The sequence below is a fragment of the Saccostrea cucullata genome, unplaced genomic scaffold (assembly GCF_032062105.1).
Source record: "Saccostrea cucullata isolate Sc308-1 unplaced genomic scaffold, CSIRO_AGI_Scuc_v1 ctg10879, whole genome shotgun sequence".
Classification (NCBI taxonomy): Eukaryota; Metazoa; Mollusca; class Bivalvia; order Ostreida; family Ostreidae; genus Saccostrea; species Saccostrea cuccullata.
Window position 1 is genome coordinate 15,483 of NW_026941134.1, and position 72,089 is coordinate 87,571.

Consider the following 72,089-nt stretch of genomic DNA (forward strand, 5'->3'; position numbering starts at 1 on the left):
AGACGATTTTTTAAATGCAGTTCCTGTTACAGACACTCAAAGGAAAACGACGTATAAAAATATATTTTGCTACTTTTGTAATGTTGAAAACAAGACATCTACAGTGCCAAAAACAAACTTCAAACAAAAAGAAGTTTCGCCATGGAATCTTATAGTCTTCTGTAAAGATTTCATAAACCCTGACTACTTTCCCTCGTTCCATGCATTTATCAGCATTTTAAAACAAATGAACTGCAGAATAAGTCTACAGCTCTATAATTCTGCAACGAAATGTGAAGTTAGAAACCCCAATGTAAAAGTTTGTAACACTACCGGATTTTGGAGTAAGGAAGACGTCGACATTAAGCGAGCATGTGAAAGAATCCGTCAAGGAAGACTTCCGGTAATAGAGGGAACAGGAAACGATCGTAAATTCTATAAAAATACATTCTGCCAAATGTGTAACCCAGTTTTTAAGGAGACTAAAGACATCATTACGTCTTGTGAGAAAACGAAAGTAAATGTACAGGAATATGCAGAGGAAGCATGCGGGAAACTTCCTACTGTTCAAATGGCGTCAAATTATAAAAACATATTTTGTGAACGATGTAATGGCTATGCATTAAGAAATGACAAAATAGGTCGTTTTCACCCTTTTCCACCGCGCATGGGTTATCATCCTAACTTCTTTGTCCCACGTATGGATTTTATTCCAGGATCACATGGTTTTTATGATACTATTGCGGGAAGAAACCGTAAAATGGAACGTATGACGTATTTCAGGACAATATTTGCACTCAATGTATATACCAACAATGTACCACAAGAACAATACAAATCATGCCCTCCTGATCATCAACAAACCACACTGAAGGTTTGTAGCAAATATTACTAGCATATTGGTCCAGAGAAAGAATTTGATCACTTGCTATTCACTGTTAAAATTGATTGCAAGGTTTGGTGGGGGGTTTTTAAATATTTTGGTTGGAAATAACTTGATTAATGCAGACATCAAACATAGAAAACAAAAAGAAATTTTTTTCTATGATGTTAAAATTTTCCACTCTTTTGCCCTTTCTATACTCTTTTTTTGATAACTGTTTGGGACTTCTCATGAAATATTGAATAAAAATTAAAGTTAATTTGGGTTTCAGTGATTTTCTTAGGATTTTATATTAGGTAGCGAAAGATTTTATTTGTAAGAAATATTTTAAGTTGAAAATCATAATTAACTTATGAAATCACATTAAGAACTCAGCAGTATATGATACCTTTCCACACTTTAATATTCAAATAATATTAATATATACAATAAGCTTAACAGTCGAATTCAATGATAATATTAATACTATTAATGATATTTTAAATAGCTTTAAAATCAAACGATAGGTTCCAGATCCAAAGTAAAAAAGTAGTTGAACAAATAGTTTTATAGATTAATTTGGAAATTGTTTAGATTTGGTTTGTCTTCCCATAAAATGCTTGACACAGTGAACCCTTTTGTAATTTGCTGGGGCATACGGTATCATGGGTTACTTTTATTTCTGAACTCAATAAGAATGTATACTAAGCAAACTGAGAGTTAGTTTTTATTGCTAAATCTTTCGCAAGTTTTAAAATAGTAAAATAAAATAATATAGCAATCAGTCAATTCAATTTCTGGTGAGTGATAAAAGGCCAAAACAAAGGGAAATATTATTTCTTCATTCTACAACTATTGATTTTTTTAATAAAAAGATATTTTTAACTAGAGCTGAGCTCGTTGCAAAGCAACGAGTAGGTCTTCCGTCCTGTTTGACCGGAAGTAACTTTTATTTTAAAAAAAAAGAAAAATGACGTTTCTAATGATTTCAATCTTCAAAATCTATGTTGATAATTGCAAAAGTAAGCAATTTTTGTTACTTCCTGTTCGACCGGAAGTGACGTCAATGGACGGAAAATTAAGTTTTATACTTCCAGTGATAAATATTTCCCAAAAACGTGTGAAGAATGGCAAAATTATGCATTTTCTGACTACTTCCGGTTTGGCAGGAAGTGACGTCACAGGACGTATTTTAATGATCTCAATAGATTTTACTAAAGATTTTGAACAATTTTGCTTCTTTGATGTTTGACAAATTCTTAATACTTTTTAAGATATCTGGAAAAAACTTTTGGCCCCTCTAGATCCCTTAATTTAGGGGTCAGCCCTTTTTCAGAGATATCATTTGGAAGATCTTGTAATTCTGCACAAATTTTGTTTTATATGTTTTAACAAAATATTTTTAGTTGAGAAGAAAACAAGGAAAATATGTGTAAATTTTCGCTCTTTTAGGCCATCTAATTTTTGACCCCTATATAGCACCATTTTGAATACAGAAATCGAAAAACAAAAACTGATGTGCACAACTTCAATCCTTCTTTTATCTAAAATCAGTAGAATTTCTGTTCCAGCCTTTGTGGTCTCTGAGCCTTTATCTGGAAATGAAAGTCTATAAATTTTCGTTTAAAGAAAATTAACTCAAAACCGAAAGTGAATTTTTGAAATATTAGACAACATTGTAATAGAGTTTAGTAACGTCTATAAACTCTGAAAATTTGAGCAAAATCTATTGAGAAATGAGTGAGATATGAGGCTTCAAAGTTTTCGTCTAGGAAGTAGAAGAAAAAAAGAATAATAATCTTTACCAACAGAATCAGTAGAAGGTCTTCCATTGGAAACGGAAGACCTTAATGAAAGATAAATATGTAGCATTAAGTACGGATGATACAAACAAAAAAAAAAAAAAGAATTGACTGTATTAACATTCATTTTTCGGACCTTTTCTTTTATAGTTAAAACGATAAAATATCTTAAATGAATTCTTACACTTTGAATTATATTCAACTTTTAACTTATTTGAAAGACATTCTTGTGGAATTCAAACTTTTTGATGTTATTATTATTAACTTTTCTTTTATAAACATAGCCACTATTATTGTTTTCATAACTTATAAAGGAATTTTAATTCAAATTGTAGTTAATTACTAATATGAATTCTGAATCAATTTTGCTGGAAGTGTTTCAATACAGGGAAAATTATTTTTATGGCAAAGTAAACATTTTGTGAAACAATCTCTTAAATTCTATTATAGCAGCACTGATTTGATGAAAAAAATTAACTGCAGTTTAAAAAAAAAAATATTTCTTGAAAGTACGTTTTGTTTTCTGTTGGCAATTCTGTCAATTTTTTTTATATAATTTTTTATTTCTGTTTTAGAATGATTGCAAAAACAAGACATGTTATCCCGGCAAGATATTACAAAATTACTCATGTGTTTCCCTACTGAAGCAAATAAAGAACCTCCGACTTGTCCTGTACTTTTGGATGCATCAGACTGACAATGGATCCAGGCCGATAACACTCCACGCATGGCGGATCCTACAATTATTACAATTCACCATATACCAGAAAATCAAGTCAATTACAAATTCAACATCTTCAGTAGAATTGGAAGAAACCATTCTTCTTTCAAACAAACCTTGCCAACAGCGTGATATAACTGGGCTTAAAGTCTACGCACAATTAGTTATATTCATTAATGGCTATGTCAATCGCCTGGAGATAGAACAAAATCTACTGAATTTTTCTAATTCTTTGCAGTACTTTGTTTTCGATTCGCTAACATATGAGTTTAAATTGTCACAAGTTTTATTCACTCCAGTTTTTCCATTCTTTCTCCAGAAATGTCTTTTGACAGATGACATGCGACATGGAAAGAACTCGAGGAATCTACAAAACTCGTGGAGTGTAGGAAGCTCTTGGCTTACAAAGACTTCCATGGATGGAGGAAACAGGACACTCGCGAGCTCAGTGTACAGGAAGACGTATGTCAATAAGTTACTTCTTTGTCAGCAGGTCTTCTTATATCCCTCAGAATACGTCTACAACAGTGCCACGGAAACCCTCAAAATAAGAGAAATGGACCTTACTCTACCAAAAGATAAGTTTTTACTTGATGCGGACAATTCAGTGAGAGTATGCGCAGACGAATTAACAAAAACTTTTAAGACAAAAAGAAGTATTGAGAATAATTCTAACTTGTTGTTACCGTGGATAACCTTCATCTGTATTCTTATTTCTCTCATCTGTCTGTCGGTAACATTGATCATTTATTGTTTATTCTCAACACTTCGAACACTTCCTGGCTTGAATAACATGTGTCTGATTATTTCTCTCTTCTTCGCTCAAACTATGACTATAGCACGGCCCTATGCTCTTGCTATCCATTCTGTTGCGATTGTACCTTCCATAACGTTGCATTTTTCATGGCTGTCTGTATTTTTCTGGCTTCAGATCTGTTCATTTCACATGTTTCGAGTCTTTACCAGCAAAACTCACATTATTAAAAGTGAAAGAGAAAACACATGTATATTCATAAAGTATGCTTGCTATGCCTATTGTTTCTCGGGGTTGATTGTACTGAGTCACATCATTGTAAATCTAGTTATCTCTAACGGACATCGCACTGGCTATGAAAACAGGAATAACCTCGTCAATGACAGAATAGCCTTCATTGTCACCGTGATATCACCAATGGTATTAATCTGTTTCAGCAACTCTATTTTCTTTGTTGTTACAGTACATCACATACACACTACCCCACATGCGCAGAAGAACCGGAAACCAGCCGTAGATGTGTGGGTGTACGTGAAGCTGTTTTGTCTCACGGGTCTGTCGTGGATTTTTCAGGTAGTAGATTCCTTTCTCTCCCTGTCTTTTCTGTCATACGTTGTTGCTATTCTCAATGGGTTGCAGGGCTTGTTTCTGTTTCTAAGTTTAGTCTGTAATGGGAGAGTTCTTAGATTGTGTTGCAAACAAAAAGCATTTGACTCCTCTACACATAACTCTTCATCTCGTTTTAATTCATCGAAAAATTCCACTAAGTTTTAGTACAAATGACATTTTTTCTTAAAGAGAATGATACATCTTCATTCATTCATCAATAATATTACATTTTTTCTTAAAAAGAATGATACATATTCATTCATTTATCAATAATATGTTTTATCCATTTTTTCATTTATCAATTTTAATTCAAATTAATATTAGATAATTACCGAAAAGACATCAATAAACTTCTTATCCTTCTTTGATTATTGTTTCGAAGTCTGAGCTGTTTTTTTTATTTCCCACTTCATAACTACAATAATACTAGAATACTAGTATAAAGATAATTGATATGCTTCTTATTAATGACTCGCATTATCTTCCCTAGACAGCATACATTATTTATGTTTTCAATGAAGGATATGTACATGACGAACAGTATTCAATATCAACGTCTATAAAACAGTAGAAAGAAGGATGTGGAGATAACGAACAATATTCAATCTCAAAGTCCATAAAACAATACAAAATAAGAGCAGAGCAAACACGGACCTACGAAACATCAGAGATGGGATCAGGTGACAAAGAGGAGTGAGCATCCCCTGCAGACCGGTCACACCCGTCGTGTGCTCATTGTCATGGTCAGGAAATAACGGAAAAATCCGTTGTCAATTCAGTGTATAAATAATAGACTAACAACTAGTATGAAAAACGTCAGTCAGCCTTTGACTCAATGATAAATTGTATTGGCTGACAAGGTCGTTGTATCGACCATAAAATTTACAAAATGATGACTTTACACGACACTGCTGATATTCTTGTTTCATCAACTTGCTTGTCAATGATTTACCTCGCTTTATATATTGTTCATGCGGAGAGCATGCTCTTGCGTAACGAATCAACTGAGATATATATACTCCGTATGCAGGTGATGAAGGTATATTGCTGCATAAGTAACGGAAGTTGACGTTAGAAAAGTTAAAGTCGATCATCAGGTTTATCATATAGCTTGGTTGTTAGATTACAATTAACGTCTTTTTCAAGTAAAATATCCAAGTATGAAACAGAAGTGTCTGACAATACATCGTCGATGTATCTTAATGTCTAGTTGAAGGACACAGCAAGTGTTCTTTTCTTTTCACGCATAAGATTGTGCATAAATTCTGCTTCATATGAATATAAAAAAGGTCTGCTAATAACGGAGAGCAATTTGAACCCATGGGAATTCCAATAGATTGTTGGAATACCTGGTCTCCAAAAACCACATACTAATAGGTATTGTTAATCACAAATTCAAGCATCTCTTTGACGTCAACTTTGATGTGTGCAATCAGAATGTTATTTAACAAAATAATTTTGTAAATGACCAATGAGCAGGTAAGTAAATTTAGTTCCATTTTCATTGAAAATGTTTTTTAATTTTAATTTATCGTGGGGAATGGTTGTGTATAAAGTTGAAAAGTCGTAAGTTTTTCAGCTGTTGATTTTCGTAAAATCTTGAGATTTCAAACTGTCCAAAAGTTCTCTGGAAGTTTTGAGTATCCATAACTGATTCACCCACTTCTTGAATATATTGTTGCACAGTCTTAAAGTTTTTCCATCACTACTGTAAATACCTAAGTGAAGAGTAACGAAAGACTCTTTGTTGAACATTTATTGGAACCCGCAATGTATCTTTGTTTATAAAGATTTTAATGAAGTTTTTGAATCCAATATATATATATAATATATATATATATATATATATATATATATATATATATATATATATATATATATATATGGTAGTTCACAAATATCTCACCAAAACAAAACTGCCATAGTATACTGTTGTTTATAATTATTTAGATACGTTTACAAACCTATCAAAGATTTCAAAGATTTTCTAAAGAACGTTTTCTAGTAATAACGATGATATTTGAAACTGAAGATAACTATGATGAACTAAAGATAAATAAACAATTTGGATTGTAACTATTGATTTTGATGATGCAATCAAAATATCATACCATGTTACATTAACTTGTTTGTCAGTAATCACCAAGCACCTATTAAGGCCTTATAAATTTCACGATTGTGCATCTTAAAGATAATCTAAAGCATATTTCACATGAATAATGCAGAATTTGAGGACATTTTTTTTCAGACTATGTGTTATTGAATGGTAGATCCATAATTATCAATTGAATTGCCGAGAGATTTTTCCGCTATTTTCCAATCATGTCAAGGAGCACACTGCGTGTGTGACCCATAGGCAGGGGATGCTTACTCGTTCATGGTAGATAAGTCCAATTCTGTTGTTTTAGAAGTCTGTGTTTGTTCTGTCCCTGATTTGTATCTTTTGAAAGGAATTTGAGCCAGGGAGACTGTAAGTATTAAACATGAAGATAACGTTATCTTGATATATAATATTTACAGTCTTCCTTGGCATCTGGCTTCAAAGCAATCTGCGTCTGCTTTACTCTAAGTTTATATGATTCAATTTAACTCTTGATTATTATTACCGTTTGCTGTATTAAAATCTTATATTTTTCGATTCTCGTTGCCTTTCTTCTCAGTGTGTTCACAAAAGTAATTCCCTTTCATTCATTTCTTTACTTGACCATATACTGTGGTTTCATTAATTTTCGTTGGCATCAATTTTCGTGGATTGTGTAAAACAGAAGTTTTCGAGGATACGTAAATTAGTGGACAAAGGCATTGCCAATAACATATTTCTTAATTCTATGAACATTTTAATTCGTGGACCTGCTCAACGACGAAATCCTCGAAAATTGGTGCTCAACGAATGTTAATAAAACCACAGTACCATGAAATATTTTTATCAAAACATAAAATGTTTGTGACATATAACTCAGCTTATGGGTATTGAAAATTTTATTTTTCGATTTTCTACAAATAAAAGGCAATTTTGCTCATTCATGTGAGATTACAGCAAGACTTTTGAGTATAAAGGTAAACTACTTACGGAGGCATCGCCAAGCAATTGCCATAATGAAGGTTTTGAACGCAAAAGTTATGTAGTGTAATTGTCTTCAACATTATATAATTGGAAATATGCCCCCCCCTCTCTACTGTTATGCATTATAAAATTTCTTTTTACACAAACATGCATAATTGAAGGTAGAATTACATACTAACTATGATATCAATAAGACTGGAATAGCTTCATAACATATCATCCAAAATATCGGTCTCCATGCCTTACAATGAGATTCAAAATTACAACGTAAGGATTGGCCCTTCACTTCTTCACTCCACGTGTCTAACTCAGACTCTACCCACTGCCGATCGCCGATCATAAAGGATGCCTGCACGCAGTATTTTCGATCTTTATCGGCCCTTTCATTGCTTTTTTTATTTTAACCCAATTTCACATTTGTATATTTATTACAGAGGTATGTCAATTAGGCACAAATTTAAATACTTAAAATGATTTAAACTGCAATATAAAATACTAATTTTTTTTGCCGTTATTGTTTCCAAATATAGAGAATTTACACTTATCTGCCCTTGAATGAACATAATGTATGCATGCATTTGATGAGGGGCAGAAATATCATCGAGCTTATGGGCGTAAAATTGGACTCGATACATTACGACATGTATTTAAAAATACAAGATCGCTATTTTCCATCTCCCTCTTTATTTTACATTGCACAAGTATATTTAGAAAAAGTGATCTTTGTTTTACGGGTGAGTTTGAAGATGAATTTCATTTGATATTTAAATCCTTAAAATATGGCAATTTGAGGAAAAAAATATATCAAAAACTATTATGCATATCGTCCAAGTATTCATAAACTAATATAATTGGCAAATTTAAATGCATTTCATATTTTTTTTTTGTATTACAGGTATTTTCCTCTCGACAATAATTCATCTAGGAGGTTTTCTTAAATTCAAATACAGTTTAATAGACGTTTTTATTGATATGCATCATTTCTGATGCATTATATGGGAGTTGTAAGAATGTTTGTGAACAGTGTAACTCCAAAAATGAAAATTGATTAATCAAATCTTATATAATCATTTGCTATCGTTTTATATTAGTCTCCTTAATTCTTGTGTATCATAAAGTTTTAGAAAAGTGCAAAAGGTACAGTATGTGGTCATAAGTGAGTCATAATTGCATTTTTACGCTATATATTTCATTGAAAAACCAATTTTTATAAAAAATTATTGTGATGTCATTTTTGGCGCAATTTTATAATTTTTTCACTGAATCATGTAGAATTATTCAAATTTTCTTGTCCTAAAATGATAAACAAAATGATGCTCAAATCATCGAGAATAAATTATAAAATTGTCCAGACAAACATTTCTTACCTCAAATTATTAAGATTTCTAAACAAATTGAATTCTTAAAATTTCTACTTTGCACTTGATCTGTGATTTCACTGTAATGCCTAAAGATAAAATTATTTTGAAATAATATGAGGAAACTACAAAGAATTTTGCATTTTATGGTGTTTTAGTCACAAAAAATGAGCAAAAATTAACACTGCAATAGTATTTTAGAAAAATGCATTTTTCAATGAAAATTTAGTGGAAAAAAAATCATAACTCACTTATGGCCAGGTACTGTATATGAAATAAATTTATTTGCGATTTCATATCGGGCTTAACTTAAATAGGTCTTCCCATTTTTACAGTAAGATCTTCAACATCCTAAATTATATACACTTTAATAAAAAAGAAATATGACTTAAACAACAATAATTTATTGATACAATATATAATATAACTCACAATAAAATGTATATATGAAAAAACAAAAAAAATCACAATAATGATAAATGAACAAAGATAATAATGCAATTAAAAAGCGTACAATAATAAAAAAAAATATTTAAATAAATTATACTTTTAAAATGCTTTGCATTTTGTAAAAAGAATAGTTAAATCATAAGAAAAAAGTATTAATTTGACTAGAATTTTGTAGATTTTTTCGTAGACACTAAGGAATTAAGGTGTGTAGAGGATACCGATCCCGATGAATTTTTTGTCCTTTTTTCACAGCACATTCGTAAGACTCGTCCATTGCAGACATAGCTTAGAAACAGGAACAATCCCTGAAGTCCATTTAGAATGGCGACAATGTAAGAAAGGAAGGAAACAGAGAGGAAAGCGTCTACAATCTGAAAGATCCATGTTAAGCCAGTCAGGGCAAACAGCTTTACATATACCCACACCTCCACAGACTGCTTCTGGTTCTTCTGCGCATGCGGAGTATTTCGTATCCGGTAGGCAGTGACGACAAAGAAAAAGAAATTACTTAAGCAAATCAAAAACATTGGGGTTATGATCGTGACGATAAAGGCAATTTTGTCGTTTACTAGACCATTCCTGTTTTCATATCCTGTAAGCGTCCCCTCTGACGCTGTAACATTAACAATCAAGTGAATGACTACAAACAAACATGGGATACCGAAAGCGTACGCAGCATACTTAATGATAGCATGACAAGTGTCTTTTTCACTTTTAATTTTGTGAGTATTTCTGGTAAATACACGAAACATGTGAAATGAACAGACACTTAACCAGAAAAAGACACACAGCCAAAAGTAATGCATAGTTATTGAGGTCACCACTGCAACAGTGTGGAAGTCCAGAATATAGGGTCTTATTACTGTCATTAGTTGAGCAAAGAAAAGTGAAACAATTAAGGACATATTGTTCAATCCGGGTAGTGTTCGAAGAGATTGAAAAACACAGTAAACTATAAAGGTTATGACGAGACACACTAGAGATATTATTATACACACAAACGTCAGTACCGATAAACTAAAGGAAGAATCTATCACAAACTGTTCTAACTCTGGTGTTAAAGGTTTGGTAGAATTAAAAACACATACTCTTGCAGACATATTTTCAGTTAATAAGAATTGATCATGGGGTAAAGAAATGTTCCATTGCTTAATCTGAAGACTTTGTGTTGCGGCATTATACGTGTATTCCTCTGGAATTAAAAGAATTTGTTGACAAAGAAGTAAGTTATTCACATAAACTTTTCTGTATTCTGGGTTAGTGGTCTTCGATTTGTTTTTCTTATGAATACAATGTCTAGAGAAAAACGGAAACAATTTGGAATGTCCAGACTGACTCAAGGAAAAGTTATAAACAGTATTCCTAATAGGTAAATTATGAAAGGAATTAGAGAAAGATACCAGGCTTCTCTCTGTTTCTAAGCGGTGTACCATTCCTGATATAAAAACTACCACCTGTATGTAAATCTGCAGTCCTGATAATTCTTTAGTATCACAGTCTTTGTTTGCAAGACATGTATATTCTTCTATCTTGATGAACTTGCCATCTAAGTGTGTAATGTTTTTCAGCACGTTATACACAGATTCATGAAAAGCACCGCAGATTGTTTCAATGTTTGGTGTAGCGGATACGATTTGTTTTAAGTCCGCCCGGAAATACAGAATGTATCTCAGGTTTTTGGTTTGTGGAAGTAGTGAAATACAGGAACTGTTACGCAATACTTTCCCCGGGAAACATGTTTTATTTCTGCATATATTCTAAAAAAGAAAAAAAACGTGTTTATCTATTTTTTTTTATCTTAATAATTTATATCAGATGTTAATAATTCCATTCTACTGATAACATTTATAACTATATCATTATGATGAAACAATAATAGATTTACAAGTATACACATTTTGAATGAAAATCTCCAAATTCTGTCTTAAATATATTTCATATTTTTATTTAGGCAACCGAATAACTTTTGATAATTGATTTCAACATTCTGTACCAGAGTAAAATATGAGAATGCAGGTAAAACCAATCCTATAGATAAGATATCTGTCAAAAATAAAATGACAGAGATACCCTAGGACATTATTAATATAAAATCGTGTACTGTCGCAGTATTATTGTACCTTAGATTGATCTAGATGCTGGTCAGAGACACAGGTCATTTCCTTTTTCTTGTCATCATCATCATCATCCTCTTCATCAAATGAACTGAGGGAGAATATCGTTCTGTAGCTGGGCATCTTACCATGTTCCCTGCGAAAATCTCCGTTGAACACTGCTGGAAGAAGACTTTGCATAATGTCTAAATCTGTTGGTTTTATAGCTTCATTTCCAGTTTTATATCCATTGCATTTCTCACAAAAAATATTCTTATAGTCAGACGACATTTGCACAAATGGAAGCTTTCCACAGGCTGACTCCAATGCCCGTGAACTCGCAACCTCGTCGGTACTATTATAACAATGCCCAATTATTTCCGTTGGTGCTTGTTTCACGGGGTTGCACATCTGACAGAATATATTTTTATAACTTTTTTGGCTATTTCGGGCGGGTCCTATTGAAGGTAAATGGTTCGGTTTTAAATCCTCGCAGGCTCGCCTGATGTCCATGTCCTCGGTTGACCACAACCCGGTGGTGTTACAAAAATTGACGTCTGCTTTAGTTCTGTCACACGTCCTGGCGGATTTATGTGGCAACAAACGTATAGTACAACGTGCCGCCTTCAGAGAATTTATAAAACCTTGGAGTGATGGAAAATAATCAGGATTTATGAATTGATTACAAGAAACATTTAAACCCCAATGTTCAGTCAACTCTAAGAGACTGTTTCCATTTGAGTTGCAGTATTGACAAAATACGTTTTTGTATGTTGCACCGCTTTGTACACTTGTCAATGGTATATTTTGAAATAAATTCTTGGAATTAGAATGACATTCATCTGACGTTGTTCCTAAGCACCTGTCTATTATTCTATAACCGCCATATTTTGTATATTTTGGCGGAAAGTCAGTAGTAATGCAGGATGTGACGGGATTCCTTAGCGCCTGGTCAATGCAGCAATCCTTAAAACAGTTTACATCACATGAACACTCGCTTCCTATGTTCTTAACATCTTCGTCCAAAACCTCAGATGAGCATAATCCTCCTCCAGAATAAGCTAAATGTTTAATGGCGAGTTTTGTTATATTAAGTTCCACCTCTTCCAGAGTTTTAAAATTCTCCCGCGCGTGTAACTGTTCTTCAGCACCGGATTGAAAAAGCATCATTTTAGTAAACGTCTCTGGAAATATGTCGATGGAGTACTCTATATTCACTTCCTTTATTTGTCCGGTAATTTTTATTTCTGTGTCAAATTCCATTTCATTCTCCTGACACAGTAGACAGAAGATATTGCTATAAGGGAAGGTTATTGGTGTCGTCGGAAAACTCTTGCACAGTTTTCCAAAAAGTGAAACGGGATCAGGGCAATTCTTTTGTTTGTATTGAGCTATTTGTCTTGATTTTGGAGGGTTACAAAGAAAACAGAACACGTTTTTAAACACAAAATTATAAGTTGAATTATAACCACTCCCGCACGCTTTGTCAATTGTTGAGTCGTATGTCTGCCAGGTTCCTGTGACATTGCAGGAAGAAATCAGGTCCTGTCCAACATTTGGGAATACAATGTTGACCCCGGCCCTGAAAGGTTACCGAACAATGCGATGTGTTCGCTGTATCAATGATTTTTTCATACGAAGATAAATAGTTGAAATCGACATTCTTTTTGCACTGAAAAAACACAGACCAAGGCAGGGTATCAAGCACATTGTGACAAGTTGCACAGTATTTATTCCAGAAACTCAAATCATGATTTTTGCTTGAAACTGGGTGTAAAACAAGAATCTCAGCAGGATTTCTGTCTTTTGTACATTCATCATTCAGTTTTTTGTTGGTCCCAGATGGACAGTTGTCTATCACAGTGTAATAATTACTCACATTCCTCTCTGTATTGTAGACAAGTTCTACAGATCGACATTGTGGTACACCGTACCTGAAATATAAATCAGGGCAGCAGGGAATATTGGAATCTTTAAAACAGTTTACGTCACAGGAACATTCCGGACAAAGGATCGAGTGTGATAATTCGTGATCTGTTAAGTTAAAAGACATAACAAGTGATTCATTACACAAGTTCGTAACTCCACAAACAGATATGTATTGCGTCACGAGATGGTTATAATCAAATGCAGGTAAATTGTCAGAGTCGGACGACACACGGGAGTTCCACAAACCACCATTCACCAGGATCCCTTGTAATAAAACAAACAGGAAATATTGTCCATATGTAGCAACCATCTTGTGATGTTTAAGTTTCCCCAAGACCATCTGAAACAGAAGGTACACGTGTGAATGTAAATGCGTTTTAAACGGCAGACGAAACATAAATTACGAAATGCAAATTAAACAAAACATTATAACAATGAATCTTATGCTAATGTCCATACAAGGGATATGTATGTAGGAAGTCAACTCTTTGTATAAATTAATTATTACTTTCACTTGTTTTAAGAAACAAACTCTCCAAGAATTAGTATCAGAATTTTCATATATAAGGTATTTCTAAGTGGCATGACTCATATTTCTCTGGAATTCAGGTGTTCTATATGTATAATAAAATCAAAATAATAATCAGCTATGTACATCAACCTTCAAGTCGTACATGCCATTACCACAAGAGTGGTAGTCCTACATCAGAATTGAGAGCTACAATAAAAAGAATATAGATTCTCTCAACTCATTTATGAAAGACGTCCTACCTGAAATCGTTAACGTCCTAATGAACAACAAAAAAACATCTTCGTCATTTTGGACACATTTATCTTGTCTCCCCGCCTCCCCGAGGTGGCCTCAGGGCAAACTGCTCTGTCATTTGGAGAATGTCAATAAAGTTTTTACGTTAAAAATAATTAGTCTCCCTAAATGACGAATAACAAATCAACAAATCGACAAATCCCGAAATATTTATCGGAAAAATTAACCTTTTGCATTTAATCTTATTAATCATTCAAAATAAGCAAATAAGATTATTTAACAAATTTTACCAGTCATTATTTGTTATTCACATTCTTTCTATATCTTTCTATCTATTATTATTTTTTCCATCCCCTTTCTTTATATGTCTGTATGTCTATTCTCTCGCTCTCTATCCCTCTCTCTCTCTCTCTCTCTCTCTCTCGCCTCTCTCTCTCTCTCTCTCTGTCTGTCTGTCTCTCTCTGCCGCCTCTCTCTCTCTCTCTCTCTCTGCCTGCGGTATATTCAGATGGTACATGTACGTGCGCCCCTTTCCCTTCACTCTATAAATCACGGTCACTTCCGATTATGCTGATAGCCATATCTAAACACAGCGTCAACATGTTGCATATTAAATGAATGCAAATAAACATCTGTCAACCTTAATAAAATAAGGGTTTTCCCGATTCCTCTAGAATGACAGTATTTGTCTTTTCTTTAATTATCTCATTTATATCAATTTTTATTTTGGCTATCCGATTATTCACTATTACCAGAAAAAGCTATCGAGATAATAATACATTTTTTAGCATATAACTATGCTTAAATAAGATCACCTTCACAAACTCATATATGATTTTATTTGTTTTGGACATATTGTAAAAGTCAAAACTTTAACTGCAGATCAAATATTTATGCAATTTAAAAAATTATTTTTCCCATACAAACTCATTATATTATAGACAAACTTTTTTAACAACACATTATTTTTGCGAGATAGTTATTTGGAATTCATAAGCACGATATTGAATATAACCCTTCCTATAATAAAAATATAACCGAGAATTTAAATTTCGCTAACAGACAGATTCGACTGATAAAAGCAATAAATACAGTTTTTTGCGGCAAAAATGTTAATAATAATTCTTTAAACGTCCAAAACTTTGCACCAAATGGCAAAATCTTTGATTCCGTAATAATGAAAGGAACCGATGGCTTTACTTTGAATGTGTCTTTCGATCGCCAGAAAAAGTATTAATAATAATAATAAAAAAATGTCTTATTGTATGTAAAGTAAAAAAAAAAATAATTTGGAGATTTCTGATTTCAAAATTTTAATTAAAAAATAATAATGAATACAATTAATGTAAATTACAGATTAGACGGTCAATTCTGTGAAACTGCTTGTGAGATGGAAATTAATTCTTATCATTGGGCAAAATATGTATACAAATAAAAAAGATTTAATATTTCACTTGGAACAGGGAATTATCTGGCGTCCATTTATGACAATATAACAATTATCGTCAAAATTGGTGTGACAAAATGTTCGTGGTCTACATTAAAGAAATATTTAAATAAAGTGATCTATATTTTGATATAACATTATCTTAAATATGAATATTACAATTCACATTAGCAGCAAACTAATAATAATGAAAAAATAATTAGCAGCAAACTAATAAAAATGAATTCTTGTTTTGTCGGAAAGTTTATACATTTATTAAAAGGTGAAATATATAGGCTACGAAAATGAAGTCCAGATTCTGAGAAGTAAAAAATGTGAAAAATGGATTCACGTAGAGAATTGTAATTTCTTCTTATCACTCTCTATATACATAGATAAAATTGAAATATTTTATCTTAAAGGTGCATAGATAAGTTAATATTTTCTCAAATTTTCTGTATATATCACGACTTATATATTGCAATTTAGCATTTCATAGATAAAATAGATTAAAAGTCTTATTTCATCAAAAAGTTATTGAAACTTCAATTTTTTAAACAGGTATACACAGCAAATTATCAGTTCGTGTAGTTGTTGAGAGAAGACTTTAACAATTAAGCACACCCGGTGAAGTAACAGTAAATCTTGACAGTAACAGAGCTCGTGCACTGTTAGCAAAAACTCTACAATTTTTACGGGTGTTTTAACTTGCTAAACTCTGTACACAATACTAAGCGCGGAATGACGATATTTGTGAAGGGGTTTTGCTTTCGAACATTTCTACTCTGAAAACAATTATTTTTACTGCATTAAATTTGAATGTTTTTTATTAATACACATTAAGATTGCCAATTTCTTCTAAGTATTAAGAATAAAATTAAAAGTTGTGAAAGTGCAAGGACGTGTCAATAAAACCAATCCAAATTTGTCGTTTCAAAAATCTTTTAGAGGAAATCTGAGTTTTGGTATATTTTTGTGAAAATTCTATTACATTATATAAGTGGTAATATTATACAGAAAATATTAACTTCAAATATGTGTCTATGCACCCCTAAGTCACGGTCCCGTAATCAATTATATTGAAGTTGATTGAATATGGAGTTGGCTTTGATAAAAACTGACATAAAATGAATTTAAAGCATAAAAATGTTTTTATAAAAATTATGTTTAATAATAATTATACTGACAAAAATAATTTTTTTTATCTTTGTCTTTTCCCCATCTCTTTGTTTTAGAAAGATATCATTAAATTATCAAGCATGTTTAAAACATTTTGATTAAAATAATATTGCATGAAGAGATTTCTAGCAAAATCTAGCAATTTAACATTGATGTAAAAAAAAAAAATTGATTAAAATCTAAAGCCAAAATCAGTATGTATAAGATATGGTGAAAATATGTAAATATTTTGTAAAATCTTTAATATTATCTGTTTACTAAAACTTTTTAAAGTTTCAACCAAATTTTGCAAATTGTAAATAATTAAAATCAAAATAATATTTACTTACATTAATATATTTCTATATCTCCCTCAGTAAACGTGTGTTTTTATTCATTAATATAAACATATGACGCATATAATTGTCAAACATTACACCTGGTCATTCATTGATCATTCTACGTGGTCACTTTACCTGGTCACGGATGCAGTTTAACACGGCTCAGGTAAGGTTTGTCCATATCCTTGCCGCATATTACAGTAACATTACTTCCGGCTATAAGGCGACATGTTTCCCTAAAATAAAACTTCCCGTGTGTTAAATAAGTTGTCGAATTGCAATAGAGTGCAATCTGATACGGATTCTGATGAATTATAATTAAATTATTCAAACTACCTTTCAATGATCAAAATATGCATAAGCAGAAAGAAAACATTTGTCAATATTTTTTCTTTGTATTAATTCAAAATGATTTTTGTTTGGAGAAGAAGTAATGAAATGAACGGAAATATACGAGGGTTGATCCAAAAGTAATGTCACAACTTCGATAAAATCGCTACCCGTCGACGTAAAACAACAAAATTATTAATGATGAAAGCTACATTTATTTCAAATCAGACCTGAAAATTTCAATTCAGCATGATTTATGCTTTTCAAAATATCGGATTATATACAAAGTGCGATTATGGTAGTCGCCGCACATAAATAACGTCATGTGACGGATACACGACGTCGTACATTTAAACGCTTCATTTGGTTTCATTAAAAGTATGAGAGATCCACAAACACGTTCACATATTTCACCTTCTTAAAGAAAACTTGCTACCCATCGTACACTCACTCTTTCCATAATTAATTCTTCTGTCAAAATTCTTTGAACAGTAGTATAAGACCACCTTAAAATTTCACATATCGGTCTAACCGTCTGTCTTTTTTGACAACGCCACACACCATTGAACGTTTCCGTTCGTCCTCTCATCTTTCGCTCTTCTTGTCATCTGCTGAGCGTTCAATGACCCATCACCCATTCAAAATCGCTGAAACTATCTAAATAAGTCTCTTATTTACATTCTTTCCTCTATGAGACTGGTGAATCAACGTTACTGTCTCTTCTGGCGATTTCTTCATTTTGAAGCTAAAAATGCTTTACGGTTGTTCTGGCTTTCTTTGTCCATTTCGGCATTTCCTTTTTTTCAATGCAATGCACCGGAGTAAAACAACGATGTTTTTAAAATAAAAAATAGCAATTATGTCATATACTTTTCAACTTAAGACTAAAAAATGATGTAATTTTTTGTCTTTTCAAATATTTTGTGATTAGGCGCTTTTAATAGATGTTTTTTAATGTGTTTGTCTTCTTTAATTAAAAAATGTACATTTTACTTTGTGACGTTCGGTTGTGACGCGGCGACCCCCCATATATTCTATGTTTTAAACATCTATGAAATAAATTCAGTTAAACATTATTGAATGAAAAATTCAAGTTAAATTCAATTTATATTTGTGCATCTTTTGGTATATTATATGTGATAATATGACGCCAAATATAAAAGATATGGACACTGTGACATTACTTTTGGATCAACCCTCGTATGTTAGATTATAATATATTATTTCGCTAAAAAATTAAAATTAAAAAAGAATGTTTTCGACCTGGCTTACATATTTATCAAAATGTTTAAAGTCATTTCATATGATTTTATCAAGTAATAATTTTAATGAATGCGTATCATAATTAAATATTCTTCTCGTTCATGAAAAAAAAAATGAAATTCAAAGAGAAATTATTAAAATTTTAAAAATACGAGGGTCGTTCGAAAAGTTCGTGGGCGATGTCAATCTACGTTATATTACTCACTAGAATAATTGTTTTGATGTTGTGTGAAGTTTCATTTCATTCGATTTAACAGGTATCAATTAACTTTTTCCCCTAAAATTAACATGTTTTGTACCCACGGTGCAAACTTAATGGCAATGAAACGTCAGAACATAGAGCGTCAAGAATTTCTTTAAAATACTTTCCCTATACATTTCACACAGTATAACCTAAAACCCAATAATTAAATGACTTTTACATATACTTGCTATTATTTTTTAACAATTGTTCTCTTTGTATACAGCTGAACGCACTTTTTAAGCTCACATGGTTTTTCGCACAAATTATGGTCACATTGTTATGATGTAATATTGTGTATCAAGACAACAAAATACATTTTAAAGTATTTGTTTACTTAATTTGAGTTTTATTTCATTTACTGAAACATAATTCACACAAATCGTTTGGTAGAACTTTGACATATTCATGGCTGAAAAATAACAATTATTCTCATTTGAATTGATGTGGGTTCTTGCTAATTGCAGCTGTCTATTTATCCGTTCTTTTGAAAGCAATAACTCTTGGAAGAAATGTAGACATGGGCACAGTACAGCTACTGTAACTTGTATTTTCTGTACATTTTGACTCTTTAACTCGGGGTGGTAATAGTATTTTTCATCTTTTTGACTGCATTCTGTGTTAATAAGTTGGGATTTTTCAGAGTCAACTTCTAAGATCCAGAATCATGAGAGATTCATCCCACTGCAAAATTTTAACGTTTCAAACCGTAAATGCAGAGGCATTTTCCATTTCATAGAAGGAATTTACTATTAAAAAAAAAAACAAAAAAAAAAAAACAATACTTCATTATTCTACCCTTTAGTGTGGTTTCCTTCTGCAATGTTATCCCTTTTCGGCGCTACATTTTGACAAAACCACGAGGAGTATGGTAAATGAGCAAAGATTTTTTTTTTTTAATACTCACCTTGAAGAATAAACTTTAAAATTTTCAACTGCATGGTATCAAGGAAAGCTTGTTTTATATAATTTGTAAAAACCTACGGTAGAAGCGTATAGTAAAAACATCCAACCATTTATTTATAAATTCCCCTTTAAAAGATCAACTTTGGAAACTTAAGATAATAATTTTAAAAGACATTTATGCTTGACATTATATATGTAATATAACCAAGGGCTATGTCATTATATTGCATTTCGAAAATGGTAATTTTCATTACAACAATGTGATCTTAATTTCTGCGAAAAACCATGTGAGCTTAAAAAGTGCGTTGAGCTATACATGTTATTTTCTTTGTTCAGGTTTTAATTTCTTTTATTACTTGACTCTGCTTTCACGGGATAAGCAACTGTGAAGCGACTATGTCTTTCCTTGATGTTCCAACTTTTTAATATTTTTGTTTAAATATTTTATTAAGCCATTTCTTCTCAAATTGTCCTCATCCGATATAAAGTTTCTGTCACTTAAATACCGCATGTGCTATTTGTACATACATGCATGCACAACTTGCTTCAGACATATTTTGTTTATTCCTTCGACATTTTTAAAAAGACTTTATTCAGGCTATTTTCTGAGTAAAACACAAAATAGCATCGTTATCTGCTGCTCCGTGACGTTCTAAAACGTCATCGTCTTTGTCGTTTTCAATGATCATGAGGATCACCTATCGTCACAATTTGATTTATTTTCAACGAAGCAAAATATTTAGCCATAATGTGGATCCCGAATCGATGTAAAAATTCTTAATTTTAATTCTAGGTTGTTTTGCGTCTTTGCTCCATTTTACAGAGAATATGACTACAGAAATTATTAAGTGTATTGTTTGTACCTTACCGAATTTTGAACTGCTCCGCGATCGGATTTTTGGTTTATGTAAATATGGATAAGTTTTGAATAAACTGTAATATATATAAAAAAAATTAAATTTATTGTTAAAACATTTCTACCAAGTGGCCTAACAATAATTATGATGAAAAATGTTAGTCAGCGTTTGACTAAATGATAGATTGAGAAGGTCATTGTATCGTCCATAGAACTGGCAAAATGATGTATTCAAAAGAGACTGTTAACATTCTCATTTAAAATAATAAGTTGCAGGATATAAATATTTGAATAAAATTTGCTCAAAATAATTATGAAAAACGCTCTATGTTCTAATATAAAGGATTTATTGAACATAAGAAAATACATGTAGGTCGGCTTGAATATTGAGTGCTTAATTGTTCAACTAACCCATTTATACAGCTTTCTCGTTTATCAAAATATACATGTTTGTATGTATAAATTACAACTATTAATTTTTTTTAATGAATAACAAAAGTTACAACTTAAAGATTGTACATGTGTGCCTTGTTCTTATTTAATTAGTTCAGGTAATTAACTTAGCATGAATAGCTAGCCGAGACACAGCCCCCCCCCCCCTTTCCCCTCCCCCCGTTTACGATAGTGGGAGAATATTTTACCCGTTCTCCTACTTTTTGTGGCAATTTTCAACAAGCATGTTTTGAACTATACTAAAAAGCAACTAGTAATTCTAGTATGATGATTAATTAAAATTAATCATAATGTGCATAGCTATGCATCCGAACGGGGGGGGGGGGGGGTTGAGGGGCTTAGCCCCCCCCCCCCCCCCCCACTTTTCTTTGCAAATACATGTATATACATGATATATAGGCATTGAACATTGGGGGTTACCATTTTTGTTGCTTTAGCACCCCCCCCCACTTTCAATATGCTTCCGACGCCTATGATGTGTGCATGTACTTTCTCAGGAAGGTGCTAGTGAAATTTAGGTTAGGCCTTTTATTTTATTCTTTTCAATACTTTAATTAAGCATGAATATAATACAGGAAACGAAGGGCCAAGAAAAATGAATCAAATGTTAAAAAATTAACAAGAAATTATGGCCGAACACTTTAAAATTTGATGCACCTATTCTTTATTGCTCTGATTTGAACACGCATAGCCATTTATTGAGATATATAAAAGGATTGGAATCAAGTTCGACGACTTACAAGTTCCTCGTGTGAATTAAAGACTGATTTCGTAACGACACCCATAAAGAAAAGGATCGAACTCTACTACAAGAGACAAATACAATTTATTCCTGGATGCGGAATATCTTATCAATACGCTAAAAAGTCTTCAGAGATAAGGCCTTAATTTTCTGCATATTTTTCCCGTATTAAAACATTCGAAACTAAAACATGTAAATAGTAGACTTGTAAAAAATGTAATGATATCCTTTAGATAAAAAAAAAGCTGTCGCACTCTTTAAAAATTCAGGTATTTTTAACGTAAGCTATGAACATACTTTTATTTTATCCTGTGTATTGTATAGACTTTTGTTGCCCGAAGGAGGGGGTGGGGAGTAGTAGGGACTGTCTCGAACTTTTTGAAGATAACTATTTTGATAGTGTAACAGAGGCAATAGAGTGCCTCTGCTTAATTGGGATTGAACTCGGGTTCTCTGGCTTGCCAGTCCAGTGCTCTACCGAATGAGCTGAACGGTTAACCCACCAGCCCAAGCTATGTAGTAGGAAGTTGTGTATCGTTTGTACTACCACAACACGTTTTTTTTTTCATCTAATGATGTTTATTTGCTTTTACTGTTGCAGTGATGTAGATTTCTGCCATTTTATTGAATTAAAAAAGCCTTAAATTGGAAGATCTCCAAGAGGAAGAGAAGATTTTCGATTTTGATTTGAGTTTTGTTTTTTTCTTCTTGTCAATCATTTCAGCCCCCCCCCCCCCCCACCTTCTTTGTTTTTCAGAGATATTGTAACTGGTTAGAATGTTTTTTTCCTATTATTACGATAAAGAAATTTAAATATTGATAAATTTAAGGGAATCAATCAAAAAGTTAAAAATATAAATATCATTAAATCATTATATTAATAGCTTCACGATTTTTTTTAACGATTTTACGTTATGAAAATTCATGCAGTTACGCACGCGTATACTGTACGTCAAAGTAAATATTCCGTCTTTGTCATGCAATGAATCTTTTATACATTTATGTACAGAAATATTTGTCGTGTTATATATCAAATGAAAGAGAAAGAAAATCTCTACAAGAATCAATAAAAAACTGAAAATGTCAAAATTCTTCGTTAAGGGAGGTTTTTGCTTGGCGCGTCACGTTTATTAAAATACCCTGAACGTCTTTTTCAAGTCAAATATCTTAATATGAAAGAGAAATGTAAGACTTTGTGGTATCTTTTATTACAAACTGGGATATATCATGTAGACTAAGAATAGAAATAACCATTGTTGATTGACAATACATCGATATACTGTATACAGGGAAATTTTCGCCCTGTTTTATTTTCGCCCCTTTCGCCCTATCCTCATTTGGGCGAATTTAAAATGGGGCGATTTCATATAATACAGTATAAGTACTTAAATAAGACTTTGACAGGGCGAATTTAAAACTGGGCAAAATTGTCCGCAAGTATGAAAGGGCCAAAATAAAACGGGGCGAAAATAACTCTGTATACAGTATCTAAATATCGAGTTGATAGGGAAATAACGGGAAAAGCCTCCGTCAGTGTATAAATAATGGAGTAACAATTGGTATGAAAGTCGTCCGTCAGCATTTGACTCAATGATAAATTGTATTTGCTGACAAGGTCATTGTGTCGAGACGGCTGATATTCTTGTTTCATCAACTTCTTTGTCAATAATTTACCTCGTTTTATTGTTCATATGTAGAGCAAGCTCTTGCGTATCGAATCAAATGAGATATATAAACTCATTATGCAGGTATGAAGGTATATTGCTATACAAGTAATGGAAGATGTCGGTTAAAAAGTTGAAGTCATCACGTTTGTATTGAGCTTGGTTGTTATATTACCATTCACGTCTTTTTCAAGTAAAACATCCAAGCTCAAAAGTCGATCTAACACTATAGAACAGAAGCGGTCCAAAACCACAGACCTCCACCATCATTTTCCAGAACATCAGAGACAGGATCAGGTGCCATGGGGGATAGAATAACCCCTGTCAACCAGTCAAATCCGCCGTATTCTCCTTCTCATGTTCGGGAAAGAAAGAAAAAATCCTAAACATCAGTATGACCTAAACATCAGTATGAAAACAATCAGTCAGCTTCTAACAATGACAAATTGTATTTTCTGACAAGGTTTGTGTATCGAGAATAAAACCAACATTTATCTTTGTATGGAAGGATTTTTATGACGTTTTGGAATCCAACATGGATATGATAATTCAAATTCATTTTGGTTGTTGGGAATATTGACAATATTCAAAACAGACATTTGATCATGAAGAAAGTCCTCCTAAGAAAGGGGGCTCTAAGTGTACCTTAGTTCCTACTAGAAGAATTAAATCTCAGTTCCTCTTAAATACAATTTATATAATGATCACATGAGCCGTACTAACAAAGACAATGTTGTTACCTACTTTATTAGCAGGGACCGTTATATATTGATCGTTTAATCTATCTAGTATTTTTTTTACATCTGAATTATTGGAAGCTTTTTAATGATAGATACTTTTTGTATTTCCCCTAAATCGCTTATGGCGAGATTTAAACATTATGAAACATTTGATGCATTTAATCCATTTTTACAAAGTGTCAGTGGTTGGAACGTCTGCTCTAGAACCGCAAAGTAAAGAGTTGATCCTTACGTCGTGGGTTCGAATTTCACTGTAGGACGTGGAGACAGGTCCTTCGGATGATACCGTATACAAACCGAGGTTTCGTGTCGCAGTAGGTGATGGCACAAAAAAGATCCCTACCTGATCAATGGCCCTAAGTGCCGAGTGTAGGACAAAATTTGCAGCTCTCCACAGGCAAGTGGTGGCGTCTCCATATGAGTAAAAAAATTCTCGAGAAAGACGTTAAACAATATACAAACAAAATTTTAATTTCTTCATGACCAATTGCCTGGTGTAGTTTTCATTATTTACTATATATTTACGTCACCAGTAATAACGGGCCCAGCATAGCTAAAGTTGTAGGGTGAAGATTGATTGATTGTATTTTGTTTTACGTTCTGTTTGATAATTTTTATCTTGCAGAAATGTCACCATATTTTGTTTAAGGGCTTCGAATTTTGATATTTATTCGGCACTCAGAGCCACTGAGCTGTGAGGAATCTATATCGTGCCAACGCCTGCCATGACACTTGAACTTCTAAGATCTAAGTTTCTAAGATCTTATCTTAAGGATCCGCATCTTTCACTTCAAGTGTTGAGCGCATGGCGAAGGAACAATTGCTTCCCGTTTTGTATCGACTAACCGTGATTCGAACCCACGACCTCCCGATCATAGAGCAAGCGTTCTACCAACTGAGCTACCGTGAACGGTCACTAGGATTAAGAAGAACGTGAAAACGAAGGAGTTTTGTGTTTCAGATATTCGATATCTAGGCTCATTAAAAAAAGTGATCGTTAAATAAATGTATATTTGTAGGAAATGTAGTCTTTAACTTCAAAATTAGTGGAATACAAGGCTGAACCCTTTTGTAATTAAGAATAAAACGTGGAGGTTTGAATAAAAGATTGTATTTGCAATTGCTTGTTTGTCAACAGTTTACCAAGTTTTAAAAATTGTTCATACGTAGAGCATGAATTTGAGTATCTAATCAACTGAGAATATAAACCCCGTATGCAGTGGAAAAGGATAAATTGTAACATTGAAAAGTTTAAGTAATCACCCTTCTCATAAAGTTTATTTACAAAGTTACCATCAAAATCTTAATTAAGTGAAAAACAATCCATATAAGAAACAGGTGTCAGACTCTGTGGTATCCTATTTTTAAGCTCACCTGGTTTCAGCATGTCAACGCAAGGATGAAATAAATTAATATCAATTGATAATATGCCGTCATTGTAATGTTGAAGACCTCAGCAAGAGTTTCTTTTCTCCATTGAATAAGATTTTGAATAAATAATGCTTCATATGGATAAAGTTCATGTAAAAAGTTAGGCATACACTGGCCACTTTTTTCTTTAGAGAAAAAAAAATTGTTTGATTGTTTGTTTGTTTAACGTTCCTTTAAGATTTATTTACCCTTACGCCATCACTTGCCGGCGAGAAAATTGCACAGCCCACAAACAACTTTATTGTTATGTAAGAGTTATTTGCATAAGTACGTTGCTGTTAAGAAAATCAATTTTTAATGCATATTCTTGTCTGCTGCCGGCCGTTAATTTGGAAGGTTAATCAGGGTTCTTATGCTCTAAAAGAAACAATTAACAATTGATTTGCATAGGAGATGCAATAAGTCGATTTATGGTGGGGACAATACTGCATGGAATTAAGTCTGAAAGCTTTAGGGAAAGGAGGGGATAGAGTTAAACATTTTACTTGGCAAAGTAATTGAGTGCGTAAAAAGCCGTTCTTTCCTATGATACGGTTTGTATCAATATCTTATTTTTAATGTTTACTTTGTCTTAAAAAATATTACATTGTTTTTCATTTATGATTTTTGTTATTCTAATTGTCTAATCTTTTAAACAAATTCAATAACAGGCAAACCCGGCCGGCATCTTTTGAATAATGGATGGAGCCGAGAAAAAAAAAAAAGCTTTAAGAAATCCGAGGATGTGCATGGATACGCATTATCGCAGTGTTCGAGGGGTGTTTTCCGAACATTCACTTGCTGTAAATAGCTATTGAATTATCACACTCATCTGAGAGGCCCTTTAAGGTTTTAAGATAAGGTGAATCTGTTTGAAGTAGATTTATCAAAATTGCCAAACACCTAAACTAAGATATAAAAAGTGTATTATTTACGGCAGGATATTTTAATTTAAAGTTTGAAGCACATTTATACTTGATATTTTGATACATTTCTGTAGAAACTTTTGTAATTTGTAATAAATGTAGGATGTGGAGATAACGAACAATATTCAATATCAAAGTCCATAAAACTATACAAAATAAGAGCAGAGCAAACACGGACCTTCAAAACATCAGAGGTGGGTCAGGTGCCATGGAGAAGTGAGCATCTCCTGCTGAGTGGTCACACCGCCGTGTGCTCCTTGTCAGGAATAAGGAAATAACGGGAAAATCCTTCGTCAATTCAGTGTATAAATAATGGATTAACAATTAGTATGAAAAACGGCAGTCAGCATTTGACTCAGTAATAAATTGTATTTGCTGTCAAGGTCATTTTATCGACCATAGAACTTACGAAATGATGACTTTAAACGAGACTGCTGATATTCTTGTTTAATCAACTTGCTTGTCAATAATTTACCTCGTTTTAGAAATTGTTCGTAGGTAGAGCATGCTCTTGCGTATCGAATCAACTGAGATATATACAGGTGATGAAGGTATTTGCTGCATAAGTAAGGGAAGTTGACGATAGAAAAGTTTAAGTCGTCACGTCTATATCATATATAGCTTGGTTGTTAGATTACCATAATAATACAATAAGGAATAATTTAATTCTGTTTGTATTCTTGTCTCTCATTGGTTGATTTCCAAAAAGGAACGCATAACATTTTGTATAATCTGGTTTGGTATGGGGACACACCCCCTTGACAACCAGCTGAATCATCTGTATCCATCAATCCCCTCATTTCCAGTCCTTCGGATTCATGAAAAATTCCAGATTTAATGAATGTACCTTTAACTTCAAACAGTTGTTCGATCTTACCTCATGTAAACAAGCATCATGGCTGCTAGATCTATGTATCAGTTTTTACCTCCCCTTGCTTCCAATCACTTCCGTTACTACGGTTGTATTATTGCGCGGTAAATTTGAACTAATAAAAACAACACAATTTTACATCCCCAGTTGTCTAATTATTTTAAAATTAAATTATAAGGGATGACTCTAATTCTTCGCGGATTATAAAGCGTAAACTGACCCAAACCATATTATACTCGATAATCTGGCCAAGAATTAGAGTCATTCCTTAAATAATTTCGCTTTTAGGTCACAAGTAACGTAATTAATAAACCTTACCGATTTTTTTTTTTTGGAAAAATGTTTATGCCCCCGTATTCGAAGATTCATACAGTTTGTGTTCTAGATCTGACCGTTTGTTTTGTATTTCATGTGTGTGTTTTTCTAGTTTTGTTTCACATTTCTTTGGGTATCAAAAATTTCGTCCCTTCAGCCTTGTGTTTTCCAATCGAAGAATGAGAGAATTTATCTTTCGCCATAATCTGCCAAACTAGGGCATCAGGTTCCGTACCATGGGTTTGACTACGAATAACAAAGGTTTTAAAAAGATATAATACGATATATATAGGATCTCCCATGGTTTGTGGTTTGATATGATTTTTATCCAACGAGTTGTGTGTTTTCTATCCCCGAGCCTTGGCAATGGGATAGAAAACACACAACGAGTTGGATAAAAATCATATCAAATCACAAACCATGGGAATTCTTTTTATCACATATTTTTGTTCACTATAAATGTGTATTTTGTCGTTATTTCTAATTCAATGTTCCTTTTCGGTTACCTCGGACCAAATAACGTAATAAATAAAATTACGCTGTATGAAATAGTTCGTACAAATATAAAAGAAAGAAAATATTTCAGCGCTTATTTTTTTTAATTCATGAATGAAATCTTGTTAAAATACATCAAATAAAGTGAAATTTGACAAATTAAGTCATTCTCTCCATCACACATATGTATTTGTTTATTTACATCACGTCACGCGGCGTAGGAATACATAGTGTTGATACGAAAACGATATCACATGAGCTATATCAACGGGATAAAGGGGAAAATATGTGATAAAAAAACATATTATAATATGAGCTGCATCTTTGAAAATTTTATTTTGCTGTTAGAATGTGTTATTACGTACAATAAATTTGTATTAAACCTTTATGATCAATTAGACTAAAATAAAGCAGAAAGAAAGACATACATATAAAATACATGGTTACTGTCTTGAAATATAAGCTATAGGGTAAGAAAACGTGATAGAGGGCGAGGTTTGCCGAGCCCTCTTATGTTTTCGACCCGAGCCCAAATATCGCTTATATTTCAAGACAGTTATCATGTATTTTGTTTATCCTGCAACAGAATTTTACATTTGAGCGTCCAAAACAAGCTAATTCCGATAGATTTAGGCACGTCTCCGCAGTTGAAACTATGACGCCATGGCGTAAACATTGCAGTATACGTGACGTCACAATGCTTTTAGAACGTCGGAATGCATGCACAAGGCTTTATTAGGGCAGTGACCGGATAAAGCTTTGGTTTATTAGGTTACCTTTATTAGGTCAATGCAAGGGGTAGTTGCAGGATAAAATTATTTATATGTAGCGTTATGGTTTTATATATTTGTCTTTGACCATAACGCTACAGATCCCGTAATGCAAAAAAGGTGCAATTTACGGCGCATATTTTTGCACACTTTGGGGAAGAATTTCTCCACTTTCCAGCATCGGTTAATTAACTACACTTTACTCCCTAATTCTAGGCACATTATTTAACTTATCTGTATGTTATCCATCTCCCAACCCTTTATATTTATAGTCGTCACTACAAGTATAATCTCGCTTGATTAAAATTATTTTTTAGATTGCTGAAAATTCACTTCAAGCGAGTTTATTGCCTGTAGAGACAACTATTACTGGTTGGAAGGTGGATAAAATATACATATTGGCTACAGAATGTGTCCAGAATTAGGAAGTGAAAGGTATTTGATTGACCAATGCTAAAAAGTGGAGAAATTCTCCCTAAAAGTGCTCAAAAAATTTTGCACCGTAAATTGCACCTTTTTGTATTACGGGATCTGTAGGGTTATGGTCAAAGACAAACATATAAAACCGTAACGCTTAGATCTGCATGATTCAGTGTAAAAATCATGAAAATTGAGCTATAATTGACTCCACAAAGTTTTTATAAAAATTGGTTTTTCAATGAAATATATAGCGTAAAAATGCAATTATGACTCACTTATGGCCACATACTGTGAGTCATACAAAAGAATAGTTAAGAAAGTAAGTTGAAAACTTGAATGTGTAATACACATCATTGAAAGTAATATGAATTGGTACGAAATAATTTAAGAACGACTTAATGTTAGAGCAACGAAAAAGGGGAGTTAATCTAATATTTGTTTACCTTTGGTGTTGTGGTCGGTTGGAAGAAGATCAAGATATTCATATTGCATAGTTCTGATGATTTTCCCCGCGTCCTGATGACTACAAAGAACATACAGCAATGACTTAAGGAGGTATCCTTCTTTTTATCATGTGATTATATGATAAAATTAAACACACTAACGTTATCTGAGTATCTCGAATTTCCTCATATATTTTTCGGCATGGTTTGCAGGCGACACCCTATATTTTTCAGGTATATCTGAATTACCTCACTTCTCCTTGTGTTTTATATGGTACTTCTGAGCGAAGTAAGATATAAAACAGATAATCGGTCTGGCTGCTGATTGTTGAAGCAGGATGTTGACCACGCCACTACAGAGACGACAGGCCGTCATATTTATCCTGGGATGGCTCGCTTACGCCTCCACGTATTTGCTGCGAAAACCTCTAGGTGTTGTAAGTGTTTCTAGAGAGTGAATTTTATATTCACCCAAAATACTCATGAAGTTATTCATTTAAAACTAAAATGTCTTTATTTTCAATCAGATACTGTAAAAAGAGAAAATATGACACAATTCTATTTTAATAAGTTTAAACGCTTTCGCGCAAGTGCTTCTGAATGCTAAAGTTTATTGTGTGATAACAGAATTCTACATATTAAACTTTTTGTGTTCAAAGCAATCATTTAAGTGCATGTAACATGTGTAAATCAGAAACCACGATTATGTACGACTACAAGTCATGTTCCATGTTGTAGGGTCACTGTACTCACACTGGTAAACAGTAGGATTGATCGAAAAAATACTGCCAAATTATGAATTAATTTAACTACTTATCATTAACACCTTAATAATTGGTCTTCTGACCATGTCAATCATCAATCGCAGTAAAATGTAAACAAAGGTAATGAAAATCGTGACGATAACCAGCATTGCCATGAACAATATGTGTTGCCATTCCACGCTGATAGTACCGTGACAATAAAGCAATCAGATGTAATGACTAAATGAATGCAAAGAATATACCCTGGTGTAGATAATGATATCGGGAATGATGTATACCTATAAATATTTACATTTGCTGTGTTTTTCTAGTAAGCCAACAGTGAAATTGATTTGAATACCATTTTCGTGTATACTCACGCATAGAACTATACAGGAGAAACGTGCATTTGCGTGACGTCCCAATAAGGGTACAGCGACGTTAGTAAAAGTATAAAGATATAGGGCAGAGAGAAATTCAAATATTGAGTATATTTTTCGTGCTTCCAAACATGTAAAATGTAAAATAAGGCATGTTTTTAAGTTTAGTGTGAATTATTGGTGTGTGAATCACACAGACTTGCACGTAGGCATATTTTTCATGAAGCGCTAGCGCGCTTCATGAAATATGCCTACGTGACAAGTCTGTGTGATTCACACACCAATAACTCACACCAATAACTCACACAAAACTTAAAAACATTCCCTAAGTATTTACGAGTTGTGTCCAGCTTTAATAACGGAATTCAAGTCTCGATCCCTAGTACAGCCTAGTGAACCATATAAGCAAAACATTCTATTCATATAGCAGTTTTTATGCTGTAAAGTGTAAACGGTTATATTTTAATTGTCATGCATTTTCAACTGTTTCAGTATGTAATGTTACCCAGAGGACATGGTTTATACATATAATGGGTTAAAAGTACTTATTATAACGAATGTTTTTAAACTTATGAAATTTGACATTTTATCATGAAAGCATAAAATAATACAATAGCTAGCGGAACAAAGTGCCACTCATCACTGCAAGCTCTTAGAGCAATGCCTTGGCAAGGTGAAAACTCTTGAAACAGACAGTACATGTAATTCTAAATGTTTTTATTAAATAATCCTTTCTTTCATGATTCACAGTTTGAGGAATTTTCCTTCATTTAAGGTGAAGACAGACTTAGAAGAGTCACTTTCTATTGGTAAAACACAGCTAGGGTGGCTAGATACGGCTCTGTTACTACCTTATGCTCTAATGCAGGTAAGTGTTAAAGTCTATATAGTAAGACTAAATAGAAACAGATAACAGTATACAATATTGACTTTGATGAGATCTTTTAGTGACTATATGGACATGGTCTGGAATTGGTTGACTGAGGCTCAAGGAAGTCAGGAGCAGGCAAAATTCAAAAGTCAATAACAATTTTATTAAATAATCAGGGATTGAGCAACATTTTTTAGACTTTTGTTCTTTTTAAAAGCATTTTGAATATTATGTGGTGTGTAACAATATTTTATAATATATTCCAACACTTGAAGTACTCAGTGTTTAAAAGTGGAAAATAATGGTATAAAGTGGCAAGGCATAAATACTCATCCATTTATTTATAAGGACAATTATCTTGGCTACATTATCTCCCTTGTTTACAGATGTTGTTGGGGCCGTTAGGAGACAGATATATATTTCTGATTACTGTTCTTGTTTATTATATTATACGTTTTATCCCTTGTTTACAGATGTTGTTGGGGCCGTTAGGAGACAGGTTTGGACCCAGGAGAACTTTTGGAGTCTGTTTGCTGATGTCTGCCTTATCCATGGTAAAATAAACACAATGTCATATTGTCATTATAAAAATAGAACAATCTCTTTATTGATTCAAACGAGGAAATTAGGTTATAAGACAGTAATGATCATATGAAAAATCAATTTAATGAAATGTGTAGGGAGATGGAATGATTTAAATTATATTTCTTTCTCTGTTGTAATTTTAAATTTTAAATGCATTACCTTTGAAGTATGCATTTAAAAAAGATTAATACATAACTTCAGTGATTGAAATTCAATAAATATCATGGAATTATTTAAAATTAACAAAAGAGGTTTTTACCAGATTTGATGGATTTTTAAATTTAATTCAAGATTTTACTGATGGTTTCTATTGCATACATGTGATATGTACTGACGGTACACAAAATGTCGTGTATTTTTGACCCAATTCACGGGCTCATGGCGGTACACCAAAATTCACGGGAAACGAAAATGTGTACCGTTTTTTGAAATGTTTACTGGAAACCGCCTTTCATTCCCGCTTTCATTCCCGCTTGCGCAACACTGGAAATCTCGAACTATGCGTGACTTACTGGTGATTAAGGTAAACACAGGGGCTGACAAATAGATTTTTCAAGCACTTGCCCACGGGCAAGTGCATAGTCAAATTTCACTTGCCCTACTTCAATTTTTACTTGCCCCACCAGCACTTTATATTCATCATAATGAATTAATTTGTCTCTTAATCGAAAAAAAATTTAGCCTAGAATTATTATTTTGAATATTGGCGACATTTAAAACCACCTGCCATTAAGTACTATGTACCATACAATCTGTTGATTGATAATTGTATGCTGTTTTATGTCCCGTTCCAGAATAATATTTTCTTTCATACAGAGACGTAAAATTTCTATCATATAGTCATAATATCTGCTATTTGTTTAAAATAATCATTTCGGACATTTATTTTTTTCTTTTCTCATACCTGATATGCTTAGATGATTTTGTACTGAGTTTTTCACTAACATTAATTGTTATGGAAGATGTACTTATCATCGGCTTTCGATCGTTTTCTGCCTCATATAACTGTCAAAACTTTCGGTAAAACTTAATTGTAATGAATTGCATAATGATGACACAATTAAACTGGTTTGCATACAAAGTGTGACAAACAAAGGAAGATAACTCTTATAGCAAAATAATTTTAATTTCGTGGAAAACTATGACATTTTAAAAAATATTTATTGATTGATTTTTTTTAAGTCACTTGCCCACGGGCAAGTGCCTATTTAAAATTCACTTGCCCGCCTCTAAAATTCACTAGCCCCGGGCGTCGGGCAATGGGATTTGTCAGAGCCTGGTAAACATAAAAAAAATCATGAATGAAGGTGTGAAATATTCCCGTGATAATTACATTGTAATTAAGAGATATCAAAGTGTTTTGTTTGGATGATTGCTTTTTGATAGGACCCTTATTAAGGATTCTTAAAACTGTAATTTGTTAAAAATAAAGACATTTCAAAGAGAAAACGCCTGCATTCACAAGAATCGAGAACACTTTGTGATAGCAAAACAAAATTTATTCCATTATTTGCTTAAGCATAAGTATTGTTTATTTAAATTCAGATTTTAAGAGAAATGATTTTTTAGTACAATTTAAAAAATGCAGTGGAATGGAGACGACCAGACTCGATTTAATTAAACTGTTTTAATAAATACTGTACTTTTTACTAAGTTCAGCATTTAAGCCTTGCATAGTTTATTGCAGAGATTCAAAATTCTTCAAGAGTTTCTTGAAATGAATAAAAAATCATAATACATCTTATGCAGTGTTGCATCTGTACATTGATTTGAAATTTATTATTAAAAAATGAACGCCTTACATTAATTTTTTGGTCGATATTTTGTACAGTTTTATGTACAGTTTTTAGCTCACCTGAGCCAAAGGCTCAAGTGAGCTTTTCTGATCACATTTTGTCCGTCATCCGTCTAGCTGTCCGTCTGTCCGTCCGTCCGTTTGTAAACTTTTCACATTTTCGACTTCTTCTCAAGAACCACTGGGCCAATTTTGACCAAACTTGGTACAAAGCATCCTTGGGTGAAGGGGAATTTAAATTGTTAAAATGAAGGGACATATTCCCTCGCAAGGGGAGATAATCAAGAAAAGACAAAAATAGGGTTGGGTCATTAAAAAATCTTCTTCTCAAGAACCACTGGGCCAGTAAAGCTGAAACTTATGTGGAAGCATCCTTGGGTAATGTAGATTCTAAATTGTTCAAATCATGACCCCCGGGGGTAGGGCTGGGCCACAATGGGGAATCAATGTTTTACATTGAAATATATAGGAAAATTTTTGAAAATCTTCTTCTCAAGAACCACTGAGCCAGAAAAGTTGAAACTTATGTGGAAGCATCCTGGGGTAGTGTAGATTCTAAATTGTTCAAATCATGACCCCCAAGGGTAGGGCGGGGCCACAATGGGGAATCAATGTTTTACATAGAAATATATAGGAAAAATCTTTGAGAATCTTCTTCTCAAGAACCACTGGGCCAGAAAAGCTGAAACTTATTTGGAAGCATCCTGGGGTAGTGTAGATTCTAAATTGTTCAAATCATGACCCCTGGGGGTTGGGCGGGGCCACAATGGGGAATCAATGTTTTACATAGAAATATATAGAAAAATCTTTGAAAATCTTCTTCTCAAGAACCACTGGGCCAGAAAAGCTGAAACTTATGTGGAAGCATCCTGGGGTAGTGTAGATTCTAAATTGTTCAAATCATGACCCCCAGGGGTAGGACGGGGCCACAATTGGGAATCAGTGTTTTACATAGAAATATATAGGAAAAATCTTTGAAAATCTTCTTCTCCAGAACCACTGGGTCAAAAAAGCTGAAACTTATGTGGAAGCATTCTAGGGTAGTGAAGATTCTTAATTGTTCAAATCATGACCCCCGGGGGTAGGGCGGGGCCACAATGGGGAATCAAAGTTTTACATTGAAATATATAGGAAAAATCTTTGAAAATCTTCTTCTCAAGAACCACTGAGCCAGAGAAGCTGAAACTTATTTGAAAGCATCCTGGGGTAGTGTAGATTTTAAATTGTTCAAATCATGACCCCTGGGGGTTGGGCAGGGCCACAATGGGGAATCAATGTTTTACATAGAAATATATAGAAAAAAAATCTGAAAATCAAAGCTGAAACTTATTTGGAAGCATACTGTGGTAGTGTAGAATTCAAATTGATTAAATTATGATCAGTGGGTAGGGTGAGGTTGTAATAAATTATGTATTACAAGGGGAAATCTGGTAAAGAACAGAATGGCCAAAGCTTCTCAGGTGAGCGATGTGGCCCATGGGCCTCTTGTTTGATTAGCAATGTACAGTATTTTCACCAAAATTCCAGTATTTTGAAGACTGCTGTACAGTATTTGGGTCTAGAAATTATCACATGTATGCTATTGCCTCAGTTTCTCTTGTCTGCTTGTAGGTCACATTTGGAAGTTGGAGTAATTTCTGGATCTTCTTCTTATTACTTTTCATAAATGGAACAGCACAGGTGGGTGTTAACTTAATTAATGGAACAGCACAGGTAGGTGTTATCTTAATTAATGGAACAGCACAGGTGGGTGTTAATTAATGGAACAGCACAGGTAGGTGTTATCTTAATTAATGGAACAGCACAGGTGGGTGTTATCTTGATTAATGGAACAGCACAGGTGGGTGTTATCTTAATGAATGGAACAGCACAGGTTAGTGTTATTTTTATTAATGGAACAGCACAGGTTAGTGTTATTTTTATTAATGGAACAGCACGGGTTAGTGTCTTCTTAATTAATGGAAAGCACAGGTGAGTGTTATCTTTATTAATGGAACAGTGCAGAACACAGTTATGTGTTATTTATCTTAATAAATAGAACAACACAAGTAGTTATTAGTCTGGTAGTCATGTTAAGTTGTCATCAGTTCATTTCATTGATAAAAAGCATTCAGGCTAGTTTATAATGAATTGCAGAACGTACAGTCAAATTTCAAAAGGGGGGAACTGTATGAATACTCTACATGTATTTATTGTTTATCTGACAGTACGTAATTAAAAGTGAATGTTTTAACAAAATACTGATTTATAATAAGTGCAGCACATTTGTCTATAGGCCCAGTAAGCTATCTGCATTCAGTGCCTTTGTTTTGTAGGCCCAGTGCTGGCCTAACTGTATTAAATGCCTGGGATCCTGGTATGCAGATGAAGTCAGAAATAGCATGTTCGGAATGTTTGGGACATGTGCCTTTGCGGGGGGCATCATGGGAACTTCTCTGGCTGTAAGTCGTCCAATCAGAATAATGAGATTACGCCTCCGCAATACATGTACTGGATAATGAAAATATTATTCAGTGTCCTAATGCTATAGACATTCTTCTTTGTATTGAATTAACTTGATAAAGCACTTTCAGAATCAGCATTTCTATGACCTTTTGATTACAATCTCAGAAATCAAGTGAGAAAAGTGAAAGAGGTGTATTTCCCTTACAGATACTGTTTTATTTATATAACTCCATGTCCAATTTTGATTTTAGATTTATCTACAGAAACTGTTTTATTTATACAGGCTTTTTTAACTCCATGTCCGGTTTTGATTTTAGGTTTATCTACAGACTTCCTACTCTTGGAGAAGTGCATTTTTTCTTCCTTCTGTGATAGTGGTGAGTACCAGACAGGAACAAAAAGTTTTTAGTGTGGAAAGATTTGTTTGGGTCGTACAAGAATTTGCAGGTGCCCTGTAGTAATCACTGTCTGTCCATCTCTCTGTTTGGAAATGTATTATATTTTGCTTGTAGTGTATATTTGATGGAAATTCAATTTTCAACAAGTTATTGTAGATTTCATTTAGCGCTGTCTGAATTTGCTAGCAATGTACTTGAATTAGCAGACTCTGCTCTTAGCAAAATCACTAAATAGAATACACCACTAAATGTAATACGTCAACAGTATATCAACCAATCAAATCATCACCTGTAAAATCTTTGTATATTCATTGAAGCGAATAAGTCTAAAGTAGTTTTGAATTTAACCCCTGACGTGACCTTCTATGGGATATCAATTTTAATTTGATTTATATTAAGATTTAATACATTGTTTCTGAAGGCAGTAAGACATTTTGAGACCAAATTTAGTACCATCTGTTTGTCGTCCAGTTAGGAGCTAGGTTAGGGGGTTGGATTCCATTTTTGTCAGCCTGAGGATAATGAATTGGTAGAAAAAGACAACCTTTCATAAATTCATACTTTAAGTAAAGCTGTAGTAATTCCTTGAGGATTAATTATATTGCCCACTACAAAAAATCCAGAGCCTAATCTTTTTTTTTATTATTTGGTCAGACAGTTTTCTAGTTTCTTTGTAATTTAATTCTTTGTTATTTTCATATTTCTTTACTTGGCTTTGAATTATTTCTCCGCTGTTTCAGGCAACACTTGGTGTGCTGGTCTTCCTATTCTTCAGCACCCCAGAAGAACAAAGCATAGAAATACCGGGAAAAAGTAAGTAAGAAAAGCATAGAAATACCGGGGAAAAGTAAGTAAGAAAAGCATAGAAATACCGGGGAAAAGTAAGTAAGAAAAGCATAGAAATACCGGGGAAAAATAAGTAAGAAAAGCATAGAAATACCGGGGAAAAGTAAGTAAGAAAAGCATAGAAATACCGGGGAAAAGTAAGTAAGAAAAGCATAGAAATACCGGGGAAAAGTAAGTAAGAAAAGCATAGAAATACCGGGGAAAAGTAAGTAAGAAAAGCATAGAAAACCCGGGGAAAAGTAAGTAAGAAAAGCATAGAAATCCCGGGAAAAAGTAAGTAAGAAAAGCATAGAAATACCGGGGAAAAGTAAGTAAGAAAAGCATAGAAATACCGGGGAAAAGTAAGTAAAAAAAGTACAGAAATTCCAGGAAAATATAAGTCAAGAGTGAAGTTAAGCATTCAGGGACAAGGGAAAACAGAATTGTACATTCAACGACGTTTATAAATCATATTTAGATATCCCATGCAAACATGCATTTTAAGAAATTGTTTACATTACAGCACAGAGTTCCACATCATCAAAATCTACAGGAAGCACCTCATGGCTACAGATGTGGAAAATCCCGTAAGATTTCTGTTTACTTTGTGACTATTCTTATTATAATGAATATGACATACTGTAAACAGGGTATTTTTTGCCCCATGTTATTTTCACCCTTTCACTCTTGCAAACAAATTTTCCCCGTTTTAAATTTGCTCAGTCAAAGTTTTGTTTAAGTAATTATACAGGATTCTTTTAATTTGCATTGTTATAAATTCACCCAAATGAAATTGGGGTGAATTGAAAGGGGCTAAAATAAAATGGGGGTGAAAAATTTCCCTGTAAACAATATTTCTTTTGAATAAATATATCAGTTTTTATTCCATGCTACTTTAATACAAGTTTCTGAATGCAGAATATACATGATTCAGAAGTAAAGTTGGTACTTTTGTAGTTATTGATTTATATAGAGACATTTTTGTTTTTTGTTGATAGGATGTTACCAGAGGTCGCTGTAGCTGTCTTTTGTTTAAAAGTTGTGAGATACTGCATGTATATGTGGTTACCAATGTATCTACTGAATGCTGTAAGTATCAGACAGACAGAGACAGACAGACAGACAGAGGCAAACAGCTAGACAGACAGAGACAAACAGCTGGACAGACAGAGATAGACAGACAGACAGACAGAGGCAAACAGCTAGACAGACAGAGACAGACAGACAGACAGACAGAGGCAAACAGCTAGACAGACAGAGACAGACAGTGAGATACTGCATGTATATGTGGTTACCAATGTATCAAACTGGATGTGTTTGTCTCTTTCTTAGCATGGACCAGAAAAGGGATGGAGGGTATTGCCTATTGCGTGGTTACAAATTTACATGTATAACTTAATGCTTTGATAATTAGTAGGGAAGAGTAGGGAACTATGGAGTAATATGATTATGTAGATTATGACTACAATGTATTACTGTGAATGAGAAGGAAAGGATATCAACACAGAATTATTTATTTATATTACCCAAACAAAATCTAAAGTTAACATGGAAGATTTGTTTTTTTAGGTGTGTTAACCTTGAAATGTATAATTTTTTCTTTTATATGATTTATCTTTGATCTAAATCTTGCACGTTGAAATGATTTTTCAGTTAAAGTACACCAAAGCCCAGGCTGGTATGTTTTCTACAACATTTGAGGTGGGTGGAGTGTTAGGCAGTGCTGTTATAGGAATTGTCATAGACAGGTAATCTTTTCTACACCACATTGGAGGGGTGTTTTATAATTAGAGGGGTGCAAGGAACTTGACACAAAAAGTTTCTCAGGTTTTAAAATTAATGATGACTATTTTATCTGATTTTTTAAGGGTCAATCATTTTTAATTACAGGTATTTTAAGGGTCGGTCTCTAGCGGGTACCGGTTATTCCGTGGCTTTATCGGCTGTCTCCCTTCTAGCATTTTATCTGACCAGTACCTGGGGAATTGTCTTTAACACTGTGTTCATGTTTCTAGCTGGAGTATTCAACTGTGGTCCTGATAGCATCTTAGGTAATTATGTATCCAATATTTACAGTGTATGGTGATATATTTGTGAATTTTGTGCATGTTGATCTGACACTGCAATTGTTTTGTAGGTGGATCTACATATACATTACATTTGTTTTGTGGGTGTTTTTGTAGGTGGATCTTACATTGTATTGATTTGTGTAGGTGGATCTTACATTGTTATTGTTTTTGTAGGTGGATCTTACATTGTATAATTGTTTTGTAGGTGGATCTTACATGAGGATTGTTTTGTAGGTGATCTACATTGTGATTGTTTTGTAGGTGGATCTTACATTGTGATTGTTTTGTAGGTGGATCTTAATTGTTTTGTAATACATCCTACATTGTGATTGTTTTGTAGTTAGATCCTACATTGTGATTGTTTTTGTAGTTACATCCTACATTGTGATTGTTTTGTAGTTAGATCCTACATTGTGATTGTTTTTGTAGTTACATCCTACATTGTGATTGTTTTGTAGGTTCTTACTACATTGTTTTGTATTGATTTTTGTAGTTAGGTGGATCTTACATTGTGATTGTTTTGTGTTAGTGGATGTTTTTGTATATCCTACATTGTGATTGTTTTGCAGGTGGATCTTACATTGTTATCATTTTGTAGGTGGATCCATCCCAAATGAACTGGGAGAGATGGATGGAAGAAATGCAGCTGCTGCTGTTGGTCTTGTCAATGGTGTACATTTCAAAAAGTGTTTTAATCAATGAAATGGAGAGTGTATATACCACAATTTTTTTTATTTTTCTAAATTGAAGAGAGGGAGGGGAGTGTGAAAAAGGGCTCTTAAACCAGAGTCCATCTTTAAATGATTATGTTTTTAAGCAACAGCAACAAATATTTACATTTGCAAATGTTCTCCTTTATATAATACTACATAAATCAATGGTTAACTATATATGTTGATGAGTGTCTATTTATATATAGTGCTATTGTGTTTTCATGTGTGAAAACCAAATTTCAAATACAGGTGTTTAAAAATATCACATTTATATATATTGACAAGTGCAAGCGCTTAAATTTATTTGCACCAATGTATTCATGAGATTTCAGGGGAATGGACAGATTTTTTTAAGTATTGTGACCTTTGAAGTAATTAGAAGCATACATATAATGTTAACCTCTCCTCTATTTTAAGGTTTTGGCAGTGTGGGGACATTTTTGGAGGGTCCCATTATTGGGGTGATATCAGCAAACTACGGCTTTAATGTTCTCAACTTATGATCGGAATTTTCAGGTGTCGGCGCCCTGGCCGTCCTAGTTGCTCTGATACTTTATAACAGAAAAATGGGAAAATACCAGATGCTTACCATTAAAAATGGAAGACATTGCATAATAAATAGGAACCAATTCATAATGCTGCTGTTTTGTGCCAATTTCTAGGAAAAGAAGGTGGCTGTTCTTACGTTATATGCAAAAATTCTTCCTCAGGGTATTTTATTAGTCAATGATGTTGAATACTGTTCGTTGTCTTATTCTTCCCTTATGAGGTTTGTATGTACATGAAGACTTAATTGATGATATAAGCAACAGCAGAATATGGTCAGGTGATCGCCTTATTATTCAAAGAAGATAGTTTGATGAAAGGACAAGTTTTGCAATAACACAGAAGTCCTTTGTTAATCATGAGGGATTGTATCTATTTATTTTTTGTTGCTGTGACTAGTACAATGTATTAAGACATTTACTGATGTTTTATGTATAATGTGGTAAATTATAGAACATATAGATAGAAGAAAATGTGTATTAGACAAAAGCAAATAAGTCCCAGTAAGGTTTTTTTGATTGGTTTATGTATCTCAGCTTTTTGTATATTATTTAATGTAAAAAACAGTGTAATACTAGGATATTTTTTCCTTTTAAGGGTAGTGTAACAAAAGATATTTTGTTTGTGATTTGTATCTGATATGCAATAATTTTTTAGTTAAATTTACTATTTTAGTGTATAAATTATGTTTAACAAGCATTATATGTTTGTTGAAATATCTGTGTGCAAATTTTGCAGTTCGTGTGTATCTACTCTGCGTGTGCAAAATGTCCACATATTTAATGAATGATATTTAAATAAAGATATTCAAGCTTGAGAGATTTTTTTGATGTTGTTACAATGAAAGTGCATTAGCTTTTTGAACATTTGCTTAAAAATATAATTTTAATTATATGCTTTTTATTTTTCATAAAAAAAGATTATTTTAGACAATTAACAAAAAACAGTTATTATAAAATGTAACTAGCTTATTTGCCCATTTGAGTGATGGCTGAACTGTGCTTATCTGGTCAAAATTTTCCATTGATAGACATCGCCAAACTTTTTTTGATAATTTCATTTGCAAAAGCACTTGGTTTTCAAGTAAATTTACCAATTGAAGTGCATTTAAGTTTGTTCAAATATGGACACCTTCTTTCCAGGGGGGATAATTAGTGAAAATTAATTCTTTAACATCTTCAGCTGAGCCAAAAAAGAAAAATTTGAAAAATTGTAGAATAAAAATGTTGCGGATGAACGGGGGACAATCGGCCATCAAATTTACATAGAAATACGTAGTGACAGAAAATAATCAGGTAGTTTGATTCAAGTTTGTTTAAATCTTGACCCTTCATAGGGATATGGGATATGGCCAGAATGGGTTGCAAAGTTGTACATGAAAATAGATTTTTTTTATGAACTTGAAAATGATAATGATTGTATTAGCATAAAGGCATTCTTGGGTTGCATTGCACAATAAAGATTTAATGTTAAAGATGTCAATAACCCACAGGGGCAACAAAAGATGAAAACTTTTTCTAGCAAATGATAAGTCAAAGAACAAGAGGCCCATGGGCCACATTCACCTGAGCACTGTGGCTAGGAAAAAGCAGAAATGTATACTTGAAAAGCTTAAATTAGTCCCAAGACCAATCATGGCTTTGCTATTCTTGAGTTTAGATCTTTAGAGAATTTTCCTATATATTTCTATGTAAAACTTTGGTCAGGCCATTTTGCCCTGCCCTACCCCGGGGGGTCATGATTTACAAACTTTATTAATTACCTGAGGATGCTTCCATATAAATATGATCAATTTGTGTGTTTGCTATTTTTGAGAAGAAGATTTTTAAAGAAGTTTCATTTATATTTCTATGTAAAATTTTTGGCCAAGCCCTGTTGGTCATGATTTGAACAAACTTGAATTACACTATGTGCTTCCATTTATGATCAATTATGGTATTTGTCTTTCTTGAGAAGAAGATTTTTAAAGAATTATACACATATTAAAACTTTGGTCGGCCATTTTGGCCCCACCCACCCCTGGGGGTCATGAGTTACAAATTTAAATTAACTACCTGAGCATGCTTATAAATTGATGAATTTGGCTTTGTCATTCTTGAGAAGAAGATTTTTAAAGATTTTTCCTATATATTTCTATGTAAAATTTTGGTCGGCCATTTTGGCCCCGCCCTACCCCGGGGGGTCATGATTTGAACAAACTTGAGACTACACTACCTGATTGCTTCCATATGAATATGATGAATTACATTTTGTCATTCTTGAGAAGAAGATTTTTAAAGAATTTTCCTATACATTTCTATGTAAAACTTTGGTAATTTGGCCCCGCCCTAGGGGTCATGATTTGAACAAACTTGAATTACATTACCTGAGCATGCTTCCATATATATATATGATATTTGAAATAAAGTCAATGTCTCCCCGCAAGACGCTTTAATCGTCGATGCACCCGATTTCTGGCCAGAGGGCATCAGCTGCAGAAAATGGCACAGTTTTCGCGATTGGAGCAAAATCTGTGAGGAGCGGACATCCGAGTTTGGGACTCCCAATACAACAATGAAACAAAATAAAATGACACTATTATTATATTGTTAACAGCATATATTGTGTTGTTGTTATTGTTCTCATTATCATTTCCAATGTTTAAAATATTAACTTGTAATGTCAGGGGTATTATTTCGTCTACCTTACCAGTCTGCGCTGTACTAGACAAAATCAATGTGATGTTGCCATAATATGTGAACATAAACTTAACAATTATTCCGCAACTTACCTTGATAGTATTCATACAAACTACTTTAGTGTTGTTAAACTTCATAGTGATAAACAACTGCATGCTTTATATCTCCATTTGGCGGTGGGGGAATATATCTTAATCAAAAATATGCTATATAAACATAATACAGGATATTCAAATATCTTGTATATATATATATATAAATATATTTATATTTTTGGTGTTTATCTGCCATATATAGCGACATTAATCATTATATATACATTGTAGACATTATGTACGGTATATACGAGTATTATTCTCAGTATGGCGATGTTATTTTTGCTGGTGATTTCAACGCAAGTTTACTTCGTGAATTACACACAAATGATGCAAAATCATCTATTTTTTATATAACTTATAGATCATATATATATTTTTATATATATATTCAGGGCGAATTGTTACTTTATACCAATATAATATATGTTAGATTACATTCTTTTTAATCATGATGCCACTGTAAGTCATTACGAGATTCTTAAAGAAGGATCTTTATCATTAACATCCGATCATTTACCTCTAGTGTGCACCCTTCATTTTCAAACTAAACGAATTATCTTGCAAGACTCTTCCAGTAAACTCCTAGCGTGGCATAAAGCTAGCACAGAGGCTATAACGGAATACAAACTGTGCACCGACGCTGAACTGCAAAAACTGACTAATATTGACATTCACTCTGCTGATGATATTGAACAGTTCAATCAAGCAGTGATAGAAATATTATCATCTATCTCTACTCGTTGTATTCCTACATCCAAGTTTAACCCACATACTAAACCCGGGTGGACGAAGGCTGTCAAAGAATTTCATGTGACAGAGCGAGCTAAGTTTGGATCCAAGATAGACCCAGAGGTATGCAGTTCGACTCATACCACGAATATAAGCGAGCTAAACGTGCTTTCAGAAATGCCCATGATAAGGAATACGACATTTCCCTCCAGTCAAATATCGCGAAATAGATGAAGCAATCAACACTGATTCAGCTGAACTTGACATGCGTCTATTCTGGAAACTAGTCAAGCAAAGGCGCCCACGATCTTCCAGATTTTTTCCTGAGATCCGTGAAGCTTCCGGGGAAATCCGCTCGGAGCCATACGAGATAGCAAATGCCTTCGCTGATTTCTTTGAAAATATCTATAAAAACAGCGAGAACAAAAAGTTCGATGATCAGTTTAAAGACACAGTAATCTCAGAATACATGCGTGTCAAGGAAGAGTGCGACTTCTCCGATAACTCCACTTTAATCTCGCATAGTGACGTCATTACGGCCATATCCTCTCTCAAACGCAGGAAAGCACCTGGTGTCGACTATATTACCAATGAACACGTTCTTCATTCCGGCACCTCCATAGTTGCTTGTCTCAGCAAACTGTACAACGCTGTAATTAGTGTCGGTTGTGTACCCTTACAGTGGAAACGCGGATTAATCGCTCCCATATATAAAGGAGGTTCCAAACCGAAACACTCATGTAACAGCTACCACCCAGTTGCCCTGTTGCCTTGTCTTTTCAAAATATTCGAAAAAATCATCTCTGTCAAAATATCTTCCTTGGAACTGTCTCAACCTTTTTCCAAATACAAAACAGCAAGGTTTTCAGAAAGGATTAGGATGTCTTACAGCATCATTTAATCTACATGAAACTCTGTATCACAATCTTGAGATGGGAAGTAATGTCTACATAAGTTTTTTAGATACAAGTAAAGCGTTTGATACTGTTTGTAGGCAAGGTTTGATGTTCAAATTACATAAATTAGGCATCTCAGGTCAAATCTGGAAAATCACCGACGACTGTCATATCAACACTGAAAGCGCTGTAATTGTTAATCAAACTATGTCTCTTTGGTTCCCCGTACAACAAGGTGTCAGACAAGGAGATGTTCTTTCAACTTTTCTCTATCTTGTTTTCATTAACGACTTGTTAAATGAACTACAACCCAAGAACTCAAACCACACTAGTGCTGTTATATTATACCAATTATATATATATCGCAGATATATATTATCTCTATATATATATATATGATACATATATATATATATATATATTTGAATATATAGTATAATTCCGTGCTAAAGGCCAAAGTCATCCTGCAGAAAAAGACATTAACTTAGGAGATTTTTAACAATATATACGGAAACGTCTATGTAACATCTAGGAATTCCTATTAGCAACAATACTAAATCATAGATCTCGAGTTCAACGCTTGCTCCAAGGGTTGGAAATCATTTACATTAATTTTGACATGAATATATCTCTTGTAAACCCAGTGACGATGTCTCATCTCTATAGAACTATAGTCATGCCATCCGTTCTTTATGGTTGTGAACTGTGGAAACATTTTGAACCAAGATATAAGACGCCTCAACACACTCCAACACGGAATATGCAAACAAGTTTTGAAGCTTCCTAAACTTACCAGATCAGATATTTGTGAACAACTCATGGGTCTTCTACCAATCACTGTGGAGATTGATACCAGGAAACTTCTTTTCTTTGGCAGACTTTGTAGACTAGATCTCAACTATCTTTCAAAAAAGATCTTTACATCACGCCTTTTTTCCTTCCTCTATCAACTAACTGGAACTGGAGACCAAATGGGATTCATTCCGGATGCATTGTTCCTTCTTCAGACGTATGAACTCTCACCTTACTTGAATACCTGGCTCTCTTCTGGATCGTTCCCATCAAAATCATCATGGAAATCTATAGTGCGTTCAGCTGTTCACAAAAACCACACTCTCCAACGCAACGATCGAACTGAGTTTGACCCAGATTTTCTCAGATTTAATGCTGTATCTTGTACATCGAAACCTTTCAACATGTGGAAAATTGCAGATTCTTTCAACGAAATTCGAAACTTTAAATTCATCTGCAAACTTATTGCATCAAAACCCGCTCAAAATCCGTTTACATGTATGTTATGCAGTTACCCTATTACAGACGTTTTTTCACACGCGACAATATCCTGTCCAGCCCTCTTGAACCAACATAACATATGGTGGAACTCTCTCTCAGAATCGTTTAACGTTCACCTTGAGAGGTTATGTGGTCTTCCTGAAGATGAGTTATTCAACATTCTTCATGGAAGACCACCACTTACAATATTGTCAGCAGAAAAAGAAATCCAGTTTAGAATTACGTACACACCGTCTCCTCTTGTGCACTCTACAATAGACAATGCAATCTCAGATTTGTAAATGGATAACCCCCCACCGTCCCCACTCTCTGCTTGGATGGCTATCCTTTACATAAAATAGTGTATCATATGTGTAATATTTTCTGCTTTTTTCAGTTTTGTGTATTTTTGTTCTATTTTTTTATTACTTACAATATGTATTCCTTTTTTTCTCACATTGTGATTGAGTTATAATTTATATGTCATTGTCATGTCAAAAATCTCTGTAACAGAGGAAATAAAAGATGAATGAATGAATGAATGAATGATATGCAATAATTTTTTAGTTAAATTTACTATTTTAGTGTATAAATTATGTTTAACAAGCATTATATGTTTGTTGAAATATCTGTGTGCAAATTTTGCAGTTCGTGTGTATCTACTCTGCGTGTGCAAAATGTCCACATATTTAATGAATGATATTTAAATAAAGATATTCAAGCTTGAGAGATTTTTTTGATGTTGTTACAATGAAACTGCATTAGCTTTTTGAACATTTGCTTCAAAATATAATTTTAAATGTATGCTTTTTATTTTTCATAAAAAAGAATATTTGCAGACAAATAATAATAAAAAAACAGTTGTACCCTTTATAAAATGTAACTTTCTTATTTGCCCATTTGAGTGATGGCTCAACTGTGCTTATCTGGTCAAAATTTTCCATTGATAGACATCGCCAAACTTTTTTTTGATAATTTCGTCTTCTGCAAAAGCACTTGGTTAGTTTCAAGTAAATTTACCAACTGGGGTGAAGTGCATTTAAGTTTGTTCAAATGATGGACACCTTCTTTCCAGGGGGGATAATTAGTGAAAATTAATGCCATCTTTAACATCTTCAGCTGAGCCAAAAAAGCTGAAAAATTTGAAAAATTGTAGAATAGAAAATGTTAAGATCCGGATCCCCAAGGAGGGGACGGGGGACCACAATCGGCCATCAAATTTACATAGAAATACGTAGGACAAAATCATCAGGTAGTGTTGATTCAAGTTTGTTTAAATCTTGACCCTTTAGGGATATTAACGTATGGCCAGAATCATCTAAAGTTATATATAAAAATAGATTTTTATGGCGTCGGGCTTCAAAAGCATCGTAAATTGCGATCAGTTCAGGTTTACGTGACGCATGTGTAATAGTGGTTTAATCCGCAATAGAAAATAGCATACATTTGTATAACCAATTTCTTTTAAAACGTTCACAATGAAAAATAGCTTGAATATAAAATTAAATCAATTGTATCTTCAATTAATACTGCTACAAAACAACGATATTATGTTTAATTTTTACGCAAGAAAAACGTTATGGTTGTTGCATGAAGTTCTACAAATTAATGCGTCGAATGAAATGAATCGCATTTTGGGATGATTACTGTAATACAAACAATCTTAAATACGGTAAAATAATACAAAATAAACACGAATACAACAAGACTATAAAGATTGAATTTCTTAATCAAGCTTTATTTTCGATCTTCAATCCAATTTTATCCGAAAACTGACGATATTGACCAGTAATGCCAGTATTACTTATTTGATAAATCCATTTGCAAAAGCATTTGTTTACCGCGCCCTTCGTAAATCGATCGTAATTAGAGTCATGGTTGTAAAAAAGATGCAATCACTATACAACAGAACAACGCTCTGACAATGGCAATTAATTAAAATAATTTATGAAACCCTTCATATGAAAAATTGAAAAGAAAATGAAATTAGCATTTAATCGGCCATCAAATTGGACATGAATGGACATACTTTCCAGGACAAAATCATCAGGTAGTTGATTCAAGTTTCTTTAACATCTTCAGCTGAGCCAAAAAAGCTGAAAAATTGAACCCTGAGATCATCGGACCAGGACACAAGGCTATCAGGCATATAATGTATTTATGTTAAGACGATTTTATTGTTATGTTACCGGAGTCAACTTGAATTTGCAGATCTTTTGAAATTGTTTTTCAAAGTTGTACATGAAAAGCCTTTAGCTTTTGATATTTTATGAACTTGAAAATGAAATGAGTTGTATTAGCATAAAGGCATTCTTGGGTAGTGTATTGCACAATAAAGATTTAATGTTAAAGATCAATCAATAACCCACAGGGGCAACAAAAGAGGAGAAAACTTTTTCTAGCAAATGATAAGTCAAAGAAAAATGGAAGGAACCTTAGAGTTTGTTTGTTTGTTTATTTATTCCTTAAGTCATATGACTTATCAAATAACATAATTACAAAATTACAAAATACAGGATGTAAAGCACAGAACTAATATACATAAATGGAATATGAACATATACTTATTTTAAGTTAATACTACTTGTGTATACAATATTTCCAACCAAACATAGAAAAAAATACTCAGTTTACAGATGTAAATCTCTAAGTGCTTCTGCTTTTTGGAGGAATTTCCCTATATTACAAAGTTCACTCACATTTTCAGTTGATAATAATTGTAATAATTTATACATGCTAGGTCTATACCAATAATACTTTTTAATATACAATTTCCTGTACTCATGATAAAGTGGACATTTTAAAATAAAATGATACTCATTTTCAACCTCCATCTGACAACAAAATCTATTCTCCCTAGAATATGAGTAAATCTTCCCTTCTCAATCATTAATAAATGTGCGCTTAATCTATATTTTGTAATCAATTGAATAGTAAATTCAAGTTTGATCAAATCATCACCCCCTCCTCTTTATAGGGTTAGACCACATTATTATTTATAGACTTCAATACTGGAATGATTTGAATTGTTTTTCCTTGCCAAATAGTCAGGTGATCGATGTTGAAGTCTTCATATTAGACAATATAGCAGTTATCAAATTTGGATTAAAATAAACAGCAGGAGTTTTCTGAATCGTTGTTTTATTCTGCTGGATCGTTTTATTATCAACCGTGCTTTCCTGTGCGAAGGGGGAGAGGGGCTGAACAGCTGTCGAGTCCGCCTGATTAAAATTCCATGCAGTGCACCACTCGGAACTCCTCTGGTTGCTCATGCAGGTCTCGCACACTAAAAAGGAACCTGTACTGACTACTCCAATATAGATGTTACCCCACTCCCCCTTTAAACCGTTTTGGGAGAAAGTGTAGCGAAGCAGTTAAGTTGTAATTAGATTCCTTTAACATCTTCAACAACGCTTTATTCTTATATTATACAATACTACGCATGCCTACCTAGTAATTTAGGTTTACCTTACAATGGATCAACAATGTCAATGAATCTACTAGTAGCCTAGCTAAGCAAGAGCATGTTTTGTACTGCCACCATACAAAGAGTTAAACTGTTATACTGAACAGTTATACATAAAAACTTTTCTAAACATCAACGACAAGTGAGTAAAAACTGTTAAAGTGAAACACTTATACATAATTAAAACATTTTTGTGACGTCATTCTTTTGTTTCTACAGTCTCATATTTCAAAGAGTGTACTAGCTATAGTCCAATATTATTGTCAGGAGTACAATATTGTATCTAATATTGTACTCCAAAATAATACTGGAATGTGTGAAACAAAGGATGACGTTACCTAGACTTTGCACAGCGAATGAATAAGGCAGAAAATGAACAAAAACTATGCATTTTATATAGATATCAACAATCTCGTAATCCAATTCAAGCAATGGAGCAATCAACATCTCGTAATCCAATTAAAACTTTATAGAAACCAATTTATGCAACGAAACTTCAAAATAGGAGTATCTCAAAAATCCATTAGAATTTACACTCCGTCCAGACAAGTCACTGATTGTGAAACGACCGATATTGAAGCACTTATTTTAAGTTTGTGATTTTTCCGAAAACACATCCAAATAAATCCACGTAAGGTGGTCCATTGTTGAACGGTAACATTCAGACAAGTTTACACTCGATCCGTTAATATATCCCATACAACTCCGATTTTTTTCTCTTGGAAAATTGATTTCAAAATATATTTCCAAATTCATTTACGTAAAGATGTGGTGCTTTTGATATCCATTATCCAAGGGACAAAAACGGTACTTTCCTGGAATATATTTGCCTACTGGTCACTTACAATCTTCATACGTTAAAAAGATCCTTCACAATACTCTCAGAATCGCTTTTTACCATGAAGTTGCTCCGCTCTTTTTAATGCGTCCGTAGAGTGTCACAGCGATAAATAATATATGATTGGGGTCCAATAAAGGTTTTTAATTCAAAATCTATTCATCTTTTGAAAGAAATATCTGAAACCCTTAAGCACCCCATCCATCTGGTTTGGTCACCGTCACAAGTATCATATTATGACAATAGCCAATACAAAAGTGCATTGAAAAAATGTTTTAAGTAAGATACAAAACTCAGATGGTCTATTATCTCAGATACGGGACTGAGACTCGGTGCTTCGCACCTCGTTCCAGTCCCGTATCTGACATATTAGACCATCTTCGTCTTGTATCCCTTATGCCTAGGTCACATTTAAGCCGATGTTCGGGCGACTAAATTTTTCTGGTTTTGTCGGCTGAAAGAACAGGATCGACCGACACAGTATCGGGCGACACAAAGCAGTCACATTATTTTCTAGGGACACCGATGACTTGGATAAATAACACCAAAAATCTTTTTTCTTTAGAAATCAGCAAAAAATTTTCATAGATCTATGATGATAGGTGACGTGAGTAATGTTTGCATGGCAAAGTGGCAGAATTTTATACTTAAGATTTCTTTATATCTTACGGATTAATTATTTATGTTATCTCCGTTCAAAACTTAATATCAATCCATGCATCAAAATTTTGTTTGTATTATGTATTCTTAATTGGTTAAATATTCACAAGTCGGCCAATCGTCGCCCGATCATCGAGCTCTGAGCTACAGTTTGATTTTAACCTTCGGCCGAAATTTTCAACACCCTTATTGTCCAACGACGGACGAACGACTTAATAAACTGACCGCCGATGGTCGGACGATGATCGAAGGTTAATCGACGGATTGCTGCACTTGATGAAATCGGCCACCGACGCATAAAAAATTATAACTTGGACCGATGGACACAAAATTGGTCGGCCGATAAAAAGAAAAATGGTCAAAATCGGTCCAGACAACGGCCGATGAACTGACGACTGTCACCCGAAGAATCCCATTTTTGCTTCAAAACCCGTCGGCCGTTGGTCGTTTTTGGAAATGTGACTGGGGTTTTACATACATGTACCTTACTGAACATCAGAAAGACAAATCAAGATAAGTAGAACCCATGATGTAGTAACAGGTACCATATGTGTAAACAAATATAATTATATAAATGATTTGTCCTTTTTTACCGCCAGTTAAGTATCAGTCACATTATCCAGCGATAGAGTATACGATAAGAAACCGATGCGTTTTTTGATGAAAATGGCGTGGTTGCCGGCCGGGCACCACTAGTGATTGGAAAGTGACCAAGCCAATTTACGAATCGGTGGGGTCATCGGTAGGAAATAATTCGAAGTTAAAATTCAGCGATGTCTCCAACGATGCCTCACATCGCTCCTCATCGGCAACCCATCATAAACACATCTTTCAAGGATCGGCCGATGTATGGCCGAGCATCGTCAAATATCCGTTGAATCTGAGGTCATCGTGGGTTGAGTGGTGTCCAACTAATAGACCAAACAAAATGTCGAACGATATGTAATATATCGACCGATTATCCTGGAACATCGTTTTTTGATTAGCAATGCTTTGCTGGGCCTTTGAAAGTCCGGCCGGCAACCACGCCATTTTTATCATAAAAGGCATTGATTGCCCATCGAATACCCATTGCTGGATAATGTGACTGATTCTGTAAGGACTACTTAACCGATGTGGACCGATATAAGGGCATCGTTAACACCACGGATTACCAACGATTACCACCGGTTTACGGCTACCGGCCGGGAAATGTGACCTAGGCATTAGCCTGTATTTATAAAAGCTTGCAGCTAATCCAAAATGTCATATGTATACAGGACGATTTTAAAGCTGCTCCAAATATATAACCATACATTGTTTTGTTATAGTGACCAAAAACAAATATACATGCATGTACTGCCCTTAATATGACGGGAATGTACAACCACTGCCCAAATCGGATATTTCATAGAAAAGGTTAAGTCAAGACAAGCCCTACCCAAAATTGACTTTATTCGGCTTTTTCTATGTAAACCGTTTAACGATGAAATATGTATCAAAGTATTTTTGAAGCATAATAAAATAACGTACTATTATTTTACTTTAATAATGGATATCAATATAATCGTCCTATTATGCACAATATTTACAATTTATAAAGCCCTTCCCTTGCCCTAGGCGTCATGATAAATACAAATTTAAAAATCTACACTAATAGAGGATGCTTCCATAAATATATGACCAATCAAGGCTTTTCTTTCCTTGAGAAAACATTTTGAAAGATTTTTTCCTCTCTAATCCAATGTTAAACTTTGATCTCCGATTGTGCCCCCATCCAACCCACGGGGGTCATGATAGTAGAGGATGCTTCCATAAACTATGACCAATCATGGTTTTGCTGTTCATTAGAAGAAAATTTTAAAAGATTTTTCTTATGTATTCCTATGTTAAAATTTAATACCCGACTGCAGCCTAACACTACCTTAGGGGGTCATAATTGAACAAACTTAAATCTACACTACCAGAAGATGCCTCTACATGAGTTTCATTTTTCCTTTCCTGGCCCAGTGTTTCTTGAGAAGAAGATTTTTAAAAGAAAATTTCCTATGTATTCCTATGTTAAACGTTGATACCCCATTGTGGACCCAACCTTCCCCTGCGGGGGTCATTATTTGAACAAAATTGAATCTATACTATCAGCAAAAGATGCTTCTACGTGAGTTTCATATTTCCTTTCCTAGTGGTTCTTGCGAAGAAAATTATTTAAGAATTTTCCTATGTATTTCTACATGTATATTAAAATTTGATACACCATTGTGGCCCCACCCTTCCTCCGGGGATCATGATTTTAAACAAGAGGCCCATGGGCCACATCGCTCACCTGAGAAGCTTTGACCATTCTGTTCTTTACCAGATTTCCCTCTTGTAATACATTATGTATCCCCACCCTACTCCACTGATCATAATTAAGACATTTTGAAATCAACACTACCCCAGGATCCTTCCATGTGCAAAGTTTCAGCTTTTCTGGCCCAGTGGTTCTTGAAAAGAAGATTTTCAAAGATTTTTCCAATATATTTCTATGTAAAACTTTGATTACCCATTGTGGCCCCACCCTTCCCCCGGGGGTCATGATTTGAACAATTTAGAATCTACACTATACCAGGATGCTTCCACATAAGTTTCAGCTTTCTGGCTCAGTGGTTCTTGAGAGGAAGATTTTCAAAGATTTTTCCAATATATTTCTATGTAAAATGATTCCCCATTGTTGCCCCGCCATTGAGTTCATGATTTGAACATTTAAAATCTTCATATACCCAAGAATACTTCCACATAAAACTATGGCCCATGGTTCTTAGAAGAAGATTTTCAAAGATTTTTCCTATACATTTCTATGTAAAACTTTGATTCCCTATTGTGGCCCCGCCCTACCCTCGGGGGTGATGATTTTTACAATTTAGAATTTACACTATCCCAGGATGCTTTTACATAAGTTTCAGCTTTTCTGGCCCAGTGGTTCTTGAGAAGAAGATTTTCAAAGATTTTTCCTATATATTTCTATGTAAAACTTTGATTCCCCATTGTGGCCCCGCCCTTCCCCTGGGGATCATGATGTGAACAATTTATAATCTACACTATCCCAGGATGCTTCCACATAAGTTTCAGCTTTTCTGGCCCAGTAGTTCTTGAGAAGAAGATTTTTTAATGACCCCACCCTATTTTTGTCTTTTCTTCATTATCTCCTCTTGCGAGGGGATATGTCCCTTCTTTTTAACAATTTGAATTTATGTTTACCCAAGGATGCTTTGTACCAATTTTGGTCAAAATTGGCCCGGTGGTTCTTGAGAAGAAGTCGAAAATGTGAAAAGTTTACAGACGGACAGACGGACGGACAGCTAGACAGACGGACGGACGGACGGCGGACAAAATGTGATCAGAAAAGCTCACTTGAGCCTTCGGCTCAGGTGAGCTAAAAACTACCAGAAGATGCCTGTACATGAGTTTTATCTTTCCTGGCCCAGTGATTCTCGAGAAGAATTTTAAAAGAAAATGTCCTATGTATTACTATGTTAAACTTCGATACCCCATTGTGGACCCACCCTTCCCCCCGGGGGGGGGGGGGTCATGATTTGAACAAACTTAAATCTAAACTATCAGCAGAGGGTGCTTCTATGTGAGTCTCGTCTTTCCTGTCTTAGTGGTTCTTGAAAAGAAGATTTTTAAAATATGCCATTTTTTTCACTATAATTCATAATTATCTCCCCTATGAAGATTGAGGTCGTGACCCTTCATTTGAACAAGCTTGAATTCCCTTCACCCATGAATACTTCGTGGCAAGTTTGGTTGAAATTGGCCCATTTTTTCTTGTTTTCTTGGCAAGAAGATGAAAACGTGAAAAGTTTACAGCAACAACAAGAACGCCAAAGACGACGACAACAACGACAAGAGACAACGAACAAATTTCGATCATAAAAGCTCACTTGAGCTTTTGGCTCAGGTGAACTGAAAAAAAACGAATATATCACGGTACTTCATTTTGGAAAAATATTCTAATAATAATTCTAATGCTACAAAATTTTCAGTTTGTCGCAATGTCCAACCTGGTTCTTAAATTTACTTTTTTAGACAATGGATCTCTTGTCTCATTGCATGCCAAAGAATGATCAGCTAGACAGACATCCCGTAGTACATAAATAGTGACATAGCATATGGAACATATCGGCCAATATGCTACCAAGAAAAGTTACTTTTGCTTACAAGGGCTTTATAACGATTATAGAATTTACGAACGTCTGATTGTAAACGAGGATGTTAAAATCCCTGTAACATCAATTTTTATATCAGTAGCATGACCCCGGTTTAAAACATAATTTTACTCAGATTATGCTCTTGAGTAAGGAAAAAGTTGGGGAGACATAAACATCATATGCAGTGATACAGGAATATCACTATAGTTAGTAATACAAATATATATTAAAAAAATCAAATATTTTGATGATTTTTTATTTCTATTTTAGAGGAAAGTCTGCTATACATTATGAATTTCTAAGAAATATATTTTTATTTCTTTCTATAAAGTCGCCTTTTCCCCTAAACATAGGAAAATATGAACGCATTGTGTCTTTGAACGTTTTGTAATAAACTTTGATATTCCAGGTAAGGAAAACACAATTTTATGAAAATGTCTATTTTTTTCAGTTTACAATTCTGATATTGTTTACATTTCACCTTTTTAAATGAAGGATATGAAGATAAGGAACAGTATTGAAAGTCTATAAAATAATACAAAATAAAGCATCAAATGAAAAAAAAGAAAAGAAATGAGTCTTGAAAAGTCTACAATGTACATAATGCATATATTTTTGTATTAGAAATATATTATATGAATTCCTCGATACAAAATCTGATACTATGTTTTTGTTTATTTATTTAAGTGTTTGTTTTTGTATTTTGCTGCACTTCACAGACATAAGGAAGACCTGTGTTTAACTGCACAAGGCTACGACACAATCAATAGTGGCACCATCCTCGATACCAATTTCTTTCAGAGAAACGTTGGACTTTTCCTCGGCGTAGTAATACTCGTCGTCTTTGATCCTGAATTCAACATCATTGATCTCCCATCTTGACGCATCACTCCATTTCTCAAATACAGTTTTCAAAGAGTCGGTCTGTAATTAAGACAAATCACATACAAAAACATATATAAACCTTTGTCTACGTTATCTCATTCAATCAGGCACTCGGCTGTCTCCGTAAATCTCCGACTAGTCATCAAGATCGACTCGTCGGAAATTTACAAAGCTAGTCTAGCGTCTGGTTAAACGAAACTATTGAATACGTGCAAAATGGTATTTCATCACCACATTAACATTTCAGTAAATGTCTCCAATAGCCTTCCTATGTTCATTTTGATGTGTATATGTATCAAAATATATTGCAATTTGTTTTTTCAATGTTTTGAAAAGTTCATTAATCGTTAAATCTTCATAAGTCTCACTATCACACAATTGTGATTTACAGGGTATACTAAGTATATTACTACGATTGAGATACAAGTTGGAGCAATACAAATGGCTCATCTTATCTTTCATACAATTTATAACCTGCATTGGGTTATTTTTCTTAGTTTCACAAATAAGCTCAAATAATACAAATAATACAAATTATAGCGACTTTGTTAACATCAATGAATAATTAAAAACAAATAAGTGTATTTTTTATATGATCAATATCATTTATCGTAGTGTATGATTATTTATCTTAGTGTATGATCCATATTATTTATCGTAGTGTATGAATAATATTTTTTATCGTAGCGTATGATTAATATTTTTCATCGTAGTGTATGATTAATGTTATTTATCGTATTTTATGATGTATATTAATTATCGTAGTGAATGATTAATATTATTTATAGTAGTGTATGATTAATATTATTTATCGTATCGTATGATTAATATAATTTATCGTAGTGTATGACAAATATTTTTTATCGTAGTTTATGATTAATATTATTTATCACAGTGTATGATTAATATTATTTATCGTAGTGTATAATCAATATCATTTATCGTAGTGTATGATTAATATCATTCATGATAATTTTCATAAATTTCATTTATCGTAGCGTATGATTAATATTATTTATCGTAGTGCATAATCAATATTATCTATGATAGTGTACTTTCAATTTTATTTATCGTAGTGTATGATCAATTTTATTTATCGTCGTATCTGATCAATTTTATTTATCGTCGTATCTGATCATTATTATTTATCGTAGTGTACAATCAATATTATTTATCATAGCGTATGATCAATATCATTTATCGTTGTTTATAATCAAAAATTTTTATCGCAGTGTATGATCAATATTATTTATCGTTGTGTATGAGCAATATTAATTATCGTAGTGTTACTATCTATGTGTCGTAGATGTATATTATAAGAAGTAACTTAATAAATGAAAAAATAAAAGAAAATAGTTATAGAGTTGCTAAAGAAAGAAATTAAAGTCTTTCTATTACGAATAAAGTGTTAAGTATTACCACACATTTCTTTAGATACACGTAAACATATCTCAAAGACACTCATTCATTGGTTGTACACTTGCATTCAATTGGTCAAGGAGTTTTACACTGTCCAGTGAGATTATTACTCAGATTTGAGTCTCATAGTCATGTAGTTATGTATACAGTTCTCTGGTGAATTTGCTGAATTTATTGAAATCGACATTTATTTTCCTGACATTTAATTCCTTTACAATTACAGAGAGAGAAATTGTGTCACCATATCTGAAACACATAAACATTTGTAAAATGGACTTGGTTTCATAGACCGGTATGCATTGCCATTTTTTGTTATTTTTGTTATATAAGAAAGTGCGTTTAGGTTATTTTTTATCAGGTTATACCTTTTTTTTGCTAGTCAAAAAATTTCAAGGTTTGAATTTTTTTGACTTGGGTGCCCCACCGGAACAATTCCTTGATCTGTGCCTGTCTATATGAGTGAAAATGTTTCTTCTGGGACGTAAAACAATGCAAATACAGCCAGTCAGTGTTTTGAATTTATACCCAGAATTCGAATGTAATCTAAGACTGACTATTTTTTGTATTATACTCTTCGAAATTTCATGTAAAAAATTTCACTTATATTGAACGCATTACAAAAGGTTTCATCTTAAACTGAAACTACAGATTGGAGCTGACTCTTATACATCTATCTAAGAATAAAATCACTTTATTGTACAGTAAGAATCCACAGCTAAATTTATTTGCCAAGGATCTGCTATCATATTATTTCCCTTAGACTTATTTTATTTCTTTGTGTTCTACATGTATTCTATCATTATTTTTTCGTATATTGATCGTGGGAAATATATTACATCAAAAATTGTCTATTTCATAAATAGTTTTAGCATAAATTGCGATATTTAAACATTATCCATCTAAAGAACAAACTTTTTTGAGTACCCACCTCTGACACAGCAATCGTATCTGTTCTTCTGTCGGTCGCAGATTGAATAGAGATTTTCATTATTTCAGTCCTTACTTTTTCTGGCCTCTTGGTTCAAACACAATGGGATCCTTCGGAGTGGAATTATTTCTCATTTGAATTTCGATATTTAAGAACTTTTAAAAGAAGGTTCTGGAAATTAAGATGATCATATTCAAATGCAATTTGCGAGTGTTCTGCGCATTATAGTTGGTATATCTGCACTTCTTCTTCATTAAAGGATTAATGCAACAAGTGTTTTGACATTTTTTCATGGCTAATCGACTTTTATGAGCTAAGATTTTTTCAGATCTTGTACATTTTGATGCAACAAAAATCTTATTAAAAGGGAGATGCTGTATGTAATGATAGCATGTCTCAATTTATTGTTAGTATGTCGCATAAATTTATATAGCTATGATTCACACGTCCCAGTTTTATTAACCGGCAATTAAATGGAAAGAGTCTTTTAAAAGATAAAAAACAGAAAAAAATGTTTTCAAAGAGATTTATTTATTCCAGAAATAGATTTTTAGATTCTTTGTCACAACCATTTCAACAGTCCTGCAAAACAATGATTTAAATAAATTACCCGATACAAGTATTATCGGCAGCATTGCACTACACTGGATTTCAACTGAATGTATTCCTTACAAAACATTGATCGCAGATCTAAGTTTTGAAGCAATAGGGCTTCAATATATCAGTAATTGTACTCCTTTAGTTTTCATTTAGCCTTCTATAATTTGTACACATTAATGGGATATTTAATTGTGTTTTAAAATAAATAGACTAGACATAACGAATAGAGATTTATAGACATTATAGATATTACCTATAGACTCTTTATGTACAATGAGAAGAAAACAAAAATAACAAAGTTTACATTTGTGGATTAAAAACCCAAAATATCAATTAAAGAGTTCCTTCTATCTCTACTCATTGATTTAACACTGTAAAACACATTGTTATATGTATTAAGTCTTATGTCATTAATCGGAAAGGAAATCGATAACTTTTGGTAGGGAAAAAACCCAAACCAGGCCCTGTTAGATGTCTGTTTATATTGACGTGAACCTTTCAATATCAATGCGGAATTTTTTGAAATATATATTTAAGAGTACAAAAGAAATATTTGCTTTGGAAGCTAAAAAAATGTTAGAGTTGGAGCATTTTAGCCAGTGGGTGGGGATAGGGTAATTATTACAACAAATCTTTAAGGATTCTGATGCGTCGTGTTCCATGTGGGATAATAATAACAAAGAAAATGAACGTCATTTTATGAATTATCGTATATATAGGGTGCAAAGAAATAAACCTCTTTACAACTCACTAAGATATTAGCAGTATTGAAGGAGTAACTTAAAAAGTACTGTGGAACAATATATTCGACAAGTGGTGTAAATCAGATGTTGATACTAAAAACTTCCATGGACCTTTGGGAACATTTGATATCAAGATTTTACCAAAATCAACTTGCAGCTTAAGATTTAGGACTTTTCAACCTTATACACCACCATTCCCAAAAATAAATTAAAATCCAGGGTTTTTGATATCATTGAAAACTTTCTTTCCTTTTTCCATTAATACGGAAAACGTAAATCTATTTACCCTGTCACTGGTCAGTTGTAACAATATTTTGTTAAATCATTCAAATTGTACACGCATGCACTCTGAATTTGACATTTAAAAGATGATTAAGCTTTTGATTGACAATATGTGTGGTCTTTGAAGACCAGGTCTTCCGACAATATATTGGGACCTACTTTTGTATTCATATAAAGCATGTCAATTTAGCCGTAATAGTATATGTAAAAAGAAGAAAACACTCATTGTGGCCTTCAACTCGAGATTAAGATATATTGACGATGAATTGTTAATTAACAATGCTTATTTCCGTTTTTATGTCGATACGATATAGCTCGGTAAGCTTGAAAGAGAAGACAACTCAGAGTCTGACACATCTGTTTCATATTTGGATATTTTACTTGGAAAAGACGTTAATGGTAATTTGACAGGCGAGCTTTATGATAAACATGATGACTTCAACTTTTCTATCGTCAACTTCTCTTACTTATGCAGCAATACACCTTCATAACCTGCATACGGAGTATATATATTTTAGTTGATTCGATACGCAAGAGCATGCTCTATGTATGAACAATCTCTAAAACGAGGTAAATTTTTGACAAGCAAGTTGATGAAACAAGAATATCAACAGTCTCGTTTAAAGTAACGGTAATCATTTCGTAAGTTCTATGGTCGATACAATGACCTTGTCATGATCAACAAATACAATTTATCATTGAGTCAAATACTAAAGGACGTTTTTCATACTACATGTAATTGTTAGTCCATTATTTATACATGTAAACTGAATTGACGACGGATTTTTCCGTTATTTTCCGATCGTGACAAGGAGCAAAGGGTGGGTGACCGGTCAGCAGGGAGTGCGCTCTCCTCCATGGCACCTGATCCCATCTCTTATGTTCGTTATCTCCATATCCTTCGTAGTTTATTCGATAAGCAAGTACATGTACATGCTCAACAAGAGAACTATTTCTAAAACAAGGTAAATTACTGAAAAACAAATTGTTGAAACGAGAATATAAGCACCCTCCTTTAAAGTCATCATATTCTTAGTTTCATGGTCAATACAATGACCCTGTCAGCAAATACATTTATCCTGACTTTTAATGATGACTCATTTGAATTGTTAGGCTTTTATTTACACTCTGAATTATTGACGGATTTTCCCGTTGTTTCTAAATTATGATAAGGACCACATGGCGGGTGTGACCGGGCGGCAGTGAGTGCTCACTCCTCCATGGAATCTGATTCCACCTCTGATGTTTTGGAGAACCGTGTTTCCTCTTCTCCTGTTTTGTATTGTTTTATGGACTTTTGATGCTGATTACTTTTCGTCATCTTCATGTGTTTCACTCCATTATTTCACTCTTAAAATAGAAGTGAATTCAAAGTTTCTGTTTCAAACGAAGTACATTACAAAATTATGTACAAGAATGTATCGGGTTAGCAAAACGTTTCAAGTACCTATCACTATGATTGATATTTCTTTTTGGTGAATGTGTTAATTATACAATTTTTATTATTTTTATCCGGCCTTGAGTGCTTTTGTGTCCAGAAAAATGCTCATTAACAGTGACTAAAGATAAAACACTATTGTCTTTCAGTGGGGAACAACATATGCAAGTAAAGTACTCTGTCACATGTTATCTATGTCTTTTTACATTATATGAAGCCCTGTCATTTGTATTGAAAGAAGATTTGTTTAAAAAAGTCATGTTTTATTCTCTAAATAGAAAAGTATTCAATACTTATTGTCTTCACTTTCACATAGGCCTATCAGTTAAATGGAGGGAAATATTGAAATTTAAACAAAATCCTGAAAACTATTCACTTAGTTTTTGAGTTTGTTTTTCCCACGATTTTTTAAAGCGAAAATGTACATTAATCTGTAGCAGTAATATAAGGAACAAGACAGTAAGTTTCCACATTAACAAACTCGAATTTCCTCGTTTGTTTTTTCATCTATCACCAGTAATATTCTCTTTCCCACAATGAGAACGTGTTAAATAATCTCATTTACTCACATATATACGTACTCAACCAGATTGTATGAACCGTGCAGGCTTGTGGAATCATTGGGGAATTTTTGTTGTTTTTTTTTCTTGCTGAATACACTAATTGATAGGGTTTTCCCGGGCACATCCACATTCTAAATTCTCTTGCAATGTAGTAAAAAATAACGCGTGATGTGGTAACGTATTTAAAAATACATTTGGGTTTTGGAAAATGTTGGACTTTATCTCCAATGCAATTTGCTCGTCAACTTATTTTTGAGTTGAGTATATCCCCCAAACATCTCATTCATGTAATGGTATACAAACATTTGAAAAAAAAGTTTTGTATAAAGAAATATATATGTATCAAATTTTAACTTTTAAAAAGCAATTTTATGATCTATGGTGATTTGGGAAGAGTACTTTAATTTGTATATATAAAAACAAAAATTATTGGATATGTGTAAAATATTTCACATAGGAAACATTCAAATATTGTAGTTTTATTAACAAATTACTTTGAGCTAAATTTGACATTGGAAATGAATCTAAATGGTTAAAGAATTTGAAATAAGTGTTAGACGACTGTGGATATAGTAATATATGAAATCGGAATGAATTTAAGAAATAAAGTCACGTGTTTTCGTAAATGTTGCAGGATAACGTCTGAGGTCGAGAAATGTTGTTTGAAAGATAAAATCTGAGGCGTTAGCTGAGGCTTTTATATATGAAGCAACATTTCAACACGAAGGTGGTTATCCTTCATTATTAACGAAAATAAGGACTTTAATTCTATTCTACATGTACTAAAATTGCTAAAATACGGCTGATGTATCGATTACGCTGTTCCATTTAACACCAGAGGGACATTTGCTAGCTTACCTTTCTATGAATGCAGTCGATTTGAGCTAACATTTGCATTACAGGTACTTGGACACAGATTTGAAGTTATTATTTTCTCTATACTATTACGACTTATATATTTTTATATCATTTCACACAAAAAATAATTAAAAATCTTATTTTACATAAAAGATATTAATATTTCAAATTTTTTGGCGGGTTTGATTGACACATCCTTGCACTTTCACAAATTTAATTTTATTCTGAATACTTAGGAAAAGTGGCAATCTCGTTGTGTTTAAATGAAAAATATTAATACTATAATCCAGAAAATTCAGAGTAGACATGTTCGAAAGCAAAACAAACACGCAATATATTGTCAGTCCGTGAAGTTGTGGTAAGCAGACTCTGACAAATGAACGCACCCGGTAAATTATATAGCCATTACAATAACAAAATCATGTTCCTGTTTTACTGCTTAATTGGGACTAAAATCACGTTGTTTAAATGTTTAGGGACGTTTGGTTAGTGGAATAGATCCGCTAAGCTATAAAAATCGATATTCATCAGTAATTTAATGCAATTTACAGTGTTTAAATTAATCGCAAAAGACGACACATCGATGTGATCTAAACAAGTTTTTCATTCTACAGCCAAACATGCGTTTGAATTGATCAGTCTGATCAGACTATAGATCAGTCTCAACAAAAGTGGGAATCAAACTGCAATTATTCTTCCTGGTGTTATAATATATATAATGTATTTAGAAACTCAAACATTGGATGTCAACTTTATGTAAAACAGTTTGAAGTTATCATAAGAAATTAACTTTTGCTAAATTCAGAACATCAAATCATAAAACTTCTAATTGAAACAGGAAGATGGAATGAGAATGAAAAAGTAAATGTAATATGCTTTTATGTGAAAATGGTGTTTTTGACGAATTTCGTTATATCTTATGCAGTGACAAGTTGAAAGATGGAAGAAAATTGTACATTAATTAAGGTCTCTGTCTTCTGCAAAAGACCTTAGTATTAGTGTAAGGTTTCTTTTGGACAGTTTTATTATTTTTTTTCTTACCGATTTTTTGCACGCGAGTTCTCTGAAGCGGATTGCTCGATCTTCATTATGCTTTCAGATTTGATAGAGTATGGGGAAATTTTGTTGTATAATATTTTGTTTTGATAATTTCCAGTTCTGAGATATCTGCATTTGAGTGAATTTAAGGGGGTAAGTGTGTACAACAGATTTATATAAAACTATTTATTTTTGTCATTGCCCACGAACTTTCTGGGCAAACCCTCGTATTTAATTACTTATTTATTTATTCATTAGTTTATTTATTTATTTAATGGTTAGTTAAAAAATAAATAAATAAATAAAACTTATTAATTGCAAGTAATTATTTATTATAAAAACAATCTTTTTATTTATTTTTTTTCAAAATTGATGATACAAACAAATTAATGATATACCCCAAAATAAAATTTATTCTGCTTATTCTATGTATACTGCTTTACGATGAAATATGTGTCAACGTATTTTTGAAGCATATTAACACAACGTATCATTATTTTACTGTATTAATGGATATCATTATAATCGTCTTATTATTCATAATATTTACAATTCATATAATCCACTCTTGCATTAGGGGCCATGATAAGTACAATTTAAATATACACTATTAGAGGATGCTTCTGAAAAATATGACCAATCACAGCTTTCCTTTCCTTGAGAAAAAAAATTTAAAGTTTTTTCCCATTTAATCCTATGTTAAGCTTTGATCCCCGATTGTGCCCCCATCCAACTCCCGGGGGTCACGACACCAGAGGATGTGTCCATAAAACTGTGACCAATCATGGCTTTGCTGTTCATTAGAAGAAAATTTTGAAAGATTTTTCTTATATTCCTATAGTATTCCTATAGTATAATTTATTATCCCACTGTGGCCCAACCCTACCACAGTGGTCATGGTTTGAACAAACTTGAATCTACACTACAAGAAGATGCTTCTACATGAGTTTCATCTTTCCTGGCCCAGTGATTCTTTAGAAGAGTATTTTTAAAAGAAAATTTCCAATGTTTTACTATGTTTAACTTTGATACCCCATTGTGCCCCACCCTTCCCCCGGGGGTCATGATTTGAACAAATTTGAATCAACACTACCAGAAGATGCTTCTACATGAGATTTTTCTTTCCTGGCCCGGTGGTTCTAGAGAAGATAAAAAAATCACATGTATTCTTATGTTAAACTTTGATACCCCATAGTGGCCCCACCGTTTTCTGGAAAACAAATATGTAACGGTACTCCATTTTGGAAAAAAAAAACTTCTTATGATAGTTCTAATACTTCAAAATTTTAAGTTTGCCGTAATGTCCAGCCTGATTCTGACATCCCGTAGTACATAAATAGTGGCATAGCAATGGAACATATCGGCCAATATGCTACCAAGAAAAGGATACATTTGCTTACAAGGCCTTTATAACGAGTAAAGAATTGACGAACGTCTGATTGTAAACGAGTTCGTTGAAATCCCTGTAACATTAATTTATATGTCAGTAGCCTAACCTCAGTTTAAAACTTAATTTTACTCAGATTATGCTCTGGAGTAAGGAAAAAGTTGGGAGACATAAACACGATATGCAGGTGATAGAGGAATATCACTATAGTAAGTAATACAAATATATATATATAAAAATCAAATATTTTGATGATTTGTTAATTTTTATTAGAGGAAAGTCTGCCATACATTATGAATTTCTAAGAAATGTATTTTTATTTCTTTCTATGAAGTCGCCTTTTCCCCCTAAACATAGGAAAATTATGAACGCATTGTGTCTATGTACGTTTTGTAATAAAAGTTGATATTCCAGGTAAAGAAACACAATTTTTTAAAAATGTCTATTTTTTTTTAATTTACAATTCTGATATTGTTTACATTTCACCTTTTAAATGAAGGATAAGCAGATAAGGAACAGTATTGAAAATCAAAGTCTATAAAACAATACAAAATAAAGCATCAAATGAAGCATCAACAAGAAATGGGTCTTGAAAAGTCTACAATGTATATATGCATATTTTTTTTTATTAGAAATATATGATATGAATACTTCGATACAAAATCTGATACTATGTTTTTGTTTATTTATTTAAGTGTTTGTTTTTGTTTTTTGCTGTACTTTACAGACATAAGGAAGACCTGTGTTTAACTGCACAAGGCTACGACACAATCAATAGTGGCACCATCCTCGATACCAATTTCTTTCAGAGAAACGTTGGACTTTTCCTCGGCGTAGTAATACTCGTCGTCTTTGATCCTGAATTCAACATCATTGATCTCCCATCTCGACGCATCACTCCATTTCTCAAATACAGTTTTCAAAGAGTCGGTCTGTAATTAAGACAAATCACATACAAAAACATTTATAAACCTTTGTCTACGTAATTTCATTTAACCAGGCACTCGGCTGTCTCCGTAAATCTCCGACTAGTCATCAAGATCGACTCGTCGCTTGGAGATCTACAGAGATAGTCTAGCGTCTGGTTGAACGAAACTATTAAATACGTGCAAAATGGTATCTGATCACCACGTTAACATTTCAGTAAATGTCTTTCCTAGCCTTCCTTTGCTCATTTTGATGTATATATATATATATATATATATATATATATATATATATATATATATATATATATATATATATATATATATATATATATATATATATATATATATATATATATATATATATATATATATATATATATCATTGATATTATTTATTGTAGTGTAGGATTAATATTATTTATCGTAGAGTATGATCAAACTAATTGTTTATCGTTATGTACGATCAACATTACTTATCGTAGAGTATGATTAATATTATTAATCGTAGTGTTTGATTAATATTAATTATCGTAGTGTATGATTATATTTTTTATCGTAATGTATGATTTATATAATTCATCGTAGTGTATGATTAATATGATTTTTATCACAGTGTGTAATTAATATAATTTATAGTAGTGTATGATCAAAATTATTTTTCGTTGTGTATAATTAATTTTATTTATCATAGTGTATGATTAATAATATTTTTCGTAGTGTATGATTAAGATTATTTGTGGTATTGTATGATTAATATCATTTATCTTAGTGTATGATCAATAATATTTATCGTAGTGTATGAGTAATATAATTTATCGTAGTGTATGATTAATGTTATTTATCGTAGTGTATGATCAATATTATTTATCATAGTGTATGATTAAAATCATTTATGATAGAATATGATCAATATTATTATTGTAGTGTATAACTTATTCTATTTATCGTAGTGCATTATCAATATAATTTATGATAGTGTATTAACAATATTATTTATCGTAGTGTATGAGCAATATTAATTATCTTAGTGTTACTATCTATGTGCAGTAGATGTATATTATAAGAAGTAATTTAATAAATAAAAAAAAGAAAAATAATTATAGAGTTGTAAAAGAAATAAATTAAAATCTTTCTATTACGAATAAAGTGTTAAGTATTACCACACATTTCTTTAGATACACGTAAACATATCTCAAAGACACTCATTCATTGGTTGTATACTTGCATTCAATTGGTCAAGGAGTTTTACACTGTCCAGTGCGATTAGTACTCAGATTTGAATCTCATAGTCATGTAGTCATATATAGAGTTATCTGGTGAATTTGCTGAATTTATTGAAATCGACATTTATTTCCCTGACATTTAATTCCTGAACAGAGACAGAAATTGTGTCACCATATCTGAAACACATATACAGGTGTCAAATGGACTTGGTTCCATAGACCGGTATGCATTGCCATTTTTTGTTATTTTTGTTATATAAGAAAGTGCGTTTAGATTATTTTTTATCAGGTTATACCTTTTTTTGCTAGTCAAAAAATTTCAAGGTTTGAATATTTTTGACTTGGGTGCCCCACCGGAACAATTCCTTTATCTGTGCCTGTCTATATGAGTGAAAATGTTTCTTCTGGGACGTAAAACAATGCAAATACAGCCAATCAGTGTTTTGCATTTATACCCGGAATTCGAATGTAATCTATGACAGTACTGACTATTTTTTGTATTTTACACTTCGAAATTTCATGTAAAAAATTTCACTTATATTGAACACATTACAAAAAGTTTCATCTTAAACTGAAACTAAAGCAAGGAGCTGACTCTTATAAATCTATCTAAGAATAAAATCACTTTATTGTACAGTAAGAATCCACAGCCAAATTCATTTGCCAAGGATCTGCTATCATATCATTTCCCTTAGACTTATTTTATTTCTTTGTCTTCTATATGTATTCTATCATTATTTTTTCGTATGTTGATCGTGGGGAATATACTAAATCAAAAATTCTCTACTTCATAAATATTTAGCATACATTGCGATATTTAAATATTATCCATCTAAAGAACAAACGTTTCTGAGTAAGGTACCCACCTCTGACACAGCAAGCGTATCTGTTCTTCTGTCGGTTGCAGATTGAATGGAGATCTTCATTATTTCAGTCCTTACTTTTTTCTGTCCTCTTGGTTCAAACACAATTGGGTCCTTCGGAGCGGAATTATTTTTCTATCAGCGATTGTCGCAGTATATATAGGACAAATTTATAATGCAGTGACGTCATTTGAATTTCGATATTTAAGAACTTTTAAAAGAAGGTTCTGGAAATTAAGATGATCATATTCAAATGCAATTTGCGAGTGTACTGCGCATTATAGTTGGTATATCTGCATTTCTTCTTCATTAAAGGATTAATGCAACAAGTATTTTGACATTTTTTCATGGCTAATCGAGTTTTATGAGCTAAGACTTTTTTCAGATCTTCTACACTTTGATGCAACAAAAACTTAAAAGGGAGATGCTGTATGCAAAGATAGCATGTCTCAATTTACTGTTAGTATGTCACATAAATTTATATAACTAAGATTCACGCATCCCAGTTTTTTTTAACCTGCAATTTAAGGGAAAGAGTCTTTTAAAAGAGAAAAAAACAGAAAAAAATGTATTTCAAAGAGATTTATTTATTCAAGAAATAGATTTTTAGATTCTTTGTCATAACCATTTCAACAGTCCTGCAAAACAATGATTCAAATAAATTACCAAATACAGGTATTATCAGCAGCATTGCACTACACTGGATTTCAACTGAATGTATTCCTTGAAATTTACAAAACGTTGATCGAAGATCTAAGTTTTGAAACAATAGGGCTACAATATATCAGTAATTGTACTCCTTTAGTTTTCATTTAGCCTTATATAATTTGTACACATTAATGACATATTTAATTGTGTTTTAAAATAAATAGACTAGACATAACAAATAGAGATTTAGAGACAGTAGACATTACCTATAGACTCTTTATGTACAATGATAGGAAAACAAGAATATCAAAGTTTACATTTGTGGATTAAAAACCCATAATATCAATTAAAGAGTTCCTCCTATCTCTACTCATTGATTTTACACTGTAAAACACATTGTTATATGTATTAAGTCTTATGTCATTAACTGGAAAGGAAATCGACAACTTTTTGTAGGGAAAAAAACAAGCCCAGCCCTATCGATTACATGCCTGTTTATATTGGCGTGAACCTTTCAATATCAATTCGGAATTTTTTAAATATATCTTTAAGAGTACAAAAGAAATATTTGCTTTGGAAGCTAATAAAATGTTAGAGTCGGGGCATTTTAGCCAGTGGGTGGGGATACGGCAATTATTACAACAAATCTTTAAGGATTCTGATGCGTCTTGTACCATGTGGGATAACAATAGCGAACAAAATGAACATTATTTATGAATTATCGTATATACAGGGTGCGAAGAAATAAATCTCTTAACATCTCACTAAGATATTATCAGTATTGAAGGAGAAACTTAAAGAGTACTGTGGAACAATATATTCGACAAGTGGTGTGTATCAGATGTTAATACTAAAAACATCCAAGGACCTTTGGGAACATTTGAAATCAAAATGTTACCAAAATCAACATGCAGTTTAAGATTTACGACATTTCAACCTTATACACTCTCACTTTTTTGACTTGGGTGCACCCCCGTTCCCCCCCCCCCCACCCCTCCCTCCAGAACAATTCCTTGCTCTGTGCCTGTCTATATGAGTGAAAATGTTTCTTCGGGGACGTAAAACAATACAAAAACAGCCAATCAATGTTTTGAATTTATACCCAGAATTCGAATGTAATCTAAGACTATTTTCTGCATTTTGCACTTCAAAATTTCATGTAAAAAATTTTCACTTATATTGAACACATTACAAAAAGTGTCATCGTAAACGGAAATGACAGCATGGGGCTGACTCTTATACGTCTATCTAAGAATAAAAACACTTTATTGTAGAGTAAGAATCCCCAGCTTAATCCAATTGCCAGCAAGGATCTGTTATCATATCATTTCCCCATGACTTATTTTATTTCTTTGTCTTCTATATGTATTCTATCATTATTTCTTTGCATGTTGATCGTAGGGAATATATTAAATCAAAAATTGTCTATTTCATAAATATTTAGCATTAATTGCGATATTTGCAATTTGCAGATGCAGTTACAGAATGGATCAAGATCTTCATTATTTCAGTCCTTACTTTTTCTGTCCTCTTGGTTCAAACACAATGGGATTCTTCGGAGCGGAATTCTTTCTCTATCAGCGATTGCCGCAGTATATATAGGAAACTTATTATGCAGTGACACCATTTGAATTTCAATATTTCAGAACTTTTAAAAGAAGGTTCTGGAAATTTAGATAATCATATTCAAATGCAATTTGCGAGTGTACTGCTCATTATAGTGGGTATATCTGCACTCCTTCATCATTAAAGTATTAATGCAACAAGTGTTTTAACATTTTTTTCATGGCTAATCGACTTTTATGAGCTATGTTTTTTCCAGATCTTGTATATCTTAATGCAACAAAAAACTTAAGAATTATTGAAAGGGAAGTGCTGTATGTAGTGATAGCATGTCTCCATTTATTTATAGTATGTCGGATAAATTTATATAGCTAAGATTCACACGTCCC

General features: G+C 32.9%; 3 protein-coding genes across 3 annotated transcripts in view; 2 read left to right on the forward strand and 1 right to left on the reverse strand.

The window, feature by feature from the left end:
* LOC134257267 (uncharacterized) overlaps positions 1–4,896 on the forward strand; it is a 5,973-nt gene extending 1,077 nt beyond the window's left edge. Inside the window, exons 1-2 of the mRNA XM_062739909.1 lie at positions 1–853; positions 3,219–4,896. The exon at positions 1–853 is cut by the window's left edge and continues 1,077 nt beyond it. Coding sequence (XP_062595893.1) covers positions 1–853; positions 3,219–4,892 — 2,527 coding nt within the window. The 3' untranslated portion in view covers positions 4,893–4,896. The remainder of the gene's footprint in view (positions 854–3,218) is intronic.
* Positions 4,897–9,632: 4,736 nt separating this feature from the next.
* On the reverse strand, positions 9,633–14,490 carry LOC134257265 (uncharacterized). Its single transcript, XM_062739907.1, is given in 4 exon segments — positions 9,633–11,356; positions 11,720–13,243; positions 13,245–13,961; positions 14,393–14,490. Coding segments are annotated over 3 exon segments (3,837 nt in total). The 5' UTR covers positions 14,393–14,490; the 3' UTR covers positions 9,633–9,760.
* Positions 14,491–30,384: 15,894 nt separating this feature from the next.
* Positions 30,385–41,484, forward strand: LOC134257264 (uncharacterized). Its single transcript, XM_062739906.1, has 13 exons — positions 30,385–30,594; positions 32,056–32,148; positions 32,625–32,705; positions 36,143–36,211; positions 36,847–36,972; positions 37,294–37,353; positions 38,115–38,187; positions 38,723–38,786; positions 39,198–39,288; positions 39,853–39,947; positions 40,090–40,250; positions 40,867–40,938; positions 41,399–41,484. Exons 1-13 carry the CDS (start codon positions 30,496–30,498, stop codon positions 41,482–41,484), a joined length of 1,170 nt encoding a protein of 389 aa, XP_062595890.1. The 5' UTR covers positions 30,385–30,495.
* Positions 41,485–72,089: the final 30,605 nt, after the last annotated feature.

Coding starts and splice junctions, on each gene's coding strand:
- LOC134257264 (XM_062739906.1), top strand. CDS start 30,496: ATGTTGACCACGCCACTACAGAGACGACAGGCCGTCATATTTATCCTG. Junction 30,595..32,055: donor TGCGAAAACCTCTAGGTGTT/GTAAGTGTTTCT, acceptor CCTTCATTTAAG/GTGAAGACAGACTTAGAAGA. Junction 39,948..40,089: donor ATAGGAATTGTCATAGACAG/GTAATCTTTTCT, acceptor TTTTAATTACAG/GTATTTTAAGGGTCGGTCTC.